Source organism: Camellia sinensis, chromosome 7, assembly GCF_055761805.1.
Source record: "Camellia sinensis isolate YWXY chromosome 7, ASM5576180v1, whole genome shotgun sequence".
Lineage (NCBI taxonomy): Eukaryota > Viridiplantae > Streptophyta > Magnoliopsida > Ericales > Theaceae > Camellia > Camellia sinensis.
Genome location: NC_138967.1, coordinates 47,026,792 through 47,098,880, shown reverse-complemented (window position 1 = coordinate 47,098,880; position 72,089 = coordinate 47,026,792). Strand labels below are relative to the sequence as shown.

The following is a 72,089-nucleotide window of genomic DNA, read 5'->3' as shown; positions in this document are numbered from 1 at the left end:
AAGTCTCCTTGTTGCAACAAGGACTTCAGTGGGTGCTCTGTTAGGACCACAATCTTGTGTGCCTGAAAATAATGGTTCAACTTCTTTGAAGCCATTACTAAGGCCAGCATTAATTTCTCCAGTGGTAGATACTTTATTTCTGCATCGGCCAAGGTTTTACTTACATAATAAACAGCTTTTTGCTCTCCATTTTTCTCTCGGATTAGTACTGCACTGACTGCGTGTTCTGAAATTGCCAAGTACAAAAATAGCTCTTCCCCAGGTTCAGGTGTTGAGAGGACTGGGGCCGTTGTCAAGTACTTCTTCAGGTTGGTCAATGCGGCTTCGTATTCTTCTGTCCACAAAAAGTCTGTGGCTTTTTTTACCAGGTTGAAGAAGGGTCTGCACTTATCTGAACTTTTGCTGATGAATCTGTTTAGGGCTGCGGCCCTTCCAGTAAGCATCTGAACCTATTTTGCCGACGTCGGGCTCTTCAGCTCCAGGATGGCCTTGATTTGGTCTGGGCTGGCCTCTATGCCCTTTCTCGTTACCAGATATCCTAAAAACTTGCCTGATCCAACTCCAAACGCGCACTTTGATGCGTTGAGTCGGAGCCGGTATGTTTTGAGTATATCAAAGACCTCTTTTAGGTCGGCAAGATGTCCCTTAGATTCCTTGGTCTTCACGACCATGTCATCGATGTAGACTTCTATCGTTTTGCCAATCAGGTGCTTGAACATCTTTGTTACTAACCTTTGGTAAGTTGCTCCTGCGTTTTTCAACCCAAAAGGCATTACCTTGTAACAGTACAAGCCTTTAGGGGTGATGAGCACAGTCTTCTCCTCGTCTGGTGGGTACATGGCAATCTGGTGGTACCCCCTGTATGCATCCAAAAAACTCATCCTTTCGTGCCCTGAAGTTGCATCTACTAGCTGGTCAATTTTGGGCAAAGGAAAGCTGTCTTTGGGACAGGCTTTGTTGAGGCTGGTAAAGTCTACACAGACCCTCCATTTACCGTTCTTCTTTTTCACTACTACTGTGTTGGATAGCCATGTCGGGTAGTGAACTTCTCGGATGGCCCTGGCTTCCAGAAGTTTGTCTACTTCTTCTTCTACTGCTTCGACGTGCATCAACGTCGGTCTTCTGGCTCGTTGAATCACAGGTTTTGCCGACCTGTCGACATTCAGTCTGTGGCAAGTGACCTCGGGGTCAATGCCAGGCATTTCATAAGGTGTCCAAGCGAACACCTTAATGTTGGCTCTCAAAAAATCTTCCAATTCTCTTTCCTCTTCTTCGGCTAAGCCTGAACCGAGGAGAAAGAAACGTTCTTCATCGCCCTCCTGGACCAGGATTTTCTTTAGTGTCTCTTCACTCTTTTCGGTTGGCTCCTTGCCGACATCATCTAGGACCTCCATGTCCTCGTCTTCAATCTCTGCCTCTTTTGGCTCTCGAATGTTACAAGTGGACTTCGTTGCTGCCATGGAGCAACTTTTTGCCTGCAGTTGATCTCCTCTGACTTCTTCAATTCCATGCTCTGTGGGGAACCGTAGTAGTTGATGCAATGTTGAGGGAACTGTCCCCATTGCATGCAACCATGGTCTTCCCAAGATGATGTTATATGGTGAGGGTGTGTGAATCACCATAAATTCTGTTCTATCTTCTTAGTACCAGCTTGTACTTCCACGCTTGCTGCGCCCAGTGGCCATGTCGGCGTTCCATTGAAGCCGACCATAGGGTTGTTGGATTGTTCCAGGTCGTCAGGATGAAGGCCCAGTTCCTTGTAACATCTGATATACATGATGTCACAAGAGCTGCCTTGATCTATTAGGATGCGTTTTACTTGGCATTCCCCAACTTGGAGGGATACTACCAAGGCATCATTATGCGGATGCTGGACCATCTCTAGGTCGGCTTCAGTGAAGGTTATCATTGGTCCTTGGCTTTTTTCAGGCCGAGGTCTTTTTTCCCCGATTTGGTAGACATGCTGTAAATGCCTTACCCTCTGGGTTTCTCCTCTGACTTCGTTCTCGTTGACCCTTGTGTGGATCACATTAACCACCCTTGGCCCTCCTGCCTGTGGTTGCTGTGCTGGAGGTGGTGGAGCTGCCGGTGCTTGAGGCAATCTTGCATGTTCTTCTCTTGTCCTGGCTTCATCAATAAGGTCCCTCAGATGGCCTTGTCTTACCAAGTCTTCTAAGTGTGCTTTTAGGGCTCTGCAACCCTGAGTTGGGTGCCCTTCTTCATTGTGATAAGCACAACGCCTACCAACGTTTCTTCCCATGAATTCCCCTGGTGTTCTTACTGGAGTTCGGAAATAGGGTTGGTTTCGTATTTGATCCAAGACTTTATGGATAGGAATTCGGAACACTGTTGTCACTGCCTGTTTACCCTTCAATTCTGTTTCTTGTTTGGTCGGTCCGTTGTTACCTCGGCCTCGCTTCGGCGAGCCATTTCCTTTCTCCTGCTTTATTTCTTTGTTTCCCGATGTATCTTCCTCGGCTCTGGCGTACTTCTCAATTCTTGCCATGAGTTCTTCCATGCTTTTTGGCAGTGTTTTTGCCAAAGACTTCCGTAGTGGGCAGTCATCTTTGAGGCCGTTCTTGAAAGATACGATCGCCACTTCTTGGTTGCATTCGGGTATTTGATTGAACACCTCGTAGTATCTCTTCGCGTAGGCCCTAAGGCCTTCTTCCTTGGTGATTCTTAAAGCCATCAGGGCGTCGACCCTCAAGGGCTGTAGTTTGTTTGTTACAAACCTGGCCACAAACATCTCGGCCAGGCCTTCCCATGTTTTCACGCTTCCTTTTGGTAGCTTATGGAACCAATCGGATGCAATTTCCCCAAAGGATGAGGGAAATACTTTACAGAGCAATGGCTCGTTCCCACTGTATAATGCCATTGAGTTTAGGTATAGTCCAACATGAAAGTTGGGGTCTGACTTACCATCATAAATTTGGAACCTTGGCATACTGAATCTCTTTGGTGCTTCAAATTTGTCAAGTTCCACCGAGAATGGTGTTCTCGGCTTAACTTTGGAAGTCACCTCGGCTTCAGCATTCTGCTGCCTCCTTTTGAAGTAGTCCTTTAAGTCTTCCTTACTCCTACCTGGAGCTCGGCTATCTCTGGACTTCAATCTTTTTGGCACACTACTTTCGGCCTCGTGGTGGGCCCGTTTCGATCTTTCTCCATGGGTTGTGTCAGAGCAGAGTGCTTGTCCTTGAACATGACGATGTTCTTTGGGCCTTGGATCCTTCATGTGATGTGTCCTTTGGGACTCTTCTTGCCTTGGTTCCTCTCGTCCGACTTCCCTGGAACGTCGGTGAGAGTGGCTTCCACTTCTGGTGTGCTGAGGGGCTTCGAGGATTGCTTTTCTCCCTCCCTTCTGGGTATTAATCGCTGGCATCGGCGTATCTTGCAGCAGGTATGGTGGCTGCATAACATTGTTTTGCATCATGAAGTTGACCACTGACTGTAGGTCTGCCAGTTTGTTTGCCAAGTCTTTTACTTCCTCATCCCTTCGTAGGCACCTATCCCTCCAAACCTGAAGGTTATCTTCGTTGTAGTACTTGCTTTGGTTTGTCCTTTTTGAAGCGTCACCCTCCTAGCCGACGTCTTTTTCTCCGTGGCCCTAGTCATGATTTTTTGTACTGTGGTTGTCTCCTTCAACGTCAAGGTCGATTAGTCTACCACTCCCAGTAGGAGTTTTGCCCCCAATCTTTTCCCTTTGTCCGTCACTGGCCATCTATTCTTCTAAGATTCCCACAGACGGCGCCAAATTGAATGGGTAATTTTCTTACCACACTGCCCGCCTAGTAATCAGCTGGAGAGCACCGGCAGAATAGATGGCTTTAGTAACCTGTAACAGAAAGAAAAAGGCTCCGGCGGTGGCTCTTCCACCCGGGGGCACTCCGACGATCAAGTCAGTATATCTCTCAAAGATAATCAAGTGCTAAACTCACAAGCTTGAGTATAAAACTGCGTACCTTAGACCCATGGGGGTGCCTCTCTTTTATAGTTGACTCAATCCTAGTCCCACTAGAAGCCTGACTTCTATGGACTCCAATTCAATACTGACTTTGGATTCTTCAAGAGATAAAGATAAACTCCCTAAAAGCTTTATCCTTATCTTGGCTAAGTCTCCTCATTGTCCTAGGACTCTTGTCCCTTATCTGCTTATCTCGGATTCCGACATCTTCGGAGATAACCTCGGCAACTTCGAGATCACCTCGGCGTAACTACCACGACACGTGGCACTTCGGCTGACACGTCGGCGTCGCCATGCCGATTTGGTATTTATATGTGTTTTGATTTGCAGGATTGAGATTTCATTTAAAATTAACAAGAAATCTACCATATGCATTTTTTCTTTTTTATTTATTTATTTATTTTTGTGTACAATGGAGAAGAGACCTGCTAGTGAGGTATACGGGTTCTGGCTGGTGACCCAATGATTCATGTCTAGATTTTTATTTCCACATAATGAATGAGACAGAAAAAAACAGGGCAACCAAAACTGAAATTGTTGAAACACAACTCTTTCTTGACTGTTACATGGATAGAATAGAGAAAAGAAAGAAAAGGAGAGCCATGGGAATAAGAGCTATAAAGGAACTATTAATATGTTTTACCAGTTTTGTATTCTAATGAAACTCCTTCATAAACTGACAAGCCTCATTCTTTACCACCTTCCAACATTTGGTAAAGCTCGTTTGATTTTTATTTCCAGTACGAATATGAACTGTGAAAGTGTGGCAGCCATTCCACCTGGTCTCGCGCCCAAGGTTTTGTAGCGACCGTTGCACCCTTCTACTCATCGGGGCTTGGCATTTGCCCCAACAGCCGGGTATAGGTCGAGAGCTTAAGTGCCATCTATCTTCAGGACTAGTTGATTCGGTAGGTGAGTTGTTACACACTTTTTAGCTGATTTTGGACTTCCATGACCACTGTCTTGCTGTCTTAATCGACCCAGGGGTGCATCAGACATCACGCGACGTATTGCAAAAATGTCAAATTACAACCATCTAGCCCAAGTGCCTTATTCCCTTTGCAATCTTTAACTGCTGCCCAAATTTCTTTAAAAAAAGAAAAGAAAAACAGCCTCCAGCCCTTCAGACAAAGCAGATTCATCAATAGACTTGGAAGTGCCAGTTAACTTAGGTCTTTCCTTCCATGATTCAACAAAACTGCTTCTTGAAATGGGTAAGAACCTCCAGGTTTACCCTCTCTTGGTCATTACTTACCATCACATCATGGCATGCCAAACTAAGTTGGCACTCCAAAGTATGTCCAATCATCTACTAGCACCACACCAAGAGTTGGTGAGAGACCAACCGATCAACAAGCAACAACCAAATAATAAATTACCAAATCCTCTATGGACCAACACAACCTTACATCATATTACACCCCTTTTTGACACTAGCAATACTGTAACATATAGCAGCAACCAAAGGATTTTACACCACCCCAGTAACAGCACCAATCATAAACCACACAACACGCATAACAAACATACCAACACTCTACCCTTGCACATCGATCACACAATTATCATAAGAATTAACACCTTTCACTAAGCACACAACAGCCAACTCCTTCTACAATAAAGGACCTGTAACGCCCCAAAATTTCTCCAACAAAATCTAGGTACATCGACTAACATTCATTATAGAATAATAACAACTCCTAAATCATCATAACATTGATCAATAAAGTTTGTGCAAAATAGTCTCACATGCGAATTATAAATTCAATGACATTACATACATGAATCCATACTCGGTTACACAAAAATAGTCTCTCGGACTCAAACAGTTAGTCTTAGGCTTACAAAATACAATCACAACAAAACAGAGCCTTGTGCTCTATATACATATATCCACGCTCTAGATTGGCAGATTCACCACATCTTTTCCTGCACCAAAATTCCATAGGGGTGAGCATAAAGCCCAGTAGAGAAATCCTTAACAAATTATATACGTTTTATACAAGTCCAAAGGAATGAGATGCGTATGTCATGCTATGCTCTTTTGAAAGAAACTCATATTCTTCTCATCTTTAAAAAAAAAAAAAAACATCATGTTCAATGATATTATGATATCTTCAACAAATTTAAAGTTTATCAATTTAACACACGGGGAGGGAAATACGACTCAGGTGATCCCTAGGTTGGTGTTTGCAAGTAGGCATAACTAGCACTACCAAAAAACCCCACTTTACCAGTTGCTAACCGGAAGGGAAGTGGTACTTCCTTAGCGCGTGTTTTCGGTCTTTCACCCCGGACACTCAGGCCAACTTAATCAATTCCATCTACATCTCTTATCTGGGCTTACCAACGTATTTACCCCAAAACATTTTAGCAAATTTCTTTTCTCAACATTTCTTTCTCCATGCAAGTTTCAAATCCCAAATTCAATGTTTACAATAAGCAAGGTATTTAGGGTGTTCATGCAACAATAATCTATGCAATGAAATGATCAATCGTGTAATGAGGTGATTATCCATACGATGCATCGTCCTACCATTCATAAACTTTTCCACAAATGCTCCATTTGTGATCACAATTTCCACTTTTCTTTTTAATACAATTCCACATATATAACATATGTATTTATATAGCTATCCAAATGTAGCAACAATCCCACATTTCCTATATCCTCAACCTTTTGTTATTTCAAGATTATATGCATATATACTAAGAAGTTTGACATTTTGCATCCAATATCATGAAATTTTCTTTCATTTAACACAAGTAAATTCATAATTTCTCAACATCCACCAAAACCCTCAAATTTCTAGGTTTTTCACCCAAACAATGCATTTCTTTATTTCTTGGTAAAATCTCACCAAAAACATCATTTTTAAAACAATGTGATTTAACTCCTCAAGAACATCTTTTTTTTTTTAAAGAGAGCAAGAGATAAACCCCTTTTTCAAACCACTAATTTCATGAGCCAAAAACAAATTTTTAAATCAAACAAGGAGGAAATCTCGAAATTGACCAAAACTTACAAAAACATATATATATCTTCAAGAGAAATCCCTACCTCAAGTTCTTAGAGAGAAAGAGATGAAAGCCCCAAGATCAACGGTGATTGACCAAAACTTACAAAAACATATATATCTTCAAGAGAAATCCCTACCTCAAGTTCTTAGAGAGAAAGAGATGAAAGCCCCAAGATCAACGGTGATGAAACCTAATCTTCACCGCACACAATGAAGCTTTAGCTTAGCTCTCCAACTTTAATCAAGGGACCAAGGTCAAAATGTTTGAGGATTTAGAGAAATCACAGATTTAGTGGGAGTTGATGTAGAAAATATAGAGAGAAGGCGGAGAAAAGAGTTTTTAGAGAGAGAAAGATGTGTATAAAATGATATATACTCAGTCCAAGGAAGGAAGAAAAAGAAAATTTTCGGACTCAGCTCGTCTCGCACTTGCGGCACTTGCCCTTGCACATGCGGCCCTCACCTCTGCACGTGCAGCTCTCCCACTCCGCACCACAACCCACACCTACATATTATGCAGTGAATATCCCAGAATTCCCCTGGTTTCCGCACGTGCGGCCTCATCTTGCGCATGTGCGACCCCTCTCCTACACGTGCGGGGGCCCGAGGCCCCGCACGTACGGCCTTGGTTCTCTAGCCCAGAATTTCCTCGGCTTGATTCCAGACATTCTGGGCTCAACCATATACCCTCCGAAAAAAGTGAAACTCAATCCCAGAATAAACAAGGACAAGAATTTTGAGAAAAACCTCCAAACACAAAAAACTCAAAGAAAACAATGAGTGAAGAGACGCACAACGTGACCGGTTATCACAGGACCAGAGGTATAGGTTAAAAAAACAAAGGGGGTAATTACACCCTAGTGAGTGTCAGAAAAAAATATACATATTTATGAAAAGGTTTACATTTTTAATTATTAATATGTTTAAAATTTTTCACTGATTTGTAATTATTTTTTTAAAACTCCACTGATGTGATATTTTCCCTCCAAAAATATATTTCATGTCATTTGATTGTCAATGTGACAATTTTTTTTTTTTACTAATTTTGGATAAAAATTAAATTTAGAAGTAAATTGGGTAAAATTTTAAATATGAAGGATCAAAATGAAAAAAAAAATAAAAATTAAAGACCAATGTGAGAAAATGATAAAACGCAAAGTGTAATTTATTCTTATCTTTATATTATGACTTTTTTTTTTTTTAATGTGCCTTGCTGACTTCTGTGAGTTGATTATGGCTAGAGTGGCTTTTTGGGTCAAAGCTCATTCAAGAGGGTGTTCCTATTCAGTCCAGGACATCATTCGGAAATTACAACAAATCAGGTATGTGCCTCTGTCTCGATGTTGCTGAGTTGTGCTGGTTGGAGGGCTTTGGTGGTGTTTTGGATGCTTGTCTTCTTTTTGTAAGTTGGTGGGAATGGGGGGTGTTAAGATTGGTTCGGTGTTGGTGCTAGTCTTTGCTTGTTTGGAGTTTGGATGCTAGTTTTCTGTTTGGGTGTTGATCCTTTCTTGCGTGTTTTGTTTTCTTTGTTGGGTGGTATCTCACCATTCTCTGGTGTGTTTGTTGGGAGTCTCTTCCCCTGCTTTGTTGATGTGTTTCATCTACTGTATGTTGATTTTCATTAATAAAGTTGTTTCCTTTTTGCTGATAAAAAAAATATATAATTTTTGTGATTGAAAATTAGCTTTATTCACAACTTTTATTATTAGAGATTTTTTAATAAAGATAATTTTTTTATGAGTCATTACGAAAAGAAAATTCAGTGTGTTTAGTTTCAGTTTTCTGAATTCAGTTTTTTGAAAATTGAGTTTTTTGTTTTTAGTGAATATTTTTTAAATTTTAAGTATTTTTTTTTTTACTTTTTAGATGCACCTTACTTAGATGTATCTAAATAGTAAAGTTGTAATGGCTGGGTTCTTTTCTTTTTCTCTTTCTTTCTTTTTGCTTCGTTCTCCTTTTATCTCCGTTGGATTTGAACGTCCGGAAATGGTTTTCTAGTTCTTATTTTATTCGCTGTTGAATTTTGGTTGTTCTGGAGGGTGCGCGGGTGAGTCCGGAGTGTCCAGGAGCGAAGTGAAAAACTTGGGCTGCTGGGCCAGGGCCGCACGTGCGGTGGAGGTTGAGACCCAGAATTTTGCATTCTGAAAATCGACACATGAGCGGGGGAAAGTGGGCTGCACGAGCGGTGGGGGAGGCCGCATGAGTGGCTAACTAGGCAGTCCGAAACTCTGTTTTTTGTATCTTTTTGGTCCGAATGTCTCTCTCATTTTACACATCTCTCTTTCACTCTAAACCCTATTTTTCTCCCCCTTCTCTCTAGAAAACCTTCCCAAACCCAAAAATACTTTTATCCTTGCAAATCTTGGGTCTAGATCATCAACATTTTACACCAATCTTTAAGATCAAAGGCTAGGGCTCATCTTGGTGTTGTGTGAGTTGAAGAATCTTCCATCTAAAAGCTAGGGTTTCATCATCTTCTTCATCAAGCTTGAGGTAGGGATTTCTTGAGTTATATATACATGTTGTGCTATGTATATGATGATTTAAAAGCTTTCTTGTAGTTTTTGTATTGATTTTGATATTGCTCCAAATATAGAGAAAGTTTTGAAGAAATGGGTTGTGATCTCAAATTTATCCCATCCATGAGAGTGTTCTTTTTACAAAACTCAAGAAAATATGATTTTGATTGGGTTTCACCATAAAATGGGAGGATATTGGGTCATTGATGAAAACCCTAGAAATTGGGGGTTTTTAGAAAACGTGAGAAAAACTATGAAATTCTTCTTTTCTTGTGTTTAAATGAGGCAATGAGAATGGATTTCACAATATGATATAAAGAAATGATAATCTTCTTGATATAAGAGAGTGGAGGACTTAATTTCAAAACTATTGTTGAATGCATGGAAATGTGTAAGTGTAAGATGATAATTGTTGTGTATTATGGATTTGTGAGAATTACAAATATTGAGCATTAATGTTTGAAAACATTTCATGTAGTCTTGATGAAATTATATTGTTAAGAATTGTGAAAAGTGAAATGGTGGCTAAGTGTAGATAACATATGGTTATCTTGGGAAAAAACATTGAAAAGAGGTAATGGGAAATATGATTGTGGACATTATTGTAGAGACTTTGAAAATGGAGAAATGTTATGAGACATGGGAAATCTTTGCATGGCATACACATCTCAAATTATTTTTATTATGCATTGCAAATTTAGATCGAAGACTTTTGCTTCATAAAAGAATAAGATATTGTAATGGAACTATGGAAATGTGTCTATGGGGTAAATACAGTAATAAGTTCGGATAGGGGTGTAGATGATTTGATAAGTTGGCCTGAGTGTCCATGGTGAAAGACCAGAAACCGCACGGATAGGTGTCGAGCCTTCCGGTTAACACCAGTAAAAATGACAATTTGGTAGTATTTGTAGAGTCTACTTTGCAGACACCAGCCTAAAGATTACCAGTGTCGTATTTACCACCCCTATTGATTTAAATTGGAAGTTTTGAAATTATTGAGATTATGGAATACATTTGTTAACATGGTGAGTTTCAAGTTGAGCATTGAATTGAAGTTCCTTTTTATAAAGACACTGCATGGCATCGCATATGCATTTACATTGGGAATTGCATAACTGTATATATTTTGTGAGAATTCTCTACTGGGCTTTATGCTCACCCCTATGGGATTTGGTGCAGGTAAAGATGTTGTGATCCCGCCGAGCTAAGGGTGTGGATATGTTTTGGTGAAGAGTAGAACACTCTTTCTTTTGTTGTGATTTTTGTAAAGCCTAGGGCTAATTTGGTGTGGGTCCGAGAGACCTTTTTGTGTAACCGGGCTATTGCCTTGGAAGATGTAAGCCCGTAAGGGCATTTCCTTTATTTTAATTCTATTTTGAGACTATATGTTTCACATGCTATAAATTCATGTATTCTTTTGTTTCGTTGAATGTATATCGCATGCAGAACTTCTGTATTACACTTATTTATCAAAGATGGAAGGATTATCGTTATTTGTTTAGAGAATGTTCATTAATGTGGGTAGTTCATGTTGAATTATTTCGGGCGTTACAAAAATATTTGTGAAAGTATTTTAAAAAATTAATAAATACACAAAAAAAGAAAAATATACTGAATTTTCATATTTTTTGTATTTTTTTTTTGTATTTAGTGTATTTTTTGAAGATTTTTTCATAAATATTATACTTTTTAAGTGTATTTATGTTAGGTGTGTCTAAAAATTAAAATAAATTGCTTAAAATATTAAAAAAAAATTCATTGAAAACATTAAAATACAAAAAATAAAAAAATAGAATTTTCTGAGAACTATTTTCTAAAAACTAGAACCAAACAAGTTGATTTGTTTTTTGGTATGGAATTTTATTAGGCTTCTGTTGGAGTTTGGTATTTTAATATTAAAATAAATTCTTTATAAATAATTGTTGGGTGAAGCACCAATAAATTTTAAATAGTGATCTTATAAACTGTTTGATATTTCATTTTTTCTTATGAACCTAAATGCCCTATTCTAGTGTGAATTATATAAAAGGCAAAACATAAATGCGTGTGTATTATGTGTTGAGGGATATATATGAGTTTTCTCATCATGTTGAAATGATTAAACATAATACTTCAAAAAAATTCCTTAGTGTACTTTTCCCTAACATAACACTGCAATGTAATATTCCGAAAATGTAACACTCTAGTGTAACACACTAAAAAACTTCTTAAAGCACTTTTCTCAAACGTAACAACGTAACATTCCACAAAAACACCTTAAGTCCATTTTCCCCAAATGTAACAAACTAATCAATGTAACATACAAAAACTTCTTAGTATATATTTTTTTTTTCAAACATAACACTCTAATGTAATACACTAAAAAGTTCCTTAGTGTACCTTTATCAAATGTAATAATGTAACATTTTAAAAAAAAAATTTAGTGTATTTTTTTCAAACGAAACACTTCAGTCAATGTAACACAAAAACTCATTCGTGTGTTTTTTTCTCTCCAAACTTAGCACTCTAATATAACACCAGAAAATCACACTAACAGAAATATAGATTTATACATTCGACAACCAATACTTCATCCACTAAACCTCTCAAAACAAATCTTCCACACCTCACCTTTCCGTTTCCATCCTAAAATGGAATCAGAAAATTAGAAAAATGAATCACAAAAGAACATTCACTTAAACTTAAATGACACCAAATCAAATAAATACAACTTCTCAAAACAAAAAGGACTAATTAATTCATAAAAAACTCTTAGGATTAAATGGATCAACATTTCCATATGGGATTTATGAGTAAAATTTTCATGATTGTTTTCATATTTGGGATTGTTCTCAACGTCCACATGCATGAAATAAATAAGGATAAATTACAAATACACCCCTTGAGATTTGATTAAAATACGAATCGTCGTCTGTGGTTCTAGAAATTACATTCTACCTCCTGAGATTTTTAATTTCATAACAAATCGCCCATTTTATTAATTAATCATCAAGTCAATTAACAGTTTTTAATGATATTAGAAATATGTTTAATTAATAATTTAAATAATTTTATTATTGTATAAGAGAGTAATTATGAATTTCACTTTTTTAGTTAATTCTGTTAAATAAAAAATTTCGACAAAGAAGTATTTGTAATTTTTCAAATCACAGGGGACAATCTGTATTTTAAACAAATCTCAAAAAGTGTATTTATAATTTGTCCAATAAATAAACAAAAGATTGGTAGGCTATGTTTGAATGACATAAATTATTATAGGACAATCTTCACTGTATTTAAGTAAATTAAATTCTGTTGTGTACTAAACAACAACCAGAATATAAAGAAATAAAGGAAATGAGAGAATTTGTTTGATTACAAAAATCAAACTAGAAATAAAAATAAATAAATAAAAACAGATTTTATTTTGTTACAAAAATAAAATTAAAATCTGATTTAAATAAATAATAATAACACTGAAAATAAATTAAATAACTTACTTAATTAATTCATGAATAATAATCTTATCAAGTCCAGTGTTTGACACTGTGTCATTAAGACAGATTCGTTCTCTCCACAGTGCTTTCAGAATTTGGACGTCTATCTCCCAAGATGAAATGATCAACTACAAACAATAGTAGTACTACAAATTGTTTGCCTTATGAACACACTAAGTGTTTACACTCTTTCTTACAGAAAAATAATGCAACAAAATGAAGAATAAATTTGCAGAGCTCTTAAGGACGAAATTTACGAATTTTTTGAATGTAAAACATTAAATGAGGGCTATCCTATTTATAGGTGGATTGGTGGCTGGAGGTTTTGAATTAAACAGGTGCAAACCTGTTTGAACAGGTATGAAACCTGTTGGTTTTCAATTTAAACAGATTTGAATCTATTGGGTTCACAATTCAAACAGATAAAAACGGGAAGGGCCCTGTTTGGGTGTACAGTAAAACCGGACCAGATTATTTCCGGTTTAATTTGAATTCTGGATTTTATTTTACCAAAAATAAAATTAAATTCAAATGTTTTTGACCCAAAAAGATAGGTATTGGGCCGGACAAGCCTAACCCAACCTCATACCACGCACCCGCGCCGAAGCCCAGCCCAGCCCACCGACCGACCGGACAGACGGCGGCGGCAGCACGCGCGCGCGTGTGTGATGATTTTTGGGTCCAATGGGTCTAGCCCATTTCGCCCAAAACCTCCCTCTCTAAAACACTTGGGTACCCCTTGGGGCACACCCCAAGTACCAAACCCATGCCTTATAAATCCATTCAAAACTTCTCACCAAATCAATGTGGGACAAGCCTTATTCAAACTTTTAAGGATTTTCCACCAAAACACCATTTCCATGGAGCATACTTTGGCTTCAATTTCCCATTCACTCGGTAATGGTTTTGAGCAACCAAATATACCACGTGAATCACAATGCGGCATAGAATGCGTTACCACTTTGACCCACGAAAATCAACGCACGGGTCCCGTCTAAATATTAGACCAAAGTTAGGAAAAAATTTGTTATAAACCTAGATTTTTCCAAACCATTTCCAACAATCCCCCACATGAATGGAATTTGATGACAACGAAAATGCAACAATATGCAGACTTTATCGAAAGTGTATAAGTCGAAAATATCTTGCATCAGGATAGGTAGCTTTCGGCTTTGAACCTTCCCTAGTGATAACCTATCGGACTTACTAGCTAACCAATGAACGCGATGCCTTGAATTGTTCAGCCATTTGTGTAAGCCAAGACAATAGATTTCACACAAAATATCTTCTGACACATCGTGGTTCTCACTGTTGTGTTCATTTTGGCCTTGAACGCTCCTGGTTTTCATGAGTGTTTCTAGAGAATTTAGCCTCTTCATTCTCATAGAACCGGCCCCAGTTCAACACTCATATAGGTGATTCTTATTGTGAGTATCTCTTTATACTCGTCTTGATTTTATGCCTTAATCAAGATATAAGTAATCATTAAAAGCAAAACTTATCCTTATGCCCCTGCAGACAACATACGTTGCAGATATCACTCTCATTATAGGAATGGGTAAGGAATTTTAATCCCTTGGTGATTTCTGGCGAGCCACACATAACTTAGTTGTCCCTTTGAACTTAGTTCTTGGGATCTCCAGTCATATAAGTAGGGTTACCATTATGATGACTCTTATGTAATAGGCCTTAATCCCATCCCTTTCGATGAACTAGACACTAGCTTTTTTGTCAAACCTTTTGTTAACGGATCCGCCATATTCTCTTTAGATTTTATATAATCTATTAAGATTATTCCATTTGATAACAATTGCCTTACGATATTATGCCGACGATGAATATGTCGTAACTTACCGTTATACACATGATTCTGTGCCCTGCCTATTGCAGATTGACTATCACAATGAATGCAAATAGCTGGCACAAGTTTAGGCCACATTGGAATGTCTTCTAAGAAGTGACGAAGCCATTCTGTTTCTTCTTCTACTTTGACTAAAGCAATGAACTCGGATTCCATTGTGGATCGTGTGATGCAAGTTTGTTTCGTGGACTTTCATGAAATAACAGCGCCTCCCAGAGTAAAGACATATCCACTAGTGGATTTTGAATCTTTAGTATCCGATATCCAATTGGCATCACAATAACCTCCGAGTACTGTTGGATATTGAGTAAAGTTCAAACTATGATCACGAGTAAATCTTAGATATCTAAGAACCCGAATGATCGCTTTCTAATGGCCTTCTCTGAGATTACTAGTATATCTACTCAATTTACTAATAGCATAAGCTATATCAGGACGAGTACAATTCATTAGGTACATTAGGCTTCCAATTATTTGGGAGTATTTTAACTAAGACACTGCATCACCTTTATTTTTTGATAAATAAAGACTGATATCTACAGGTGTTCTAGCTAAATTCAAATCATCCTTGATAAATTTATCAAGAATTTTCTCAATATAATGAGATTGAGATAATGCATATCTGTCAGATGTTTTAGTAATTTTCATTCCTAATATAACATCTGCGACCTCCATATCTTTCATATCAAATCTTTTGTTAAGCATCTGCTTAGTTGATTTGATTTGACTACTTCCAATGATAAGCATGTCATACACATAAAGACAAACTATGACATATCCTTGGTCAGTGTTTTTAATATAGACGCATTTGTCACATTCGTTTAACTTAAATCCATTAGTAAGCATTGCATGATCAAATTTTTCATGCCATTGCTTAGGCGCTTGTTTTAATCCATAAAGAGACTTTACAAGCCGACAAACTTTCTTTTCTTGCCCCGGTATTACAAACCCTTCAGGTTGATCCATATAGATCTCTTCATTTAGATCACCGTTTAAGAAAACTGTCTTGACATCCATTTGATGTATTTCTAATTTAAACAACGCTGCTATAGCAATAAGCATGTGAATGGAAGTTATTCTTGTCACAAGGAATATGTGTCAAAATAATCCAGACCTTCCTTTTGTCTGTAACCTTTAACTACAAGTCTTGCTTTATACTTGTCAATTGAACCATCTGCTTTCATTTTTCTCTTGAATATCTATTTATATCCAAGAGGTTTAGAACCTGGTGGAAGATCCACCAATTCTCAAGTATGATTTTGCATAATGGATTCAATTTCATTATTAACAGCCTCTTTCCACAAAGGTGCTTCAGGACCTGTCATTGTTGCCTTAAAGCTTTGAGGCTCATTTTCTAACAAGTATGTCAGAAAATCTGGACCAAAGGATTTTGATGTTCTTGCTCTCTTACTTCGTCTTGGTACATCATCAGTTAAATCCTGTTGGTCGAGACCATTACTAGTCTCTTGTGTTTGATTGTCATTAGTCTCTTGACTTTGTGTACAATCATAAGTTTTTTTCTGTGAACTTAATTCCTGTCCTTTCTTATAAGGAAAAACATGTTCAAAAAACACAACATTCCTTGACTCTATAATAGTGTTCACATTTATATTAGGTATTTGTAATTTATAAGTCAGAAACTGATATGCACTACTATTCTGAGCATAACCAATAAACACACAATCTACTGTTTTTGGTCCAATCTTAATCTTTTTAGAAACAGGAACTTCAACTTTTGCCAAACCCACACTTTTAAGTATTTGTAGGAAGGCGGTCGACCTTTCCACAATTCATAAGGAGTGTTGTTCGTCTTCTTGTGGGGTATTCTATTAAGAACATAATTAGCAGATAATATTGTTTCCCCCCACAAATTCTGTTGTAAGCCTGAACTTAGTAACATGTCATTCATCATTTCTTTTAGGGTTCTATTCTTTCTTTCAGCAATTCCATTTTACTAAGGAGAATAGGGTGCTGTAGTTTGGTGAATAATTCCATGTTGCGCACAAAATTCATTTAATGGTGCATCATATTCACCACCCCTATCACTTCTAACCATTTTAATGGTTTTACCAAGTTGATTTTCAATTTCTGTTTTGTAGAGTTTAAACATTTCTATGGCTTCATCTTTACTTCTAAGTAAATAAATATAACAATATCTTGTGCAATCATCGATAAATGTTATGAAATACTTTTTGCCCCTCTAGTTTGAACAAATTTTAGATCACATACATCAGTATGAATTAATTCTAGAGGTTCGGTTTTCCTTTCAACTGATTTAAATGGAGCCTTAGTTAGTTTCGCTTCTACACAAACTTCACATTTATGATTAGGATTAATTTCAAATTTTGGTATAAAATCCAAACCAATTAATCTACGCAAAGCATCATAATTTACATGACCTAATCTACCATGCCATAAATTCGACTCAAGAATATAAGCAAAAGATGTGTTATTCACATTCATAGCAACTTTTGGTACAACTGTCATTACATTTAGTTTAAAGAGACCATCACTCATGTATCCTTACCAACATACATACCACTCTTTGTTAATACAAATTTATCAGACTCAAAAACAAGCCCAAAACCATTTTTATTTAACACAGAACCAGAAACTAAATTCGTCCGTATGTCATGTACATGCAGTACATTGTTGAGGGTTAGTTCTTTCCCTGATATTATCTTCAAGATCGCTTTTCCTTGTCCAGCCACAGTAGAAGTAGAAGAATTTCCCATGAAAATTGTTCACCGTTTGCAGCCTCATTGTAGGTACTGAACATCTTCTTGTCCGCACATATGTGACGAGTTGCTCCAGTGTCAAGCCACCACTCTCTGGGATTTCCAACCAAGTTAGCCTCAGACACCACAGCAGAGAGGTTGATGTCATTCACTCCGTCAGAGATGTAATCTAGTTCAGTTACATTGGCCTGATTGGTAGTCTTCTTGCTTGTACTTTTATGATCCTTCTTAGGGCGGCGGTAATCAGAAGCCCGATGTCCAGTCTTGCCACAGTTATAGCATTTTCCTTTGAACTTCTTGTTGCTATCGCCTTGTTTAGGACCATCTCCAGTAAATTTCCTCTTTTTGTTATGTGGTTTATGAACTTGTTCAACCACATTAGCCTTGGACTCAATGAGATTTTTTCCATTCCTCTTTTCAGCCTTTCGGTTATCTTCCTCAATTCTCAGTCTTACAATAAGTTCATCCATGGTCATCTCTTTGCGTTTATGTTTTAAATAATTTTTGAAATCTTTCCAAGCCGGTGGTAACTTTTCCACTAAAGCAGCGACTTGGAAAGACTCGCTAAGAGACATACCTTCTGAATGAATATCATGCAAAATTATCTGAAAACTTTGAACTTGAGAAATTACCGTTTGGGAGTCTACCATAACAAAATCCAGAAATTTACTGACAACAAATTTCTTCGTGCCGGCATCCTCTGTTTTGTATTTTTTCTCCAAAGAATCCCACAATTCTTTTGCTGACATCAGAGGACTATAAACATTATACAGCATGTTGTCAAGGCCATTGAGGATGTAGTTTCTGCACAAGAAATCTGAATGTTTCCAAGCATCTACAGCGGCAACAACTTGCCAATCACTTTCACCCTCTTTAAGTGCTGGAGCCTCTTCATGGAGAAACCGGGCCAAATTCAGAGTTGTAAGATAGAACAGCATTTTCTGCTGCCATCTCTTAAACTCAGTACCGTTAAATTTTTTCTATTTTTCTCCATTATTTATTGGTACATGAACATGGTTCTGGATAGAGACCGGTGTTGGTGTAACAATCGGAGTACCACTACCAGTTGCAGTTGTAGTAGCCATAATCTTTGATTACAAAAATCAGAAAAAATTAAAACACAAATTAATTTTCTAGTTACTAAAACCGGAAAATAAATGATAACACAAAATAATTTTATTTTCCTTGTTACTAAAACTAGAAAAATAAAATATCACAATAATTTTCTATAACACAAATTAATATTCTGCAATTATTAATGACACCAATATATTACTACTAGTTGTCAAAGAAAAGAGACAGTATATTGCTACTATCTGTCAAATAGCATAAACACTATTTGTTTTTCCAACCAGAATATGTCTTTATGAAATCACAGAAAATTAAATACAATGAAGATACCAAAATGGATCTGTCTTAAGATTGTAGGACAATCTTCACTGTATTTAAATAGATTAAATTCTGTTGTGTACTAAACAATAACCAGAATATAAATAAATAAAGGAAATGAGAGAATTTGTTTGATTACAAAAATCAAACTAGAAATAAAAATAAATAAATAAAAACAGATTTTATTTTGTTACAAAAATAAAATTAAAATCTGATTTAAATAAATAATAATAACACCGAAAATAAATTAAATAACTTACTTGATTAATTCTTGAATAATAATCTAATCAAGTCCAGTGTTTGACACTGTGTCCTTAAGACCGATTCGTCATCTCCACGGTGCTTTCAGAATTTGGACGTCTATCTCCCAGGATGAAATGAGCAACTATAAACAATAGCAGCACTACAAATTGTTTGCCTTACGAACACACTAAGTGTTTACACTCTTTCTTACAAGGAAATAATGCAACAAAATGAAGAATAAATTTGCAGAGCTCTTAAGGACGAAATTTATGAATTTTCTGAATGTAAAACATCAAATGAGGGTTGTCTTATTTATAGATCGATTGGTGGCTGCAGGTTTTGAATTAAACAGGTGCAAACCTGTTTGAACAGGTATCTGTTGGGTTCACAATTCAAACAGATAAAAACGGGAAGGGCCCTGTTTGGGTGTACAGTAAAACCGGACAAGATTATTTTCGGTTTAATTTGAATTCTGGATTTTATTTTACCAAAAATAAAATTAAATTCAAATGTTTTTGACCCAAAAAGATAGGTATTGGGCTGGACAAGCCCAACCCCACCTCACACCACGCACTCGCGCACGTGTGGTGATTTTTGGGTCCAATGGGTCTAGTCCATTTTGCCCATAATCTCCCTCTCTAAAACACTTGGCTACCCATTGGGGCACACCCCAAGTACCAAACCCATGTCTTATAAACCCATTCAAACTTCCAACCAAATCAATGTGGAACAAGCATTATTCAAACCTTTAAGGATTTTTCACAAAAACTTCATTTCCATGGAGCATACTTTACCTTCAATTTCTCATTCACTCGGTAATGGTTTTAAGCAACCAAATATACCACGTGAATCACAACGCGGCATAGAACGCGTTACCACTTTGACTCGCGAAAATCGACGCACGGGTTTTATCTAAATATTAGACCAAAGTTAGGAAAAAATCTGTTATAAACTCAGATTTTTCCAAACCATTTCCAACAATTATGAGCAAGAATGATAATCTCATTATTAGTAATCAAATTTGAAGTGCAATTAGATCCCTTTTTGAGGGGAATTCATATTATTCGCAATTAGAGTAATTTGCCGTTAGCTTGATTGAACTAATCAAATGAAATATCCAGGTGTTTAAATGTTGTTCAAGAGTTTGATTTTATAGGAATTCTCAATAAAAAAAATAAGAAAATTAGAAATATTATTGGGCTTGATTATTATTATTATTATTATTTTAAATTCTTAAATGGCTAGAAGTGAGTTCCCCATAGTTAGATGAGGAATCAAATTGTTGCTTAGTTGGGAACAGGATTTCTAACATTTTTGTTTTTGCAATGCTACCAACTAGTATTGTAAGTTGTCCAACGACAACAATAAACCGATGCAACTATTTGCATTTATGATTCAGTATTTATTTTCATGATTATGTTTGAATGACAGTAGATTGAAATAAGATACTGATAAGAAAGTAACTTTTGATTATTTATTTTAATAGGAGTACTGCGTAGAATTTTTAATAATTTTTTTTAAATTCCTAACATTACTACTACAAAAGGAAGATATAGGATGATCACATTTTTAACCATAGAATCAGGGATGGATCTAGAATTTGAGTGTTGGGGGGACAAAAACACATGTATCTTTTCATTGAAAAAAATTATTATAACATTTTAAATTTTGATTTATACCAGTTCAGAAATATGAATAATATTACTATTAATGGGATATTCTTTGTCAATATAATTGAGAACAAAAATATAATTTATTTTTTGTCTGTATTAATTTAACAAAATATTAATTATTATTATGTTTTTGTCTAGTAAAGTTAACTATTTGAAAATGCTGTAATTGTTACTTTTTATAATACATATAAAAACATCTATAATAAACTCAACGTCAAAATTTTAATTAATGTCTTTCTCAATAAATATGATCAAGTAACTTGCTATAAAATCATCTTCCATCTTATTAGGTAGTTTAGTTTTGAAAAAAATTTATACTTGAAAATGTATATTTTATGAGTATAATGATAATCTATTTCAATAAGCAGTTTTAAATTTTATTTACTTATTTTAAGAATGTCATACTAAAGTAAATAATATTTTTATTTCCAGACAATATTCCTATTTCTAAAAAATGAACAAACAAGAATAAATGCAAAATAAGATGTATAAGCAAATTAAAGTGTGATTTATAAAAGAAGAAAAAAAACATAAATAAGATATAAATAGAAAACAAGAATAGTAATAAATAGAAACAAATAAAAGAATACAAGTAGCTTTAAATAATATAGAAATATAACAAATAATACAAATAACAAATAGAATAGATCAATATTCGATAAAATTCAATTTAGAAATTATTTTTAAAATTTTGTAATGTAGATAATTTGGAGGATACAAACTACTGATATTTTTGGGGGTTCGAAATACTCTAATTTAAAATTATTTTCCTAATTACTAATATAATATATATAATTTTTAAAAATTTTAAAAGTGCGACCGCCCTCTCCGCACCCCTAGATCCGTCCTTGCTTAGACTATATATTTTGCATGTAATTAGTGTTCACAGCTATTGCATGCTCGGAGTTGCACATTGTTAGAATGAATGTTAGCAACAAATATGAGAGAAAATACCAATTCTGTTTTTTAAGTGGAGTGGACACACTGTCATACAAGAAAGTAAATTAGAATCACTTAGAATCAAATGGATAAATTTTGTTTAACTTATTGCATTGCTGAAATATAGGAGGAAATTAATGTTGGAAAAAATGATTTTTGGGAACTTTAATTTAATATTAAAGTCTGGTGACTTTAATTAAATATTAAAGTGGGTCCTAACCATTTTTTGTGTTGGGTCCAAGTGAGCCAAAAATCATTGGGTTTTGAATAAGAAATTGCCAAGAAATTGCTTCATGATGTTAGATTCATGAATAGGATTTTAAAGAGTGTTTAAATCTTTTTTCTTGACTAAAAGGTGTGAATCCTTTGGGCATCCATACTTTTCATTTTGTGGAAAGGGGCTGTGGATGCTTGGTGTTTTAATGACTAGCCTTAAAGGCTGGAGGCTTTTCCTCTCTCCCCTATACATGTATAAATTGAGACCCTCCTGTCAAGTTTCAATATAGAAATTTTTACTTCCATTTTACAAGTCAGTTTACTTGATAGTTCCTATTGTGAGAGAGTGCTGCCATTGTTTTGTTCGCTAAGCTAGACAGATAGTGCTCCTGCCGTAGCTGGTTTTGACCGTCGTATCCTGGGAGACAGACGCTGGGTTTCCTCAAGCACTCGACCCGTGAGGCGGCGAAATCTGTTTTAAGTAAACTGCTTTCGTGCAGGCTTCGGTTTTGTCTCTTTACCCTTTATTGTTTTTTGTGTATTTCTGTTAAAATTTAGTTGTAATTATCAACATATGTTCTTGGTATATAATTTGTTTTCTTCATAAATCTATTTATTTAATTTCACAATTTTTAACAAGAAGCTTAAAACAGATTTTATATATCTTTTCTATGAAATTGATCGAATAGATTTATATAGACTATTACGTTAGCTTTGTATAATGTTACTAGGAATTGTTGCGAAATTGCTCACTATTTCAATAATTGTAAATTATGCAATGGCACTCTCTAATTGCTTAGTTTAATTAGAATTCTCTATTATAATTTGCATACTTAATTGTATTAGTATGATCTTGTTTTATGCGTATGGTTCATCATTTCCCTACCATGATTTGCATGAATTTTAAGGTTATAAAATATAATTTATGGATGTTACAATTTTGACATGCTAATTCTATTCTAGTCTCAATTTGTTACATGCTTATTATTTTCTAGGCTAGATTACATAATTTAATGTATTTGGAGTTATAGAGTTTTATGAATTGTGTACATGATTAATTTAAATTATCTAATTGTGTGCATTAATATGAATTATTTAATTGGGTGCATTAATCTAAATTATCTAAGTGGGTGCATTAATCTGAGTTATTTAATTAGGTGCATTAATCTAAATTATTTATTTAGGTGCATTAATATGAATTATTTAATTAGGTGCATTAATCTGAATTATTTAATTAGGTGCATTAATCTGAATTATTTAATTGGGTGCATTAACTTTGAATTTGACTTATCTATTTGGAGTTATTAGTTTAAATGTTTATTATGAATTAATTTCATTCATGACTCATGAGTATTGAACTTTATTTTAAAGTTGTAATTTAATTTTGAAGTTACAAATTGTATTTTGTTTTGGTACCTTATATTAGTTGGTTACTTATATAATTAATAGTTGGCTAGATGGTTTCAATTATTTATTATAATTAAATTTTTTAGATTATTTGTTTGTATTTTGTTGTGGTTTGCTACTAACTTTCTTTGTAGGGATACCAATGCGAAAAACAAATATAAAACCAAATGAATAGAATTTGGGATATAAAAACAAAAATGTTTGGACTACTAACGTTTGTGTTGAATAGGTATACCTAAGCGTGGAAAAGCTTTTGGACCCTGGTTTGCTTTAACCTAGTTCATCTCTAAGAAAATTTAATTCTTAATTTGTTTATCACGGACTAGGAGTCAACATGCTCTTAAAAGTTTTGTCAAAAGGTTAACTGGGTTTTAAGTAGGACCGATGTGACCCCTCCAGTCTTCCTGGAAACTTTCTTGACCATGTTCGATTCTAGGTTTTGTGGTGAGACTAATTTTTGAATTAATTTTTCTTCTAAGGGATTTTCTAAGGGTTAAGTTTAATTTCTAGAAACACAAAAGTGATATTCTGGTGTAATTTTCAGAAATGGAAACTATCACTGATGCTGCTGCTACTGCTAATGTTAGTGGGGATTTGAACCCCGGGGCAACTGGATTGCCAACCCCTACTGCTGTGGCCTCTGTGGTCAACCCTGGTGTTACTCCGGCTGTTCCGGGAGGACCGCTTAGTCACCATGAGCGCCCAGAAAAATTTGCTGGGGAAAACTTTAAGAGATGGCAGCAAAAGATGCTGTTTTACTTGACCACGCTAAACCTTGCCAAGGTTCTGAGTGAGAATCCTCCAGTCGTGGCAGAGAATGAGCCTGACAGGCAGAAAGTCATGGCGTTTGACACATGAAAGCAGACAGACTATCTTTGTTGGAACTATGTGTTCAACAGCTTGGCAGACTCACTCTATAGTGTGTTTTGTTCCAAGAGCTCAGCAAAAGAATTATGGGAATCTCTGGACAAAAAGTACAGGACTGAGGATGCCGGGGCAAAGAAATTTGTGGTTGGCCGTTTCCTTGATTTTAAAATGGTAGATTCTAAAACTGTGATAAGCCAAGTCCAGGAGTTCCTAGTGATCTTGCATGAAATTCATGCTGAGGGAATGCCTTTGAACGAGTCATTCTAAGTTGCTGTGATCATTGAGAAACTTCCCAATGGTTGGAAGAATTTCAAGAATTACTTGAAGCACAAGCGCAAGGAAATGTCTGTTGAAGAGCTGGTTGTCCGACTCCGGATTGAAGAGGATAATAGAAAGAAAGGAGGGAGTACCTCCTCAGTAAAGGCCAATGTCGTTGAGCATGGCAAATCTTCTGGGATAAGGAAGAAGCCCCCTGTGAACAAGAGCTCTAAGCTGGGGCCAAGGGGTGGTGTTGCAAAGAAGTCGGCTTACAAGCCGCAGGAACTTGGTTATCGGTTCTTTGGGAAGTGTTATAACTGTGGTAACGAGGGGCATCGGGCTAGTGACTGCCGCAAGCAGAAGAAGGTGGACAAGACGCCGTATGAGTTATGGAAAGGCGTTAAGCCTTCATATAAATTCTTACGAATGTGGGGGTGTCTTGCAAAAGTGGCGATTCCTACACCCAAACGGGTTAGGATAGGCCCGAAATCTGTGGATTGTATATTCATTGGTTATGCACATAATAGTAGTGCATATCGGTTTCTTGTTCATAAGTCTGAAATTCCAGACATACATAGGAATACCATCATGGAGTCAAGGAATACATGTTTCTTTGAAGACATTTTTCCTTGCCGAACCCATACAGGGGTTCCAAGGTCATTGGAGCAATTTGATGAGCTTGCTAGTGAGGATGATCATGTTGATGATCCAGGTGATGATCAAATTGAGGTTTTAGATGAGCCCAGACGGAGTAAAAGGGCTAGGACATCCAAATCTTTTGGTCCAGACTTCTTGACTTATATGGTTGAGAATGAACCTCAAACTTTCCACGAAGCTGTGACTTCTCCTGAGAGTCCTTTATGGAAAGAAGCGATCAAAAGTGAGATTGACTCCATCTTACAGAACCACACCTAGCAGTTGGTAGATTTACCTCCAGGTTGTAAGCCTTTAGGCTGCAAATGGATTTTTAAACGAAAGATGAAGGCCGATGGGTCTATTGACAAGTATAAGGCGAGGCTCGTTATCAAAGGGTACAGGCAACGAGAAGGCCTGGATTACTTTGATACGTACTCACCTGTAACTAGGATAACATCCATTCGCATAGTGATTGCGATAGCAGCTTTGCGCAATCTTGAGATACACCAGATGGATGTAAAGACAGCTTTCTTAAATGGGGATTTGAATGAAGAAATCTACATTGAGCAACCTGAAGGGTTTTCAGCTCCAGGACAAAGCAAGAAAGTCTGTAAACTTGTCAAATCTTTGTATGGTTTGAAGCAAGCGCCTAAACAATGGCATGAGAAGTTTGACAATGTAATGTTGTCAAATGGGTTTCGAATCAACGAATGTGACAAATGTATTTATGTCAAAGACACTGACAGAGGTTATGTCATTTTGTGTCTATATGTTGATGATATGCTCATTATAGGTAGTAACGATGAAATGATCAAAACTACCAAGAAGTTGTTAAAATCTAAATTTGACATGAAGGATATGGGCATTGCAGATGTTATTTTGGGAATTAAGATTACCAGAATCTCTGGCGGAATTGTACTTTCTCAGTCTCATTATGTTGATAAGATACTTGAGAAGTTTAGTGGATCAGATACAAGTGTGTCATCGACACCTGTAGACTTAAGTCCACACTTTACCAAGAATAATAAAGAGAGTGTCTCTCAGTTAGAATATTCTCGGGTAATTGGAAGTTTAATGTATCTGATGAGTTGTACTAGGCCAGATATAGCTTACTCGGTTAGCAGACTTAGTAGATATACAAGTAATCCTGATGCTTCTCATTGGAAGGGCATTGTGCGGGTGTTAAGGTATTTACGCTACACTCGGGATTATGGGCTGCATTATACTCGATATCCAGCGATGCTTGAAGGATATAGTGACGCGAATTGGATATCAGATATAAAGGACTCAAAGTCCACTAGTGGATATGTGTTCACTCTTGGTGGGGGCAGCCGTGTCTTGGAAATCTTCCAAGCAAACGTGTATATCTAGATCAACGATGGAATCAGAGTTTATTGCTTTGGATAAAGCAACGGAAGAAGCAGAATGGCTTCACCATTTCATTGAAGATATTCCACGTTGGTTTAAACTTGTGCCAGCTATTTGTATTCATTGAGATTGTCAATCTGCAATTGGTAGGGCACAGAGTAATATGTATAATGGAAAGTCTAGACATATCCGTCGTAGACATAATTCCATACGACAACTACTCTCGAATGGAGTTGTCTCTTTAGACTGTGTAAAGTCTAAGGACAACATTGCGGATCCGCTAACCAAAGGGTTAAGTCGAGTGTTAGTCAAAACGTCGTCAAAAGGAATGGGGTTAAGGCCTTTAGAAGTTACCGGAATGGAAACCCAACTTAGTTGACTGGAGATCCCAAGATTTAGGTTCAATGGGACAACCTAATTGCGTGTAACGGTGGTATGTCATTGACGAGGTTAAACCTCCAGCCATTCCTTCTATTAGTGATACCTGCAAGTGTAGAGGATAAGCTGAGCTTTTAATGACTCTTATGTGTTAAGCTGTTGAGCTAAGTATTGCAGGATACTTTAGTAGAGTCACCTATGTGAGTTTGAAGTGGGGCCGCTTCTAGAAGAATTGGGCAGGCTAAGATTCTTTGAAACCACTCGCTGAACCAGGCTAGTGTCCAGGGCCACACAGGGCACACCAGTGAGAACATAATGGTGGTAGGAGTAATTCTCGTGTGAGATCTATTGTCTCAGTTTACATAAACGGTAGAGCAGTTCAAGATGTCTTATTCACTGATCTGCCAGTAAACTCGATAGGTTTTCACTGAGAGAGGTTCAAAGCCAAAAGCTACCTTCTCTGATGTCGGGGTTAGTCCGTTGTACTCTCTCTCAGAGTCTTTATTGTTGAACGATATCCGTTTGTTGAGTCATTCGGTCAATTTTTATTCATGTGGGGGATTGTTGGAAAAAATTATTTTTGGGAACTTTAATTTAATATTAAAGTGTGGTGACTTTAATTAAATATTAAAGTGGATCCTAACCATTTTTTGTGTTGGGTCCAAGTGAGCCAAAAATCATTGGGTTTTGAATAAGAAATTGCCAAGAAATTGCTTCATGATGTTAGATTCATGAATAGGATTTTAAAGAGTGTTTAAATCTTTTTTCTTGACTAAAAGGTGTGAATCCTTTGGGCATCCATACTTTTCATTTTGTGGAAAGGGGCTGTGGATGCTTGGTGTTTTAATGACTAGCCTTAAAGGCTGGAGGCTTTTCCTCTCTCCCCTATACATATATAAATTGAGACTCTCCTGTCAAGTTTCAATATAGAAATTTTTGCTTCCAGTTTACAAGTCAGTTTGCTTGATAGTTCCTATTGTGAAAGAGTGCTGCCATTGTTTTGTTCGCTAAGCTAGACAGATAGTGCTTCTGTCGTAGCTGGTTTTGACCGTCGTATCCTGAGAGACAGACGCTGGGTTTCCTCAAGCACTCGACCCGTGAGGCGGCGAAATCTGTTTTAAGGAAACTGCTTCCGTGCAGGCTTCGGTTTTGTCTCTTTACCCTTTATTGTTTTTTGTGTATTTCCGTTGAAATTTAGTTGTAATTATCAGCATATGTTCTTGGTATATAATTTTTTTTCTTCATAAATCTATTTATTTAATTTCACAATTTTTAACAACAATTAAAAGAATAACAAATAATTTATATTACTATTTTAATTTTTTGATAAATTCTCTTTTTAAGTGTTTTATTCCATTTAATCCATAATTTTTTTTTTTTTTGAGTATTCCATTAAATCTTGTTTAATGTAATATGACAAAATCATTATTTCTAACTTTTTGCACATATTTTTATTTTGAAACTAATACATAACAATAGTCCCTCATTTTATGGAGAAAATCTCTCCCTCATTCTAATTTTTTTTTTCTTTATTGCATGGATAAAATCTCTCTCTTATTCTAAGGAGCAAATCTCTTCCGCATTCAATGGAGAAAATCTCAAATTATGAATTTTGAATCTTTTTATAATTTGAAAATTTTAAAAATAACGCAACAAAAAATCTGAATGAAAATTAAAATACAATGTGAATGTTCACAGTAAACAATAAACATACAACTAACTTTTGAAAAAATAAAACACATACTAAAGTACAATGTGAATGTTCATAATAAACAACAAATATACTATTAACATTCGAAAAAATAAAATTCATACCAAAATACAATGTGAATGTTCACAATTTATAATTAACATACAACTAGCCTTAAAAAAAAATAACTCATATGAATGTAAACATTTACACTCAACGTGAAAACATAAAATAAAATTGAAAAATGACTATTTCAATTGTTCAATGGTAACAAAAATGATTTTTCAATTGACAAGTATGATAACAAAAACAACAAACAAACAATTAACTTTCAAAAAAATAAAACTTATACTAAAATACAATGCGAATGTTCACAATTTACAATTAATATACAACTAGTTTTTCAAAAAACATAAATTCATACCAAGGTGAAATTCACGTTGCAATGTGAAAGCATAAAATAAAATTGAAAAAAGTGAAAATCGACTATTTCGATTGTTCAGTAGTAACAAAAATGATTGTTCAACCAACAAGCATAGTAAAAAAAAAATAGCAAAATACAACTAACTTTCGAAAAAATTCAAAAAAAAAAAAAAAAACTCATACCAAAATACAATATGAATGTTTACAATTTATAATTAACATACAACTAACCTTAGAAAAACTAAATTCATACCAATATGAACATTCACACTACAACAGGAAACAAAATTGAAAAAAAAAAATGACTATTTTAATTATTTAATGGTAACAAAAAATGATTGTTCAAACAATAAGTATAGTAACAAATAACCAATAATATGTGAACATTCACATCTTACAATTATAATTATGTCCATATTTATATTTCAATACTTATTTCTTAGACTTTCAAATAATGTGAGATGTGAACATTCACAGTGATTGACAAAAAAATAGAAACATTGGCAACAATAGAATCCCAAAAAAAAAAAAAAAAAAAAAACTCAATCACTCTAAAAAAATATATATCACCCACATGCTCATCTTTATCATCATCTTTATCATTACTATCATTAACAATCTATGTAATTTCACCATTCCACCAATACAAATCAAACCAAACTCACCTTTGAACAATACGTTTGTAACAAAATTGATTGGACAAACAAAGTTTCGACTTACAATAATGGAGAAATATAGAGTTTCGAACACAGAGCAACAATGGACGGACATAAATTTTCAAACACAAAGTGACAATGGAGGATTACAAAGTTTCACCGCAACAATGGAGGAACGTAACATTATTTCACCACCATGTATAAACTAGAGTTTCTAAACCCTACCAAATAGAGAGTTTCCCACAAATGTGAATGAAATTGATCAAAAAGAAAAATGTGAATAATGATAACTACCAAAATAGAAGTAGTAACAAAAAGGAAATGTGTATATCATTTTTCTATGTAATACATATCAGCAATAGACATAAGGATATAATAGTCCAACAAACAATATAAATCAGGAAAAAAGAGCCTTATGAAATAAAAGTATAAATACATAGGACTAACTAGGTTATAATTTTCCTTGGTGGACTTATTGGATTAGAACACCTCTAAATGAGATTTATCAATAAAAAACCTATTTCTAAATATTTCAAACTAGAAATCTACAACTAATTAAATGGGTTTGACTTGTTGGGTGTTGTTGGTTGGATGCTCTTTGGGTGTTTGGTAGGTGGGTGTTTGAGAGGTGGTCTTTGGGTGTTCGGCAAGGAAGAGGCTCCAGGCGAGGTACGATGGTGCAGGCACGCGGTGGAGTTGCGACTGCAGGAATAGGAAGTGTGGATGCTCTTTAGGTGTTTGATAGGTGGGTGCTCTTTGGGTATGATAGGTAGAGAAGATGCACTAGAGATAGGTGCAATATGCACCAGGTGAGGTGCGTGGATTAAATACGTGCTTGGAGCTGCGATAGCGAGAATATAAAACATGAGAGGCAACCTCTTTTGCATGAATATTTTATTAGCATGGGTGACACAACCTTAGGTTGTGTGGGTCAAATATTTGGCATGGGTGACACAGCCTTGGGTTGCGTGGGTCAGATCTTTGGGGTTCTATATATTTAGTTTTGTAGTTAAGTTCTTCTAGATTTTTTTATTTTATTTTATTTTTTGGTTGCTTTGTTCTTGTTTTGTTATTTTCTTATTTTTTAAAAATCGTGAGGCCAAATGGTTGGTTTAGGGGTGTAAATTTGGTCTAGCCCAGTCCATGTCGGGCCTTGCGGGTTCTTGCCAACATTCGGGCCAAGCCCGACTGGCCCACGAGCCAGAAAATTAGGCCAAGGCGCAGAGAGTATTCGGGCCTTGGATGGGCCTAGGCCTGGACCTGGGCCTAGGCTCGGGCTTGGGTTGGGCTTAGGCGAACCTGAACATTTTTTTTTATTATAAATTTTTTCTACCAAAATTTTATTATTTTCCACTAAAAAAAACACTGGGCCTCGGGCAAGTCAAGACTCGAGCTGGGCATTGAGCGGGCCGATGGGCCAGGCCTGGCCAAGGGCCTAACCAGGCTTCAAAATGATGGTTCAGGCCTAGGGTCTTAGGCTGGGCTAGGCTCGGGCCCAAATGGGCCTAAACGGGGGGCCCACCTCGGGCCACGGGCCATTTTTATACTCATAGATTGGTTGTTTAAAGGCGAATTGCATTAGTAGGGGAGTTTAGTTTGCACTCACTAAATCTCTTTCAGTACATCTTATTTCCTTGTATTTTTAATTTCATACTTTTAATGAAATTTTTACTTTGCCAATAAAATATATATGTATATATATAGTAATTTTTGCCTACTGTACGGACACAGATTTCTCCACGTGTTAACAATACATAACTAAAACCTTAATCTTTCCTCTGACACTGTTTTGCTTCTGCAAAATAGTAATGGTGAATTAACAAGTGGGTGTATGCCAAAAAGGCCATCTGATGCCTAAGTTAGTTGCCTTTACCTTTTTTTTTATAGCCGATTCCACACCCATTTGGGTTAACATAGACTCTTTGTCCATCCAAGATTCCTCTCTCTACGAATAATGCTTATCCTAAAGTACCTAGCATACAATTCTTCCTATAGCTAACTGGATAAGTTCACACTTGGACGGACAAATCAATCGAGTACGATTGCTCTCACCGGTCCTTCCTAGCTGAAGCACACATTCGGCTAGGCCAATAACAACTACTTAAGTCGGTTTGGTCCAATTTCATTACCAAGCACATGCACTCTATCCAAATCTTGCCATATAGCAACGTCATACATGGGCCACAAGGCCTACCTAGTCCGATATGCACTCCTAAGTGTAGGACAATTTTCACTGTATTTAATTAAATTAAATTCTGTTGTGTACTAAACAACCACCAGAATATAAAAAAATAAAGAAAATGAGAGAATTTGTTTTGATTACAAAAATCAAACTCGAAATAATAAAAAAAATAAATAAAACCACAATTTTATTTTGTTACAAAAACAAAAATAAAATCTGATTAAATAAACAAAATAAAAAATAGAATAAAATTAAACAACTTACTTGGTTAATTTATTTGAATAACTTTTCTGACCAAGTCCAGTGTTTAACACTGTGTCCTTATGACAGATTCGTCCTCTCTACGGTGCTTTCAGAATTTGGACGTCTATCTTCCAGGATAAAATAATCTTATCAATGAATAAAAGCAGCACTACAATTTAATCGTTCGTCGAACACACAAAGTGTTTACACTCTTTCTTTTAGAAATAAAATGCAGCAAAATGCAGAGATTTAAAGCAGAGGATGGAGTACGAAAATTGGAGTTCAATCCAAATGGGAGGCTAGTCTATTTATAGATGTAAATGTGGCTTTTGGTTTTGAATTGAACATGTATGAAACCTGTTAGTTTCGAATTTAAACAGATTTGAATCTGTTGGGTTAATAATTCAAACAGATAAAAAACGAGAAGGGCTCTGTTTGGATGAACAGTAAATCCAAACCAGTTTAATTTTGTTTGAAAACAGGAAGGGCCCTGTTTGGATGAACAGTAAATCCAAACCAATTTAATTTGAATTCTGGATTTTATTTTACCAAAAAATAAAATTAAATTCAAATGTTTTTGACCCAAAAAGATTAAGATTGGGCCGAACAAGCCCAACCACACACCACGCACCCGCGTCCAAGCCCAGGCCCAGCCCAGCCCGCCGGACCGGACGGACGGCGGCGGCGGCGCGCGCGCGTAGTGATTTTTGGGTCCAATGGGTCTAGCCCATTTTGCCCATAACCTCTCCCCCTAAAACACTTGGGTACCCCTTGGGGCACACCCCAAGTATCTAACCCAAGCCTTATAAACCCTTTCAAAACTTCCCACCAAATCAATGTGAGACAAGCCAATTTACAACCTTAAGGAATTTCCACCAAAACTCCATTTCCATGGAGCACACTTTGGCTTCAATTTCCCATTCACTCGGTAATGGTTTTGAGCAACCAAATATACCACGTGAATCACAACGCGGCATAGAACGCGTTACCACTTTGATCCGAGTAAATCGACGCTTGGGGCCCCACCTAAAAAATAGACCAAACTTGAGAAAAAATTCTGATTTTACCAAGAATTTTTCTACCATTTCCAACAATCCCCCACATGAATGGAATTTGATGACAACGGAAATGCAACAATATGTAGACTTTTACGAAAGAGTATAAGTCGAAAATATCTTGCATCAGGATAGGTAGTTTTTGGCCTTGAACCTTCCCTAGTGATAACCTATCGGACTTACTGGCTAACCAATGGACGCGATGCCTTGAATTGTTCAGCCGTTTGTGTAAGTCAAGACAATAGATTTCACACAAAATATCTTCTGACACATCGTGGTTCTCACTGTTGTGTTCATTTTGGCCTTGAACGCACCTGGTTTTCCATGAGTATTTCTAGAGAATGTAGCCTTTTTCATTCTCATAGAACCGGCCCCAGTTCAACACTCATATAGGTGATTCTTATTGTGAGTATCTCCTTATACTCGTCTTGATTTTATGCCTTTAATCAAGATATAAGTAATCATTAAAAGCAAAGCTTATCCTTATACCCCTGCAGACAACATATGTTACAAATATCGCTCTCACCATAGGAATGGGTAGGAATTTTAATCCCTTGGTGATTTCTGGCGAGCCATACATAACTTAGTTGTCCCTTTGAACTTAGTTCTTGGGATCTCCAGCCATATAAGTAGGGTTACCATTATGACAACTCTTATGTAATAGGCTTTAAACCCATCCCCTTTGATGAACTATACACTAGCTCTTTTGTCAAACCTTTTGTTAACAGATCCGCAATATTCTCTTTAGATTTTATATAATCTATTGAGATTATTCCGTTTGACAACAATTGTCTTATGGTATTATGTCAACGACGAATATGTCGTGACTTACCGTTATACATGTGATTCTGTGCCCTGCCTATTGCAGATTGACTATCACAATGAATGCAAATAGCTGGCACAGGTTTTGGCCACATTGGAATGTCTTCTAAGAAGTGACGAAGCCATTCTGCTTCTTCACCCGCTTTTTCTAAAGCAATGAACTCCGATTCCATTATGGATCGTGCGATGCAAGTTTGTTTCGTGGACTTCCAAGAAACAGCAGCGCCTCCTAGAGTAAAGACATATCCACTAGTGGATTTTGAATCTTTAGTATCTGATATCCAATTGGCATCACAATAACTTTCGAGTACTGCTGGATATCGAGTAAAGTTCAAACCATGATCACGAGTAAATCTTAGATATCTAAGAACCCGAATGATCACTTTCCAATGGTCTTCTCCAGGGTTACTAGTGTACCTACTCAATTTACTGATAGCATAAGCTATATCAGGACGAGTACAATTCATTAGGTACATTAGGCTTCCAATGATTTGGGAGTATTTTAACTGAGACACTGCATCACCTTTATTTTTTGATAAATAAAGACTGATATCTACAGGTGTTCTAGCTAAATTCAAATCATCCTTGATAAATTTATCAAGAATTTTCTCAATATAATGAGATTGAGATAATGCATATCCGTCAGATGTTTTAGTAATTTTCATTCCTAATATAACATCTGCGACCCCCATATCTTTCATAGCAAATCTTTTGTTAAATATTTGCTTAGTTGATTTGATCATGTTTTGACTGCTTCCAATGATAAGCATGTCATCCACATAAAGACAAACTATGACATATCCTTGGTCAGTGTTTTTAACATAGACGCATTTGTCACATTCATTTATCTTAAACCCATTAGTAAGCATTGCGTGATCAAATTTTTCATGCCATTGCTTAGGTGCTTGTTTTAATCCATAAAGGGATTTTACAAGGCGACAAACTTTCTTTTCTTGCCCTGATACTACAAACCCTTCGGGTTGTTCCATATAGATCTCTTCATTTAGATCACCGTTTAAGAAAGCTGTCTTAACATCCATTTGATGTATTTCTAAATTAAACAACACTGCTATAGCAATGAGCATGCGAATGGATGTTATTCTTGTCACAGGGGAATATATGTCAAAATAATCCAGACCTTCCTTTTGTCTGTAACCTTTGACTACAAATCTTGCTTTATACTTGTCAATTGAACCATCTGCTTTCATTTTTCTCTTGAATATCCATTTATATCCAAGAGGTTTAGAACCTGGTGGAAGATCCACCAATTCCCAAGTATGATTTTGCATAATGGATTCAATTTCATTATTAATAGCCTCTTTCCACAAAGGTGCTTCAGGACCTGTCATTGCTGCCTTAAAGCTTTAAGGTTCATTTTCTAACAAGTATGTCCGAAAATCTGGACCAAAGGATTTTGATGTTCTTGCTCTCTTACTTCGTCTTGGTTCATCATCAGTTAAATCCTGTTGGTCGAGACCATTACTAGTCTCTTGTGTTTGATTGTCATTAGTCTCTTGACTTTGTGTACAATCATAAGTTCTTTTCTGTGAATTCAATTCCTGTCCTTTCTTATAAGGAAATACATGTTCAAAAAACACAGCATTCCTTGACTCTATAATAGTGTTCACATTTATATCAGGTATTTCTGATTTATAAGTCAGAAACCGATATGCACTACTATTCTGAGCATAACCAATAAACACACAATCTACTATTTTTTGTCCAATCTTAGTTTTTTTAGGAACAGGTACTTCAACTTTTGCCAAACACCCCCACACTTTTAAGTATTTGTAGGAAGGTGGTCGACCTTTCCACAATTCATAAGGAATGTTTTTGGTTTTCTTGTGGGGTATTCTATTAAGAACATAATTAGCAGACAATATTGCTTCCCCCCACAAGTTCTGTGGTAAGCCTGAACTTAGTAACATGGCATTCATCATTTCTTTTAGGGTTCTATTCTTCCTTTCAGCAATTCCATTTTGCTGTGGAGAATAAGGAGCTGTAGTTTGGTGAATAATGCCATGTTGTGCACAAAATTCATTTAATGGTGCATCATATTCACCACCCCTATCACTTCTAACCATTTTAATGGTTTGACCAAGTTGATTTTCAACTTCTGTTTTGTAGAGTTTAAACATTTCTAAGGCTTCATCTTTACTTCTAAGTAAATAAACATAACAATATCTTGTGCAATCATCGATAAAAGTTATGAAATACTTTTTGCCTCCTCTAGTTTGAATAAATTTTAGATCACATACATCAGTATGAATTAATTCTAGAGGTTCGATTTTCCTTTCAACCGATTTAAATGGAGCCTTAGTTAGTTTTGCTTCTACACAAATTTCACATTTATGATTAGGATTAATTTCAAACTTTGGTATATAATCTAAACCAATTAATCTACGCAAAGTATCAAAATTCACATGTCCTAATCTACCATGCCATAAATTTGACTCAAGAATATAAACAAAAGATATGTTATTCTTATTCATAGCAACTTTCGGTACAACTGTCATTACATTCAACTTAAAGAGACCATCACTCATGTATCCCTTACCAACATACATACCACTCTTTGTTAATACAAATTTATCAGACTCAAATACAAGTCTAAAACCATTTTTACTTAACAAAGACCCAGAAACTAAATTCTTTCGGATGTCAGGTACATGCAGTACGTTGTTGAGGGTCAGTTCTTTCCCTGATGTCATCTTCAAGATCACTTTCCCTTGTCCAGCCACAGTAGAAGTAGAAGAATTTCCCATAAAAAGTTGTTCACCATTTGCAGCCTCATTGTAGGAAGTGAACATCTTCTTGTCTGCACATATGTGACGAGTTGCTCCAGTGTTAACCCACCACTCTTTGGGATTTCCAACCAAGTTAGCCTCAGACACCACAGCAGAAAGGTTGATGTCATTCACTCCGTCAGAGATGTAATCCAATTCTGTTACATTGGCCTGATTGGTGGTCTTCTTACTTGTATTTCCATGATCCTTCTTAGGGCGGCAGCAGTCAGAAGCTCGATGTCCAGTTTTGCCACAGTTATAACATTTTCCTTTGAACTTCTTACTACTATCGCCTTGTTTAGGACCATCTCCAGTAAACTTTCTCTTTTTGTTATGTGGTTTATGAACTTGTTCAACCACATTAGCCTTGGACTCAATGAGATTTTTCTCATTCCTCTTTTCAGCCTTTCAGTTATCTTCCTCAATTCTTAATCTTACAATCAATTCATCCATAGTCATCTCTTTGCGTTTATGTTTTAAATAATTTTTGAAATCTTTCCAAGCCGGTGGTAACTTTTCCACTAAAGCAGCGACTTGGAATGACTCGCTAAGAGACATACCTTCTGAATATCATGCAAAATTATTTGAAAACTCTGAACTTGAGAAATTACTGTTTGGGAGTCTACCATAACAAAATCCAGAAATTTACCGACAACAAATTTCTTTGTGCCGGCATCCTCTATCTTGTATTTCTTCTCCAAAGAATCCCATAATTCTTTTGCTGACTTCAAAGGACTGTATACATTATACAGCATGTTGTCAAGGCCATTGAGGATGTAGTTTCTGCACAGGAAATCTGAATGTTTCCAAGCATCTACAGTGGCAACAACTTGCCGATCACTTTCACCCTCTTTAAGTGCTGGAGCCTCTTCATGGAGAAACCGGGCCAAATTAAGAGTTGTAAGATAGAACAACATCTTCAGCTGCCATCTCTTAAACTCGGTACCGTTAAATTTTTTCGGTTTTTCTCCATGATTGATTGGTACATGAACATGGTTCTGGATAGGAACCGATGTAGGTGTAACAATAGGAGTACCACTGCCAGATGCAGTTTCAGTTGTAGTAGCCATAATCTTTGATTACAAAAATCAGGAAAAATCAAAACACAAATTAATTTTCTAGTTACTAAAACCAGAAACCAGAAAATAAATTATAACAACCAAATAATTTTATTTTCTTTGTTACTGAAACTAGAAAAATAAAATATCACAATAATTTTCTGTAATACCAAATAATATTCTGTAATTGTCAATGACACTAGTATATTACTACTAGTTGTCAAAGAAAAGAGACAGTATATTACTACTATCTGTCAAATAGCATAAATCACTATTTGTTTTTCCAACCAGAATATTACTTTGAAAACACAGAAAATTAAATACAAAGAAGATACCAAAAAGGGGTCTGTCTTAAGATTGTAGGACAATCTTCACTGTATTTAATTAAATTAAATTCTGTTGTGTACTAAACAACTACCAGAATATAAAGAAATAAAGAAAAGGAGAGAATTTGTTTTGATTACAAAAATCAAACTCGAAATAATAAAAATAAATAAATAAAACCACAGATTTTATTTTGTTACAAAAAGTAAAATAAAATCTGATTAAATAAACAAAATAAAAAACAGAATAAAATTAAACAACTTACTTGGTTAATTTATTTGAATAACTTTTCTGATCAAGTCCAGTGTTTAACACTGTGTCCTTAAGACAGATTCGTCCTCTCTACGGTGCTTTCAGAATTTGGACGTCTATCTTCTAGGATAAAATGATATTCTCAACGAATAAAAGCAGCACTACAATTTAATCGTTCGTCGAACACACAAAGTATTTACACTTTTTCTTTCAGAAATAAAATGCAGCAAAATGCAGAGATTTAAAGCAGAGGATGGAGTACGAAAATTGGAGTTCAATCCAAATGGGAGGCTAGTCTATTTATAGATGTAAAGGTGGCTTTTGGTTTTGAATTGAACAGGTATGAAACCTGTTAGTTTCAAATTTAAACAGATTTGAATCTGTTGGGTTAATAATTCAAACAGATAAAAAACGAGAAGGGCTCTGTTTGGATGAACAGTAAATCCAAACCAGTTTAATTCTGTTTGAAAATAAGAAGGGCCCTGTTTCGATGAACAATAAATCCAAACCAGTTTAATTTGAATTCTGGATTTTATTTTACCAAAAAATAAAATTAAATTCAAATGTTTTTGACCCAAAAAGATTAAGATTGGGCCGAACAAGCCCAACCCAACCACACACCACGCACCCGCGCCCAAGCCCAGGCCCAGCCCAGCTCACCCGACCGGACGGATGGCGGCGGCGGCGCGCGTGTGTGGTGATTTTTGGGTCCAATGGGTCTAACCCATTTTGCCCATAACCTCTCCATCTAAAACACTTGGGTACCCCTTGAGGCACACCCCAAGTATCTAACCCAAGCTTTATAAACCCTTTCAAAACTTCCCACCAAATCAATGTGGGACAAGCCAATTTACAACCTTAAGGAATTTCCACCAAAACTCCATTTCCATGGAGCACATTTTGGCTTCAATTTCCCATTCACTCGGTAATGGTTTTGAGCAACCAAATATACCACGTGAATCACAACGCGGCATAGAACGCATTACCACTTTGACCCGAGTAAATCGATGCTCGGGGCCCCATCTAAAAAATAGACCAAACTTGAGAAAAAATTCTGGTTTTACCCAGAATTTTTCTACCATTTCCAACAATAACTTACCACCATACCTTCATGATTTGCATGGTTGGAGGCATGGGCCTAGATCTCCATCTAGGGGCCAAACTTGCTTAACCATAATGATTTTCCACTACATGCTACAACATACCCTGACGACCCATCGATATAGGCAACAACACATCCCGATGACCCATTGGCCCAGTCCTGCTTGATTATATTTTTCCTCACACCTACCATTTGAAAACGATATCGTTCACATAGCAGTGAAAGTCATACATTAGTGATGAAGTATTATTAGCTAACATTATGTAAACTGTCAATAAAAAGGCATGTTGAACTCATTAACCATTAATGTTGAGACTCTTAAAGATCCTAATCTTATTAAGGAGAGTTGTCGATCACTTTAAAAACTTATTTTATGAAAATTGGAAAATTATACCTAAAGTAATAAAAAGCATCGGAGTTGTTTTGACCCTAGTAGAGAATTCATCAAAAAGTAATTCATGGTTATCTATTTCAGCAAGAATTATCTTTCCACATTATATAGGAATTTGATTTCCTCAATTTCCCACTTCTCTATGGAAATTTCACATTTCTACAAGAATGTTAGCTATTTAAGAGTAAAAAAAAAATTACGTCAAATCATTTAAAATTTAGAAAAATTACCCATAAATTCCATATGGGGCAATGTTGACCCATTTAGTCGTAAGAGTTTTTTTATGAACCAATTGGTCCTATTTGGTTTTGGAAAAATGTATTTATTTGATTTGGTGCCATTTGAGTTTCCTTGTTTACCCTTTTGTGATTCATTTGTTATCCCTGATTCGTTGTAGTTTGAAAATGTAAGGTGAATTTTTTTTTTTTTTTTTTTTTTTTGTATGATTTGGACGAAGGGAAGTGAATCATGGTGGCTAGGTTGGTGGATGATGTGTTTTTGTCAAATGTAAAAAATGTCATTTGAGAAAGGGGAGAAATCGTGTCTGGTGGCATGGAAAATGTCATGTGCACAATTTTCAATGTTATCACATTTGATATAGGTTTTTAATGTTATAGGTAATGTTGATTTGATACATTGTTTCGTCACATTTCAATCGATGAGTAATTCATTTAAGCCAAACGTGGTCATAATAAAACACCTAAACAAACATTAAATGCAATATCCCGCATGTTTAAAAACATACGCCATTTTGGTTATTGTAATAAGTTTTTCAGACAGGATGTTAGATTATAACAATCAAACCGCACCGATAACAATGCTACATACAATGAAAATCCACATACAATGGAAAACAACATCAAGGAATATGAGATTTTAGTGCCAACATTAAGGAGCAACGCACTTTTTAATCATGAAAACACATTCGTTGTGGCTGATTGCGGCATTCAAAAACTAATGTCACATTACGCCTGTACAATGTTGTTATCATAGACAATATTAGGGAAGATGTTACATTCATATTCTTGATGAGCAACACCAACATCAAATGATTCAACTATCGGGGATGCAGACTAGTACGGGCTGTCACGGCTGGTGTTATGATTCGATCCATTGCTTTTGTTGGAAGATTGATCTGTTGTTGGACTCCTACTCAAAGCGACATTCATGATTGATTGAGTCACTATGTGCGCTTCACGATCGTCGACGTGGTCTTCCAATACGACAATTGTTTATTTTAACTTAGCAACAACTCGATTTCATATATTTCGATATAATGATGCTGTCAAAACCAACAAATAGATTTATGGCTTGCGCACCGAGCATGAGTTCCATTGATGTGACTCTCTCTTCTAACTCACGTACACGTTCAGACTTCATTGGAGATTAGGTCTCCAACTTTGTAATTTTGTGCAGAGCCTTCCTTAGTTCCTCCTTGGAATCCACTGATTCATTACCATTAATATCACCCATAGCTGTGCTCGGCAGGTCAAGAAGGTCAGGGAAGAGATTTGACCAACCTTCTCCGACGACCAACACATTGGGAACGTGCTTTACCATTTCTCATAGTAATTCAGTGCGGGGTCTCTTAGTGTCGATAAGTGGTTCAATGTCAATGTAGCTACCGTTTGGGGAATCCAGTTTCTAACAATCAAAATTTGGCTCCAAAACATCCACATCACACTTCCAACGTCACAAGTGGAGAGGGGAAAGGAACATTTTAGGAGCTATGTTAGCATTTGTTATGTCAATTGCATCAACTCAGTTACATGATAATGCAACCATACTTTCACCAACATCATTTAGGTACATTTCAAACATATAACAGTAACTCAACGCATATCCATTAGATACAGATTTGCATGGGGAAGTTAACAATTTTTACAATGTTACATTTACATTATCAACATTCATATGATAACACTTACATGTGTCCAATCCACATGTCTATTTTCTCATTTTAAAGATGATTAGAACATAAATTAATCCGAATACACCATGAACATCAGCAACAATGATATTAAAATGAGAGAATATTCATATAACACATTTATGATGTAAGAAATCCTAATTTCTATGAATATCAATGTCCCTTTTTAGTTTGTCATATTGAATCTTTGAACACTAACATGTCTACTCAAAATGATGACATAAATTACCAAATAACCACTATCTCAACACAGCACCCATCTTTGTGGTGGGTGATCGATGTTAACACCCAGCCCCATGGCTCAACAAAATCAAACCCAAAAACTGGGCATCCAAAACATACTGCCATATTGATACACAGAACAAAAGAATACATGCGAATATGTTTTTGGGCGTCATCGTAACAACATCTCGACGACAATCATACATGACCCAAATTCGAATTACCATTCAATCCAACAATATCGGCCAAAAATCAATGTCATAAGAACACATGAACACCATGAACACGACACTAACATCATGCAAACGGGAAAAAACAACAACATAACATAGCAAATGTTGGAACAATTTGTCTTGAATTCTTTAGTTGGTGGTTTTCGGGTGTAGACACCCCATTTTTGACCGTCCTCAAGACTTGGACGTCACCATTTGAACACATGGTGATCTTCCATGTTTGTGTTCGTTTGGAGTTCCCGGAGGTCTCGGCTCGCGTGCCTTGCCTCAGGATCTCCGAACTCGACCGTTTAGTGTCTGGTTTTGCACCAAACACTTGTGTTTTGCCTTGGAAGGGCAGGGTAGGGGCTTGTGGACCATCCCCACCCACCACCGGCAGTGGCTAGAGGCCACCGGCTGGTGTTTGCTGCCACCGGCAATGTTTATTGCCGGCCGGCACTATTTGTTGCCGGTCAGCACTATTTAGTGCCGGCCGGCACTCTTTTTGGCCAAGATGGCATTTTTGGCCGGCCGATTGCTGTTCATCTGCTTTTGCAGATATTTTTAGACAGCTGTCTTGCTTTTGCATCCCTCCATACACGTGTATGGAGGGATCTCCCTCTTGTAAAGCTTGTCTTGTAAGCTTTACAAGACATATAGAGAGAGGCTCTCTCTTGAGGCAAAGGAGAGGACTTAGGTTAGAGAGTTTAGATATTTTGAGAGCAAAAACAGCCATTGTTGAGCTCTGGTTCTAGGGTTTGAGTTACATACATTTTCTATCTCTCTTTCCCTCTCATTTGTGCACTAGGTGTTTTGTGTCTTACTATTGCACACAAACACCTAGTGTTTCACCTTCCTTTGGCTCTTGAGGTTCTAAAGGACTGGTTTTGAAGTTTTGGTGTTGGATTCAAGCTAAAGGAGGCCATTGGAGCACCATTTGTGAAGGGATCATCAAGGGTAAGAAACTTACACCTTTATTCCCCATTTTTGCATTGATTTTCTACCTATCTTAGAGCTGTTTTTGTGCTTATTGTATAACATAAAAACGTTCTTTTTTTATGCCCTCTTTATTATTTATTTAGAGTGTTTTGTTGTTTGAGGGTGGTTGACCCCCCTTAAGCCTTGAAAGGCCTCATTTTGGGCCATTTTGTGCTAGCTCCGGAATTTTGGTGTTGGGGTCTCTTCACCACTGAAATCTTGAGGGATTTCAGTGGTGAAGATGATGCCTTGAAGTCCCAAGAAGGAGAGGGCCACCCCCTCTCCTTGTTGTCCTTGAAAAGGGCATATTTTGGCCTCTTGAGAGAGCATTATGCTTGAGTGTGTGTTGAGTATGTTTAGGCTGTTTTTCATGCTTATATATCCATAATATAACATGATTTTAAGTTGGTGTTGGTACTCCATGCATGCTTAGCATAGTTGCCTTGTAATGCCTTGTTATGCCTTAACATGTCTTAGGTTGTTAGCCTTTGTTGGAGCATGTTTTAGGCTTAGTCTTGTGAAGATTTTGTGCTTGTTTTGCCATGTTCTAGGTCTGTCCTAGGTTGTTTGGGTTGATTTTGGCATGCTTGATATAGCTCCTTTGTATTTGGGCTTGTTGGCCTTGAGTATGTGCATGTGTAGCATGACATCTTTGCATCGATTTGGTGATTTGGGGTCACTTTATATGTTATTTCAGTCCCATTTCCATGCTTGTTTGATTGCCTTGCATGCCTCTTTAATGCTTTGGAAGCTTGTGTAGCAATGCTCCATGTTTTGGTGTTTATGCATGTCTTTGATTTTGAGTCACTTAGATGCCATCTAAGTAGTCCTTTAGCTTTGTTTTAACATGCTAAACCTCTGATTTTGGTCCTTCCTTTCATGCCATGTTTGGTCTTGCTAAGTGTAGTTCAATGCTCCTTGGATTTGCTTTGAACACTTGGACTATTTATTGCATATTTGGCTTGATGTATTGCTTGGTTTGGCACCATGTTTTAGCATGATTTCAATGCTTATGTTGCATGTTAATTAGTCCATGATTCTCCCTTTCAAATGTGTTTGAGGGTTGTTCAATTTGTGCTTAAGTGTTGGCCTTTCAACATATGTATGTGTGCATGTGTATTTGGTCCCTCATTGTAGCACTTTGGCTACTGTTTTAGGCCTATTTAGAGCTGCCTAATTCATGCATAAGTCCATCTTTCCATCTATTTACATTGCCATATGTATGCTTGTATGCTTGCATAAGCTTGCCCCCATGCCATGTTGCATCCTTAGCTTGTATGCTTAGGTTGCATTGCATTTTGCATGCATTTCTTGTCCCTTGATTTGGTGATAGGGATTAGGACTTTGGTTTGATTTGGTTTGCATGCATTTGAAATCAAAGTTGCAGACTTGATTCTTTGGGCCATCATGCATGGAAATGCATGATTGATGGTCCGAGAATCGAGGCACATGCCCCTTTGAGTCATTATCATGATAAGGGACATGGTTGGTGCATATATGCCTTGAATTGTGCTGCCATGCTTTGCCTTGCCCTCTGTTGCTGTCATTTGCAGATTCTGCAGGAACATTCTGCCGACCGGCAGTGTAAGGTGCCGGCCGGCAATCATACCTCTGCCGACAACTCCATTTTGTGCTGATGGCCACACACCAGTGCCGGTGGTAATTCCACTCAGCCGGTGGTACTCCCCAATGTCCAGGGATGCAATCCTGAGGTTTTGACAGCCTCCAGAGGAGTGAAGGAAGGAAAACAGAGGCAGCCTATGCATGGCGGCGCGTTTCCTGAGGCGATTTTTCTGTTTTAATTAATTTATTTAATTCGTTAATTAAATTAATTTGTAATATTAATTAGCTTGCGTAGTTAATTAATCTGTAATATTTATTCGATCCCTCCGAGTGAGGGTAAAGATGTAATAAGTGTGCGTGAGTGTGTGTATGTCTTCCAACCTCACGTCTTTCTTCCCTTTTATTTACCTGCTTATGATGGTAGATTAGGGCATGTTTAATTTAGCATACCTTATGCTATGCATGCGTGCATTCATGCATTTGTACTGCATGTATTAGGCTCGGTACATCATACTAACTGCATTTGTACTTCAATTCAAAAATTGAATATGTGATAGTTGATCGCATTTCATATGCCATGCTTAGGTTAGCCGAGCCTATCTAATTGCATCCTGTATGTGTTGCATTAGGCAATTTAGCATGAACTAGGACACGCATGTTTTGCTAACTAGTTTACTGTTTTGGCACGGAGTACGATGTAAGTATTTCCGCTTTAGCATATCGCATGAGTGTGAATGTTGCCATGTCAGCATACTTAACATGTGGCTAGATGCTTATGTGTTATAAACTGCTTGGATGCCTGTGGGTGAAGGTTGGATTGTTTGAGTTGGAAGAACTCATTGAAATCCGTGTTTTAGCCTACTTGCGAGTAGCAAATCCAAAACATTTTCCAACACAAACGGATATGCAATGCTTATTTCCAAATTAGGCAATCTAGTCTATACTTGTTTGCTGCGCGCATAACATAGTAATTCTAGGCTAATAAATGGAATAAGAACACATAACGTTTTCAAAATCGGATATCATGGTTAGTAGAGGCCGGTCTTCGGACCGGGCGAAAGGGGGTGCTCATAGCTGACCTTCCCCGATCGTACCCAAGCTCCTGAGCCGAGACAACTCCGGTGATGACGGACATGTGGCCTTCGGCACCGAGTCAGGGTTTCCTAAATTTCCCCATTTTAAAAATATTTAGGTGGCGACTCTGTAATCTGGCAAAGCAGTCCATGTTTGGCACTACTTTTTCAAAAATCTGTTTCTCAAAACGATTTTCCAGATTTGGACTCTTTGGTTCAGATTAAGAACCGTGACACAAATCGAGTCCGAACCGTAGCGTGAGGCCCCTCCGCGGGTGCATCTACATCGGGTCTTCAAAACTTTGCGATGATCTTATCTATGTAGAACAAAAAATTGGTGCTTCAAGTCATGTTACTTATCTCTTTCCTAAAGACAATATTTGCATCCACCAAAATGTGTGTAGGAGGTTACAGCAAATTCACTTCCAGGATACAATGAAACTTGATCTAAAGATCAAGTCAATCGGCGTCTGTATTGACGACAGTAGATCCGAATACTCTTGATATAATTAAGAAAAACTAAGACACTGATAATCAAGTCTGCAGAATTTGATTACCAGTAAGAAAAGCATAAACTTGCTTAAGAAACTCTTGATCGAAAACTCTAAATCAAGAGGGAGAGAGAGAGAGAGAGAGAATTGCATGAATACTTTCTGAATTTTTTAGATGATTGAAATGGTTGATTTAGGCCTTGATGCATCTGATCGAACGATCATGTCTCTTGATCGCATCTAATCAGATCTGACTGTTGGATCGAAGATCTATGGTGCAGATAATTCTTACACCGAATAGATGCGTTGATTGATCATACCTGATCACGATCGGGTGCCATCTTATCCGTTCGATCACATACATCTCCAATCAACGGCTATGATCAAACCACTCCAGATCGGACATGCAACCGTTCGATCGGTTGGTTGACTCATTGCCAACGGACGCTATATCACTGCCATGTGGAGTTGACTGTATTCTACGTCACTAGGGCTGCAAACGAATCGAGCCGAGCCGAGCTTTGTTGAGATCGAGCTTGGCTCATTTACTTATCGAGCTCGTTTATTGAGCTCGAGCTCAGCTCAGCTCGGCTCGATAATTTTTTTAATATTATTTATATTATTTAATATATATTTTAATATACTATTTAAATTAAATAAAGATAAATGAGACGAGCTTGACGAGCCGAGCTTATGCTAGCTTGAGCTCGGCTCGTTTACTAAACGAGCCTAATATTTGAGCTCGAGCTCGGCTCGTTTACTAAACGAACCGAGTTGAGCCAAGACCTTAACGAGCCGAGCCGAGCTTGTTCATGAACAACTCGGTTCATTTGTAGCCTTACACGTCACTCATGCCACGTTGGACCTACGTTATCACTCAAACCTGTCCGATGCAAATAGGAAAGTGCTTTCATGGCGCCTTGCGCCGATGTGTCCGTGCTAAGTGCAAAGTGCGCCATCAAATGCCACGCAACCCACTGTCCATACCACGCGCACGCACGTGTGTATGGGTGTTCGGATAGTGCGAAGCACTATCCTTGCGGTGTGAGTGCATGTACACTAGCATCCATCCTACAATTCCAGATTCAAAGGAATATTCCATGGAGCACTTTGTTAAGTGCTCCATGTTTTTCTCTCTTTCCAATGTGGGACAAAGTCTCCAAGCTTATTTCATGCTTTCCAAAGAAAAACATGAAAGATTTTGAAAACACCCAAAACTAAACAACAAATTTTGAAAACCCTTTTTGAAAATTCCCCAACATTTCCCCACCATTTTCAAAATATCAGATGATGATTCTTGGTTCACTTGGCAGCCTTATGCATAAGTGAAGATATCTTATGATTTGAATTATTCACTTAGTGAAAATACCTTAAAGTTTTTTCAAGATGGCATAGTAGACTTGTCTTTGAACTAGCGATCTTATACGACTAACCGGATATGTCTCATGCACAGTACAGGTTACCTTAAGTATTCAAACAAACCAACACGTGGATTGGCCTTATGTCTATATCCTATTTCATAAGCGCTCTAGAGTCAAGCCCTTGGACTCATAGGAAGCGGCACTACCTCCTACACTCACATAGGTAAGCTTACTGAGAATACCCCTGTAATTTACAGTACCCTAATAACTCAGTTGTAAGCTTATGACGAGTTTGCTAACTCATCCTCTTCTTTCCACATTATAGGTACCAAGCACTTCAACCTTGGGATGAAAATGAAACAAAATTAAGTGCTTGCAATCATGACATATGGTGTACTTGGGCTCATTGAATTCAAGACTTGATGTTTTTTCAAGCGTTGAATCGAGTTTTCACCAGGAGTGATTATGTTAAGTGGACTTAAGACCGATCCCTTTTGATGTTTTCCACACCAAATCCCTTGTAAGTCCTTTTGTTAAGGGTCAGCCAAGTTTTCACTTGACTTTAGATAACTAATGGTAATCACACCTTCTGTGATTAACTACTTGACACAGCTATGTCTCAGTCCTATATGCCTGGGCTTTCCATTATAGACATGGCTATAGGCCCGTGATAGAATTGCTTCACTATAACAATGCAAAGATATTGGTGGCATAGGTTTTGGCCATATCTTAATCTTTAACAAGAGATTCCTTAGCCACTCTACCTCTTTTCTACAAGAAACCAATGCTACAAACTCTGACGCCATGGTTGAGTTTGTTATGCATGTTTGCTTCTTAGAACCCCAGGAGATAGCTCCTTCTCCAAGAGTAAAAATCCAACCACTCGTGGATGAGTGATCTTCACGGTCACTTATCCAACTAGCATCCGTGAATCCTTCCAGCAGTGTCGAATAGCCATTATAGACTATTCCATAGTCTATCGTTTTTCTCAAGTACCTAAGTATTCGGTTAACAGCATGCCAATGCACACTACTGGTATTACTGGTGTATCTACCAAGTTTTCCCACTGCAAATGCAATATTAGGTCTAGTGCAAGTCATGGCATATATCAGGCTACCTATCACTCTTGAGTATTCTAGCTGATCAACAACTCTTCCAGTATTAGGATACAATTTCAAATTTGAATCAAAAGGTGTAGACATGGGTGTGTAATTATATTGATTAAATTTCATAAGAATTTTCTCAATATAGTGCGACTAGGTAAGAATCAAATTATTGTCCTCTCGTTTGATCTTAATACCTAGAATTATATTAACTAAGCCCATGTCTTTCATACTAAAGCTAGAAGATAAGAAACTTTTAGTACTTTCAATACATCATTGTCAGTACCAAAAATAAGTGTGTCATCTATATAGACATATGATTATACCTCTATTACCAGTAAACTTACTGTACACACACTTATTAGATTCATGTATCCTAAAACCATTTGACACTATTACTTTGTCAAATTTCCCATGCCACTATTTTGGAGCTTGTTTCAATCCATATAGTGACTTCATGAGTTTACACACTTTGTGTTCTTGACTCTGTACAACAAATCCTTCTGGTTGCTGCATGTAAATTTTCTCATCTAACTCTCCATTTAAGAAAGCGGTCTTAACATCCATTTGATGGATTTCAAGCTTGTAGATTGAGGCTAAGGCAATCAACACTTGAATGATGGCAATTCTGGCCATTAGAGCATATGTATCAAAATAATCGATACCCTCATTTTCAATAAAACCTTTAGTAACTAGTCTTGCTTTGAACTTGTCAATTGTGTCATCAACTTTTATTTTCTTTTTGAAAATCTATTTACAACCAATTGGTTTGGATCCATGTGGCAAATCAACAAGTATCCAGGTATTGTTACCCATGATAGAATCCATCTCATCGTTTATTACTTCTTTCTCGAAAGCAACATCTTGAGACTTTATAGTCTCGTCAAATGTTAATGGATCTAAATCCATATTCAAAGAAATCATTGTTTGTTTACAATAAGCTTTCCTAGTTCCTTCTACAAGGTAAACAATGAAATCAGAGCTAAATGACTTCTCAGTTCTAGCCCTTTTACTCCTTATTAACTCAATCGGCTCATTAGGCTCAATGGGTTCATGTCATTCACTTTCCTCTGTAGACATCAAAAGAGTTGATTCATTTCCCTGATTAGAATCCGACCTTGGAATGGTTGTGAAACGATTATCATAAAATACCGCAAAACGTGATTCAATGATGGTATTTGTTTCCATTAAACCATTGGGCTCTACTACTAGAAACCTATATGTATGTATAGCATAGCCAATGAATGTGCATTCAATTCATTTTTCACCTAATTTCTTTCTTTTAGGTTCAGGCAATCTGACTATTGCTTTACAGCTCCACGTTTTCAAGTAACCTTGATCAAGTTTCTTGTTTTTCCAAAGTTCATAAGGAGTAACATTTCTTCCATTGAGAGGAATTCTATTGAGTATGTGACAGGCAGTGAACAAGGCTTTACCCCCAAAACCAGAATTTAAACTGGAGTAAGAAAGCATAACATTAATCATTTCTGTTAATGTCCTATTCTTTCTTTCATCTACTCCATTTTGTTGTGGTGTGTAGGGTGTAGACTTCTCATGAATAATACCAACATTTTTACAATATTCTAGAAAATGGTATTCACCACCTCTATCAGACCTAAGTCTCTTTATTTTGACATTACATTGATTTTCTACTTCTCTCTTAAAAATCTTGAATTTATCAAGCACCTCATCTTTTGAATGCAAAAGATAGATATGATAGTGCTTAGAAAAATCATTAATGAATGTTACAAAATATTTCTTACCACCTCTAGTGGAGGTACTATGCATATCACATACATCACTATGCACAAGTTCAAGCAGAGATGTGGTTTTATCTACTTAAAAAAATGGAATGCGAGTAATTTTAGATTGCACACAAAATTTTCATTTTTCAAACATATCAAAGTCATACTTAGGAATTAAATCTAAATTAACTATATCATGCATTTTCCTAGTATTAACATGACCTAAACGAGCATGCCATAAAGAAAGAAAATTAACAATATAAGTAGAAATAGATGTATTATTGATAATGTTAAGTTTGAACATTCTCTGATACATGTAGCCCTTTCCAACAAAAATCTCATCCTTAGACAAGACAAATTTGTCTGACTCAAATACTAATTTGAAACCATGCTTATTAAGCAGGCTTCCAAATACAAGGTTTTTCACTACATCAGGTATATGATAAACGTCAATAAGACTTAAGACTTTTCGAGATGTGAACTCTAAATCCACCGTTCCTTTGCCTTTGATAGTAGCAATTGAAGAGTTGCTCATGTAGAGAACTGTTCCATTACTCACTTGTTCATAAGTAGTGAAATAGCTCTTGTCGTTGCAAACGTGCCTTGTTGCTTCGGAGTTAATCCACCAGTCACTAGTGTCTTCGAGCATGTTTACCTCAGATACAACAACCACGAACTTGTTCTTGGAATTTGATGCGTTTGGCTTCTTCTTGTATGACCGACATTCATCTCTGAAGTGCCCTAGCTTGCCACAGTGCCAATAAGCACCTTTCAGCTTCTTAGCATCTTTCTCAAATTGAGGGTCGCGCTTATGCTTCTTTTTGTTGAACCTCTTGCTATCATCCACCATGTGAATCTTGAAAGTTTGAGCCAATTGGTTATCTTTACTTTCAAGAAGTCTTGACTCTTCCTTAACTTGGAGGTGTTGAGCCAATTCCTCTAAAATTAGATCTTCCTTTTTGTGTTTCAGAGTTTTCTTAAAATCCTTTCAAGAAGATGACAGTTTTTCTATTATAGACGAAACTACAATAGATTAATCCATATTCATATTCTTTTGTCAAAGTTGACTCAGAATATGTTGGATCTCACAGAATTGTTCCATAGTGGGCTTTGTATCAATCATAGTAAAACGCATAAAATTACTAACAAGAAATTTCTTACTGGTGGCATCTTTGGTGAAGTACTTTGATTGTAATATGTCCCAGAATTGCTTTGTTGTTTCCAGATGTTGATACATATTGAACAGAGAGTCTGACAATGCATTCAGAATGTGTCCTCGACAAATGTAGTCGTCATTCTTCCATTTGGTTCTAGTACAGGTTTGCTCCATAGTCTCATCTTCTTACTTCACCGGATAGGGGGTAGTCAGCACATAGACCACTTTGAGAGTAGTGAGCAAAATATGCATCTTTTTTTACCAGTGTCGAAAATTTCCTCCATCAAATTGGTCAAGCTTTATGAAATCTTGAGTCATTTTCTGAATAGACATCGCCATATCTAAATATTGTCTTTAGATTGTTGGAACAATTTGTCTTGAATTCTTTAGTTGGTGGTCTTCTGGTCTTCAAAACTTGGCGATGATCTTGTCTATGTAAAACAGAAAATTGGTGCTTCAAGTCACGTTACTTAGTCACTTCCTAAAGATAATATTTGCACCCACCAAAAGGTAGAATACAATGAAGCCTGATCTAAAGATCAAGTCTACTGGTATCTGCACTGACGACAGTAGATCAAAATACTCTTGATATAATCAAGAAAAACCAAGACACTGATAATCAAGTCTGCAGAATTTGATTACCAGTAAGAAAAGCAGAAACTTGCTTAAGAAACTTTTGATCGAAAACTCTAAATCAAGAGGGAGAAAGAGAGAGAGAGAATTGTAGGAATGCTTTCTGAATTTTTTGGATAATTAAAATGGCTGATTTTGCAACCTATTTATAGGCTTTGATACATCTGATCGAATGGTCATGTCTTTTGATCGCATTCGATCAGATCTGACCGTTGGATCGACGATCTATGGTGTATATCATTCTCACACCGAATAGATGTGTTGACTGATTATACCTGATCACGATCGGGTGCCATCTCATCCGATCAATTGCGCGCATCTCTAATCAACGGTTATGATCAAACCGCCCCAGATCGGTCACGTAACCATTCAATCGGTTGGTTGATGTATCGCCAACAAATGCCACATCACTGCCACTGCCACTGCCACGTGGAGCTGACTGTATTCCACGTCGCCCATGCCACGTTGGATCCACGTCATCGCTCCAACCTGTCCAATGCAAATAGGAAAGTGCCCTCATGGCACCTTGCACCGATGCATCCGTGCAAAGTGCAAAGTACTCCATCAAACGCTACACAACCCACTACCAACGCCATACGCGTGCGGGGGTGCTTTAGCGGATGGTGCGAAGCACTATCCTTGCAATGTGAGTGCATGTACACTAGCATCCATCCCACAATTCCATATTCAAAGGAATATTCCATGTAGCACTTTATTAACTGCTCCATGTTTTGCTCTCTTTCCAATGTGGGACAAAATCCCCAAGCTTATTTTATGTTTTCCAAAGAAAAACATTGAAGGTTTTGAAAACATCCAAAAACTAAACAATAAATTTTGAAAACCCATTTTGAAAATTCTCCAACAGTAAACACAAATCCTAACATTACATTACACATTGAAATAGAAAACATCAAACATTCATACCTTCACGTCTCATTATCATAAGTGTACAACACTGACATCGATCGCAACTACTCGATGATATAGGGTTTGTATCACCGACTTTAGAGTATGAAACCAGCGGCATGTACCGACAATATCGCATTCAACTAAATGTTTGCACCGATTCTTGAAGGTTGTTCGAATCACTATTGTAGTTGACGTAGGGTTTCAACAATTTTGGGTTTGTATCCTCCAATGTTGAATGTGGAGATCAGCGATTAAGTGCGAAAAATCCTCGTTTTTCAGTTACGTTCACATTGGAATCACACTAGAGATGAACAATGTCACAGTTGGTTCCACAATCTTTCCATGTTCGTAGTGTGAGATTTGGTCATGAAGAAGGGAAAAGCAAAAAAGTCGATAGTATGGATTGTCCAAATGTGTAATATCACCCCAGTTGAAAACCCATGTTGATCCTTCTTCACAAAATATCATGCGTGTTAATGTATGCCCTTTTGGGTAATTTCCATTTAATTGGGACTTTTGGGTTAATAAGATGAAAGTGAGAACTAAACAGTTCATAAGATCACAATTTGATATTTATTGGTGTTTCACCCTTAAAATTTTCTCATTTTTCTATTATGGATTCCTAGCAAAACCAAATGTGTGCAACAATAATATTTTTTACCAGTAATGAGATTCGATTCCTAATTCTTGTCATTCAAAGATAACCTAAATGATAGTCTTTTTTACTAGTAATGAGATTTGATTCTTAATTCTTGTCATTCAAACCTAATCTAAATGATAGTCTCCAATTGTTGATACACTCTGGTTAAGAGCATAACTCAACAAACAATCTGAAGCCTAGTGCTTGTACAATCAAACTAAATTCAAAGCACAAAGATTTCTTTGTATCTTATGCATTTCTTTTATTTAGCAAACATACAAAATAGATGCATCTTTCAAATATGTGTTTGTGATATCTATATGTATTCCTACAAAACAACAAATAGTTAGTTTAAACTGGCCAAATTATGATATGCCTTCCAAACATCTTAATGAATTGACTGAGTTGCAAAATAATTTAGATAATTGAAATTGCAGTCTTAAGTTTATGCTCATTGATAATATGTTCAGACAAAATTTGGACTCAAATTTGATTTGAGCAGCATGCTAGTTTCATGTTCAATTCAGCATACAACTTTAAGATCAATTAACTGCCAAAATAAAACAAATTGAAAACGGTAAAGTACACGAGGATCCCTATACTTTCACTAAAATATCACTTTAGTCATTTTACTTTCAATTGTAATAGTCAATCCCCTATATTTTAAATCAAGTTGCAATATTACCCTTCCATCCATCTACCGTTCATAAAGTCGAGAGTATTTGTCATTTGAAGCATATGTGATATTTTTGTTGTCTCATTAGCACCTTTATACTTCTGCTAAAATTTAACTTTAATCCCTCTACTTTCAATTTCCGTTAGCTTTATTAACGGTAGAAAGACAAAAAGATGACATTCAAATTTGATTTAAAGTGTAGGAGGTTAACTTTTACAATTAAAAGTAAAGGAATAAAAGTGAAATTTTAATGAAAGTGTAAAGATACTACATGTAATTTACCCAATTAAAAAAGAAAGGCAGAACCGATCCTAGATAGTGCCCTTTGAAATCCATCACAAGAGAGCAAACTAGATTAGTCAACAGTTTGTTGATTGGAATGAATGTTGAAGGGAAGATATGTGCCATAATTCCAGCTGAAATTTTTATAATAATAAATTATTATTAATAATTAAGCATTATTGTTTCGTTTTCTGCTAGTACAGAACTAAATAGTCTTTTATTCAATATTTTTTCTTTCTTCCTTTTTTTTTTTCCTTTTTTTAATTTCATTTGTGGCTCGTGCCATGGTTTGAACTGAAAAAACCCTCGACAAATCAAATAGGGCTAAGAAAAAAAGTAATCATAGCTTATATGATTATGGTGTTAGAGAAACAACAGTAGAAAACAGCTGATAATTATCAAATTATTGTTTCATGCCTTTTTTGATGTCAGGTTTCTTTGGTCAGGTGGTGGACAAGACATTTGAAAAAGTTAACGTGGCCTACTGAGCAATAATTTTTGAAGCACAATGACTAAAGTTGTGTGAATCATTTTCCTGAAAAGAACAAAGAGATCTGACACCACTGCCTTGTTGTGGGTCAGACTCACCTCTCATCTTCACTCACTGCCTTCTCTGAAACTTTGAAATGGAAGTTTCAAAGCATGAAAATCATCAACACATCTAAGACATTCATGTTGTTATATGACTGCCGAAATTCTATCTGCTCACAAAAAAAGTTCATAAATTTACTTAAAATTTGAATCTATGATGGAGATTTTAAGCTTATTCACATCTTTCAAATTTCAAACATTTTTATAAGTACTTTTTTTAGGAATATGTAGTTTTTCAGGTATGACTGAACTACAAAAAAATTTCACTTGAGATACCTTTAGCCCATTTTACACAGAAGCAAATGTGTAAGCAAAGCATTAATTTTAGATAATCAACTAATTGCACAGAGATAAAACTATATATACTAATCTTTGTTTCATAGAAAGATATTTAAATTCCAAAAACACCAATACCCAAGTATTATTATCCATGGAAACATTGAAATAGTTAATAGAGACAGTGTATTTTTTACTATACAGACATTCAAAGAAAAAAAAAGAGAAGAAGATAATGATATACTACTATATATGCTAACCATCCTTTAGCAATGGCGATAACGATGACGATGATGATACCAGAACTGCTCACCTGTTAGACTCGGGATTTGGACCGCTCGGGACTTCATGAGCAGCCACCCCAAACTGTCGACTTTTTGTTGTCGTGGTGCTGGCAGTAGTAGTAGAAAAAGAAATCTTGCTTTGCAGTGCACGTGATTTCGTGGTGGATTCGTGCGTTGTTGTGGGAGATTCTAGAAGGACACGAATTACTGATGAAGAGGAAGAGGAAGAGGAAGCCATATGTGTCCTTGACAAATCAAGAGGGCGAGCGAAGAGAGGAACGATCAAGAGTAGCCCAACAACTAGTAGAAGAGCTTGTGATTTTGTGGAGCTTGGAAGAAGTGTTTTGCTAGTTTTTTCCATAGTCTTGGAACCAAGAAACCACACCCCCCAGTTGTCCACCGGAGATCAATATCCATGAACCGGTTGAGCCACCGAGTTTAAGGAAACTAGTACGCCAAACACAAAACCTTCGAATCTATAATCAGATTAGAAGAAACTTTCAATAGAATTGGATGGAAAGAGAGTTTTCAAGATTCAAAACCACATTTGTTGAAGCTTGGAACTTTGGAATATATGTGCTTTCACAAGAAGCAAAAACAGGTACATATGAACACTTGTGAATATGACCTACTATATTTCAAGCTATTAGACTGCCCTTAACCTTATCAGTAAATTACAGGGATGTCCTCGTTGTAGTTGAATTGACTGAGGGGCTGTTTGGAATATTGGCTTTTTACCCAATTATATATCTCTCTACTTTTTTTTGTTTTAACACATTTTTATAAAACGTCAAAAAATTCACATTTGAGTTCTGAATGAGTTTCTGCATTTTTTGGAGTTCACATTTTGCTGTTACTTTTTGAGTGAATCATGGCCACTTTGATTTCCTAGTCTTTTTGTCTTCTTTTTTCAGCTTTGTTACGAATGTTAGGACCATGTTCAGCTTTGTTACATTCTATTTTTTTTTTATTTTTTTTTTTTAAAATACCAAAGTATGTAAGTAAGCAAAGCCATCAAATTGGAAGTCAAAGTGTACCAAGGAAGTGTTAATTAAAGACAATTTAAAATGGTGTGTAACAAGCTGCAAAGGGACTAGTTTTTGGTTTAACGGTGACACTATCTTAAATAATATTATTAGCCAATAAAAAGTTTCAAAATGACTAAATGGATAAGTCTTATCTCCCACTAACTTAATGTTGTTATGGTCCCTATTACAAATTAAAATTACTCATTGAATGATGATATCGTCATGCAATATTACTATTACATTCAATATTTACTCATAGGAATGACATTTTTTAAAAGTATATTAATGGAGATGATAGCCTATGCAACTAATTTGACACATCATCATTTTATCTTGTATTCTATTTTAAAGATGATCCACAAACTAAATTTTTATATAAAAAATAATTCATCCAACATTTTTTGAAGTAAAAATGATTAGGTAGACAAATGGATTATCTAGTGACAAAATAAATAAATAAGTAAATAAAAATTGATAAGAAATTTATTTATGCAGTGCAAGACTCAAATGGAGAGATGGATTGAAAAAGATACACACTCGTAAAAGATATTTAATAATTTATCCTAAAACTAGGTGTATAGTGGAGATTGAATTTGATGTGTTATGGATCCATAATGAATTTGACCCACACAATTCAAATTCTAAATATTTTTTATTTTTTATTTTCCTTTTGCGTTTGTAACATTGCTGGAGATGGATTGATTTGGTGCCTTTCACACCAAATGCATGTGGAAAACTTATTAAACATATATCTGATTATTTTTCATGTAGGTGAGAACTAACCTTTTTTTCAGTCTAGTTTTTCTTTGGCCCTATCTTCTTGAACTTGACTTCTCATCTGAATTAATAATTTGAGCAATGATACATAATTCTAATTCAAGAATTCTAAATAGAATTCTAATGAATTGTCAAGTCAAAAGAAGATGAGTAATAATACATCTTCTAATTTTGGAGCTCTAATGATGTGACAAAGAATAAAATTAAAAAAAGAAAAAGAAAAATGCTTTGGAGCTCTAATTCTTGAGTTCTAAAGCCAGCTCTAATGAGCTGGCAGTGGGCCCCACCCACTATGATGTGCTATTTTGGTTTTTATTTATTTATTTTTCTCATTGCCGTGTCATTAATGCTCCATTAAAGGATCAAAATTAGTGTTCTGAATCATTACTGTTAAAAAAAAAAATAAGACCAAAATATTACATCAGAGTGAGGTCCACCCCTATTATAACTCATTAAAATTTCTTTATTAAAGCTCTCAATCATTTTTTAAAGAAGATGAAAAATGCCAATAGAAAACAACAATAATTACACATAGACTAATGCCACATAATTAAAACTTTTTGAGAACTCTTATTTTAAAATTATCAAACATTTGTGTAATAAATTTTAGCTCTACTTGATTGACATAATTGTACAACATTAGTGTCATGTCAAAATCAATACCTAATGAAGTGTCCAATATGGGCTAGTTTGGTCATTTACTCTACAATCAAACAAAAGAGAGGAGAATGGTGGTGGCTTTTTCTTCATTGGCCTCTTGCTCAGAGAAATCTCTGTTCTTCGTACAGTTTTTTAACAATTTAAGAGTAAATGATAAATATATTTTTAAAATTTTACTTTAAATATAGATTATCTTCTATAATTTGAAAAATTATAAATATTTTTTTATCATAATTTTTTATTTAACATAAATAATTAAAAAAAAATAAAATTTATAACTACTCTCCTACATAATAATAAAATTACATGAATTATTAATTAAAATAAATTTATGACATTATATAATAGACTTGACGATTTACTAATAAAATAAATCATTTGTTATGAAAGTAAGAATTTTACGAGACGGTATGTAATTTTCAGAACCACTTTATTTTTTTATTTTTTAACTATGTATCCGGGCCAATTTACGCATACTTCGACTAATTTTAAGGGACCAATCTCACCGCTTACTTACGGGGGTCATATTTAAAGCCAGAGCAAGCATCTCATTCAGAATCACAAGTAACAATTCGTATTTTAAGTAAAATTCATGAAATGTATTTATAATTTATTTAAAATTTAATAATGTTACATGTTTAAAATAATATCAATAAAAATATTGAAAATTTAAAATATATAATTTATATTTATTTTAAATATAGCTCACATTACATCAAATTTAAATTTATACATAAATTTAAAATATGAACAGTTTTCTAAACATTCCTTTTAGGTACATGGTTGCCTTTTATGAATTGGGATCCTCCCCTTGAGTCCCCTCCTTAATTCCCTCCTTGCAGGGGCCTTCGGGTCCACTTTGAGGCCCAGTTTTGATAATCCGAACCGTTAATATTTTTAGATTTATTCAGTATATCATACCTGTAAAAAATCAAATTGATCGAATATCATAAAGTATGTGTTCGGAAAATTGTTTATTAAAAAATAGTTTGTAGTCCCAATTTTCTGAACGCATACTTTCTGATATCCGATCAACTTGATTTTTTACAGGTATAATATACTGAATAAATCTAAAAATATGAACGGTTCGGATTATCAAAACTGGGCCTCAAAGTGGACCCGAAGGCCCTTGCAAGGAGGGAATTAAGGAGGGGCTCAAGGAGGGGATCTGGACTCGCCTTTTATGATGTACAAATTAAAGAATACAGATAAAGCTAAGGATTGCATTTGCCTATTACTGCACCTCTGATTTAAAAAAAAAAAAATCCGAGACATGTCTGCATGATTGGGCGCATAGGTCCCCACAACCTTGATATATATATATATATATGATATTATGGTACGTTAAGGTTATAAAGGTAACTTCACTCTTTATTTATTTATTTTAAATTCTATTTACACGTCACTTATTCTCTCAACACATGGTACATATTTTTATTTTTCTAATTTTTTTCTTAATTCACACCATAATTTTTCAAATAATACCGCAATGTCAATATCTTCTCTAAACTTGAACCCAAGAGCGAAAGAGAGATCACTACCTAGGCTTCGAGCAAGCATGCGAGCGATAGAGACAGATCCCAATACATGATGTTTTCATATCTGAAGTAATAGAAAAAGATGAAGGAAAGAAGGAAAATGGAGAGGAGGAGGAGGGTGGCGACGAAAAGGAAAGATTTGAGGAGGGGATAGTGGGAAGAGGCCGAAAACATTTAGGGGGTTGCAAGATGGTGCTAGAGGTAGTGGTGGCAGTGGCCGATGGTGATGATGGTGTGCTTAGTGTTCTACTAAGAGAAAGGATTTTAGAGTGTTATCCGAAAATGTAACACTACAACAAAAACATACTTTAGTGGCACTACACTAGTGGCATATTTTTAGAAAATGCCACAAAAAATGATATTTAGTGACACGTTTTTGAAAAATGCCACAAAACGACAAACATAAAAGGCTCTAGTGACATTTCAATAAACAAGTGTCACAAAACTACAACAAAAACATACTTTAGTGGCACTACACTAGTGGCATATTTTTAGAAAATGCCACAAAAATGATATTTAGTGGCACGTTTTTGAAAAATGCCACAAAACGATAAACATAAAAGGTTCTAGTGACATTTCAATGAACAAATGTCACAAAACTATAACAAAAACACACTTTAGTGACACTATACTAGTGGCATGTTTTTAGAAAATGCCACAAAAATAATATTTGGTGACACATTTAGATAAATGCCACAAAGCCACAAACATATAAAGCTCTAGTGGCATTTCAATAAAGAAATGTCACATCAATTTTATGGCATTTTATAAAATAATGACACAAAAAATTATGTTTGTGACATTTACCAACAGATACCACTAAACTTTAGTAGCAATGGCATTTTTTAAAAAATGCCAGGACACTAGGTAGGTGCAAATTACTTTTTATGGCACTTAGGTGAAAAATTTCATAAACAAATATTTTATAGCATTTTGAGAAATGCCACTAAGTCAAAAACTTTCCAAGCTTATAATGGCATTTTTGAAAAGGGTGATGATTGAGACCCCCTCAAATCACCACCCCCACCACCCCCCCACACACACGTGGCGGGTGGTGATTGGAGGAGAAGGGAAAAAAAAGAAAAGAAAAAGAAAAAGGGACCAATCATGAGAAGAGGGGGTCAAGGGGGTGAGTAAAAAAGGGGGTCCAAGTCATTATTCTTTTGAAAAAACAAAAAATGCCAATATATTTTTAAAATTTTTACAATGCAGTAAATGATTAAAAATAAATAAATTAAACTCAATATACACTACAGGAAAAAGCACATTCGGCGACTAAATTTCCTGACCAAAAAAAATTTGGTCGCTGATAGTATAGTTTTCAGTAACCAAAACAACATTAGTAGTCAAAAGTAAAGGTTTTTGGCGACTAAACAATTTTAATAGCCAAAAGTCTACAATTGGCGACCAAAACTAAGTTTGGTCGCTGATTATTTGGGTTTTAGTGAAAAAAAAAATTTAGTAGCCCAAAGTAAAGCTTTTTGGCAACTAAAAAAATTTAGTAGCCAAAAGTCTACAATTGGCGACTAAAAATAAGTTTGGTCACTGATTATATGGGTTTTACCAACTAAAAAAATTTTAGTAGCCAAAAGTAAAGCTTTTTGGTGACTAAAAAAATTTTAGTAGCCAAAAGTCTATAATTGACGACTAAAAAATAAGTTTAGTCGCCAAAAGTGGTTATTTTTAGTGCGGGAGAACTAAAATCCTAAGGCAGAAATTAAATTTTTTGACGACCAAAATTTTGGTAGCTGAAAGTGCATCTTCGGTGACCAAATCCGATTTTGGTTGGCAAAAGTTAAGTTTTTTAGCAACTAAAAATAATTAGTAGCCAAAAGTATAGAATTGGAGACCAAAAAATATTTTGTCGCCAAAAGTGGTCTTTTTTTATTTTACTAGTAAATAGTTTATTTTACATAATTTATGTTCAATAAAATAATTATGTTTATACATATACTTTTATATTAATATAAATGTATGTACTATATAAATAATATATGTTGCATATATAATTATATGGTGCTATAGAGGTGTAGTGGGAAGAGTGTGGTGTATAAGGTTTATGGTGCGGGAGGTTTGCGGTTCGAGTCTCTGCAAGAGCAGATCAAATTGTTCTACAACGAATTATCGTCACGAATGGCACTTGACAGCGTCACGAATAGTGCCTACCATGACATTAAAGTGTCACTAAAAGGTTTTAGTCTTGATGGTGTAATGACACTTATAAGTGTCACTAACTCTTTTTTTAATGGCGGTTGATAGTGCCACAAATAATATCTACCATGACATTAAAATGTCATTGAAAGTTTTTAGTCATGATGGTGCAGTGACACTTGCAAGTATCTATCGTGGCACTCGTATCTACCGTGGCACCGATAGAAGTGGCACTTGTTCAAAATGCCACAAAACTAAAAAATGTCATTAGAAGAATAGTTTTGTGGCACTTTCAAATGTCACTAAACTAAGAAAATATTGTAGTGTAATTTACTTATGGGATACAATAGGAGTAATAAAAAATAACAAATATTGTGTATTAAGAGATACAGTAGTGTGCAAATAGAACCACTCCATTTTTGGGGCTCAATATGCTTTCTAGTCTTTATCAAAATGTTATAAGCAATTAATTAGTTGAAAAGGATAAGAATACATAAAAAATGACTTGCATTAATTAATATATATTTTTATTAATATTATCCTATTCTAGCTGTTCCTGGTCTATTCTTTAATTGTCATTGGCCGTTGGAGCAAAAATGAGACAATAGAACTATTTGTTATTATAATTTAGGTTGGATTTTTTTATTTATTTAGTGAGGATAGTTTTTCCGTATGAAAATTAAGAAATAATTATTTTATTTCATTCTAATGAATCAGATGTTATATTAATGTGTATTGTATTTTTATTAATTAGCGTATAACAAAAATTAATGTGACATAATATTTTAAAAATATTTAAATTTTTTTATGATATTGAAGGCGAATGTGATTTGAGTGACAAACAACTCTTATGACAGATGGATGAAAACAAAAGTGTGCATGCATGGCAAGGCATAAAGCTTTTCAAATTTGTTTGTTGCTTTTTTTATTATTTATTCTTTATTGAGAAAATCGATTTTCAACTTTGAGGTGCCTAATGGGCTATGGGGATCTAAGCTAGGTCACCCATAAATATTTTTGACAATACTACTGATGTTAACCCTTTATCTTGATGCCGAACAATTTTATATTTTTTCACACCCATCCATCTACCCAAGTATTGGTTTAATTGAAAGAATTTTTTAACAATTTTAAAATAAATGTATTTTTTTTTTTTTGAAAGATAAATCATGTAAAGAGTATAACTATTTTTTAAAAAAATTAACCAATATTTTGAAGGCACACGTTATTATTTTATTTTATTTTGTCAATCAATTTAGGACTAGTTACAAAATTAAGAGAATTATATATTTTAGAGGCTACTCCAATATTTGTCAAAAAGTTTTGAATTAAGGGCCATTTTGGGAACAATGGTAAAAAGTTAATTTTTTGACTTTTTAATTTTTTTAGCTAAAAAAATTAGCTTTTTTACCCAAAATAACCCAATTTTTTGCCAAAAAAATTACTAAAAAAATCAAAAAATCAAAAAATTAACTTTTTATCAATTTCTCAAAATAACGCTAAATGTTTTAACATGGTTTTAAAACTGGATCTTGGGAAGTGGGCTTCAAAAAGTCCTTTGACTTATCGTCAATGCTCATGGTGATGGTGTTCCTTTGTCCCCCATTACATTAGTTGCTGGTTTTTTCTGGTGATTGGTTATAATTATTGTGTTCCTTCTTTCCCATTATAGTAGCAGTTGGCTTGATCTTGGTACAATTACTAACTATTATTAGGCTATTGATCTATTTGATATAATATTTATTATATTTATAATTAAAAAAAATTTAGTGAAATATCTTTTTCCAACTTTGGGTAATAGAAGAGGTCAAATATATATTTTTCTTATTAATTAAGGTCATAGAGAAAAAAAAGCTGAAATTTTTCCGTGAACAGCTAGAAATTTCTCTTCATCTTTGTGAAAATGTTGAGAGATCCTAACTGCTATAAAGATATTGCATGTCCTTTATTTTATAAAATCTTAATATTAGGGACCCTAAACTAAAAATTCCAAAAAAAAAAAAAATCAAATTAGTGGTAAACTTTATAAACTTTAATGATTAAAATCATAATTTTTTAAAAAATTTATTAGAAAATCCTCTTTTAAGTGCTTATATCCCAATTAGTCCATAAGATATTCTTATATTTGAATAAGTCCTATTATTTTGGACATTTGATCCATTAAATTTTAATTATTATATTTAAAGTATTTTATGAATAATTTTATTCTTATAAATATTTTTTTGAACCCTTAGCAACTGAATAGTGCTACATGCATCATTAGCATATGCTATGATATTGTCACTTCAAAACTATGGATCCACCCATTATATAAATTATAAAGATCCAAAATTTCTAAAATTATGACACATCATCCGTTAACATACTAATTGGTATAACAATTAATGCATATAGTTTTATTCAGTGATGCGAACATTCAAATTTGACAATGTAAATGTTCACGTTAACAATATGAACATTAATACGCGTTTTATCTTATTATTATTTGTGATATTTTAATAACTATATCATCTCTAAGACTTATTAAATATAAAAAAAGAATTTGAACTAAATAAAACATAAACGTCTCTAATTTTTTTTTATAAATTTATAATTATGTTGAGAAAATACAAATGGTTTATAATTCCTCCAATTAAATATACAATACTACTGAAGATTCGTGTTTCCATGCTCAGCAAAAAAAGTGGACCAATACAACAAACATGGGCCCCCTCCCATGAGAGAGAGAGAGAGAGAAAGAGAGAGTCAAATGTGGAAGAATGAATAAGCAGTCAATTAGGGAAGCCACAAAGTAAATACTTTTTTTTTGAACGGCACAAAGTAAAAACTTTGATGCACCTTTTTATGTACCAAACCTTATCAAAATACTTGTATGCATATTCTTCTTGATAATCAAGGTGTAACCATGTCTATTTTAGTGATTTGAGAAAACCAATGTTTAAGAAAGTGATTCATACACAAATTAATGCATTATTCTCATGGGCCCAATATAATTCTCATGTCCAATACATGAGTAGATAGATGGACACTGGAGAGTTGATTTTTATGTGTTGCTTTGTCTATGGTTTATTACTATTTTATTAAATGCCCTTTTAACAATTGTTATTTGATGAACAAAAAACCATAAGACAAAGGGTTATTATTAGTCAAATGTGATAAAGTTAGAAGAAAGATAAACAAGCTAAGTCTATGATAAGGCAAAAAAGTAGAAATGTCTTTCGGCTTATGATATTACAGACAAAACTCATGCATATTTTATTAATAATTTTAAAATATTATGTGATATTATTAATAAATAATATATCAAAAAAATTTACGAGTCAAAAAATATTATAGATAACTTGTCTAATGTCTTTTATAATTACTCGTTTATTTAAAAAATTATATAAATAATATCATATAATTTTCAAAATTACTTAATAATTTATTTTTATTGGTGAGATATGCATGAAATTTGACTGCTAATCACATTCACACGTGCCTACCAACAAACCAACCATAAAGGTAAAGCTATCAGTCTAGTTAAGCCTTTCATATAGGCAGCACATAGACGATGGTGGCCAGATTGGATCATAGGAAAAACTAGAAATTTCAAACAGGCTGCTAACAAGTTGACCATTTGAAAGTACATATCATTAAGGCGAAATTACAAATAAGGTAGTTTAAAAAAAAATAATTACTAATTCATGAAAAAATTTATGATTTTTGTTATTAATATTTATAAGATTTACCATTGATTGGTAATTATTTTTTACAAATATCACTGATATTTTCCCTATTATTGATGAAGAAATGGAATGCCCTGTGTTATTTGATGTGGAAAAGAAAAGGAAAAACGAAATGCCAGTGTGATTTGATGTGGAAAAGAAAAGTAAAAACTGTTAAAAGCCTGCAATTTAAAATTAATCGGTAATGAGGGAGAGGCTTTTTAATATATTAATTAATTTTGGGTGATTTAGAGAATGACGTGGGATAATTTATAACACCCTCGCACATGCAGCTGGATATAGCATGGGAAGTTGACAGAGAGGTGAGAAATTAGACATCAAACAGAGACTTGATCCTTTATACTGTGTTTGTTTGGGAGATTTAGGGAAGAATTTAAAAAGGAAAAGAAAAAAGGTGTGTGAAACTATGTGAAATATAGGCAGACTTTATTCACATTTCACCTACCTTTTCTATTTCCTTTTCCAAATTCATTTCTAAATCCCTCAACCAAACACAACATTAGAGACCATCTAGAATCCATCTCTAATATTAAGTTAAAATATTCAACTCAACATTAACAGTAATATTAGGAATCCAGACTTAATTATTTAAAAATATTATTATGTAGTTTAGATTTGTTCTACATATAAATTTCATACTATACAAATTTAATCTCCACATATAACCACCTGCTTAGAAAAATCTGGGTTGATTTTTCTTGGTAAGCAGACTTATTACAAAATTAATTGGTAGAAGTCTAGCTGACCTCATTTTTACACAGACATTTGGATCTTCCCACCAATATATATATATATATATATATTGTGAAATGAAAAACAAATGGCAAAAAATAAAATAAAATAAAATAAATTTAATGAAATAAAAAAAATCACAATTTTATTTTCTCTTTTTATAAATTCAAAATTCAAACACAATAATAATAAATAGTATAAAACTAACAAAGGCTATTGGCCAAGAGTCTCTGCAGCTTAGTAGAAGTTTAGGGGCCGACTCTGCCATCGTAATGTCTTGTGTCTGTTGAATTTGTTATATGTGTATCACTATTTGTTAAACTTTCTTTCAATGCAACTCTCTTGATATTTAGGGTAAATTATAATATTTTTTTTTTAGATTTAATTAAAATACGAATTATTTTTTGTGATTATGAAAATTACATTCCACCCTCCGAGGTCGTAATTTCATAACAAATCGCCTATTCATGAAGTCAATTAACAGTTTTTAATGATGTTAGAAATATGTTTTAATTAATAATTTAAGTAATTTTATTATTGTATATGAGAACAATTATGAATTTTGTTTTTTTAGTTAATTCTGTTAAATAAAAAACTATGACAAGGGGATATTTGTAATTTTTCAAATTACAGGAGACAATCTGTACTTTAAGCAAATCTTAGAAGATATATTTGTAATTTATCCTAATAGTTATATTTTCATCTCTTTTTAATCTATACAGTTAAATATTTATTTTCTTAGTTTTATTTTTTCCAATCGGTAGAAGAGTATTTATAAATATCAAATATTTATATTATCAATCATATAAAGAAGTCTAACAAAACAAATTGCAAGCCAACAACAAGAATGATTACTAAAAAGAGTCCATGGGAAGAAATAATAACGACCCTCTAACATGAAGTAAATAATTCATCTTTGTCTATGGTAAGGATTGACTGCTAACCTCTTAGTTAAGAATATATAGAGTAGTCAATTGAATTAACTCAATTGATTATATATATATATATATATTTAGCTATTATAAAAGCCAACTTATTCTCTTTTATATATTTTTTTATAAAAAATTTAAAAATTACTAAAAATCCCAATTCCTAAACGAATTAATTAGAAGAAAAAAAAGCCACCAATTCTTAATTGACCAATTTTGGGATCTTTTGGGCATTGATTAACGATTAAATAATATCAAAAAATTATAATTTAAATAAATTTTATTTATTCTCACACATTTATAAAAATATATATATATATATATATATATATATTCTACATATTTCTCTTAAAAAAAATTATGGGGTGAACCAAATGGGTGGAAACACCGAATCTTGCATGATCTTGTGGTAGGTTTGAAGGTGGGAAAAACTTTTTTAAAAAAAAAAATTAAAAAGGAGTGGTGTGGTGTGGACATCATGAAATGGGTATTGATTGCATGCATGATTGGAAGTTTCTTTGCAAATGACATGTCCATGCAAAGATGGCAGGGCCAGTGTGACAATTACTAATCTATTTTTTGCTTTTTCTCTGAGCTTTTTAAAAGTATCATCATCCAACTTTAATCGTTAATGCATGTCAATTCCTCTTGTTCATGAATCTTTTTTCTTCATTGGTTATCCCAACTTTTTTATTTTATTTTCTATTTTTCTTTTCTTTTATTGACAACTTCATAAGCATGACATCATTTAATGATAATTATTATTATTAATCTAGGTTTACATTTGTGCTTAGTTCACACTTGAACTATCCAAAAGACTTCTCCATTTGTGTATAAAGTTGTGTCCTTTGGACTCAAAAATTAAATTTATTTTTCAAATTTAATAATGTGGTAATTTATTAAAATATTCAAGATAATGTTTTTTAATTATTATTTCTCTCTCATATCTTATCTAATTATTAATTAATTATATCTTTTATACACACTAAAATATATAAGAGTTTTAGATAACAAATTTTTTTTGTCTCTAAAAATATAAATTTTGTTGCAAGATATATTTTGGGACTAATTTCAATTGTCGCGAGGACAATAACTAAAAAGTCATTCTACAAAGTCAAAAAATGAGCTTTTAGGAACAAAATTTAAAAAATATGATTAATAAATGCACTTTTAGGGACAAAATAACTTGGTCCTAAAAAAGATTTATTTTTGGAGACCACTTTTGGTCTCAAAAGTTTAATAATTGACCACTAAATGTCCAATTTTGTTGTTAAAAATAAAATAATAACACTTTTGGCGACAAAAATATTTTATTCCTAAATTTTTGTCTCTAAAATCTTAATTTTCTTTATAGTGACATAATTCAATCGAGAAAGTAAATCCAAAAATTGAATTTATATATTATTTTCCTTTTGTATATATACAGAGAGAGAGAGAGAGAGAGACTCATATATACAAAAATGTTTCAGACCCCTAGGACCCCAGTGGGGTTTGATTGGTCAGGAATTTTTTTTTTATTTTTATTCTTCCAATAACCAACCCTCACGTGTGTGTAGGGGTGGTGGGGTGGGGGAAAGTGGGGGTCTCAATCACGTTTGCTAATATATATGTAGAAAATGTCCATATACACACGCAAAAACACACACACACACACACCAAAAAAAAAAAAAAAAAAAAAAAAAAAAGGACTTCTACAAATGCCTGTTTTATATTCATACCCAAAAAAGTGTATTCTTAAGATGATTTTGAGGATTTTGATGTGTGTATTGTAATACTTGGTGAATATAGGAAAGTGTAATGTTAGAGATTATGAAAAAAATATCATAAAATGTTTTATGAAATTTTTTTATCATTAGATTACACATGTAATAAAACACTACACACTAATTAAAGAATAAAAAAATTTCATAAAACATTTCATGATATTTTTTTCATGATTCCTGACATTACTCTATAGGAAAATAGTATAAAATGCAGAGAAAAATATAAAAATGTGATTATGGGTGCTTAGTGTTTATAGCTATGTTTAAAAGGTGACATAATTTGGGTTCAATTCAATTTTTTAAATAAATTTTTAAAGTGTATGTTGCCTACTAGTTTCACTAATTTCATGTATTTATTGTTATTTTATGCCCTAATTGCTTAAAAGTATGTTATTGGATTATTTGATGAATATTATTATTTGGGAGCAAAATGGTCATTTTAGTACCTAGGAGCCTTTGGAAATTTGAAAATTAAGGTTAAATTTATAATTTGACCATTAAAGGTTGAAATGAAATTTTGGCTCACAGAGACAAAAGGATCATTTTGTCTACAAAGGCAATATAATAAAATTGGCTAAGAGATATATAGATATGACAAATTGAAAGAAGATTTTTGACAAAAAGAGAGATAGAGAGGGAGACACAGATAGAGACAGAGGGAGAGAAATTGACATTGTTGAAAAATAATGTGTGCCAATTTTCTTAGAGTTATATGATTTAGATTTTGGGTCCAATATTATGAGATTATGTTTGGTGTTGACCCGATGTTTACGTTTTTTGATTTTGGGCTTTGGGCTTTGAGTTTTTTTGTTGCGTTTAGTAGGAGGTATTTGGGAGGAGATTTTAAAAGGGAAAGAAAAAAATAAAGTGAAATGCGAATAAAATATATTTATATTTTATTTAATTTTACATATTTTTTTTTTCTTTTTAATTTTTTTTCCTAAACCTCTCAAACAAACATAGCATTAGTAGATCAACAAATCATATTTTTGGTCTAATAAACTTGAACTGATAGTTGATTGTCTAACTGTTACAGTTTAAGAATCTACACATGGGATTGGGCAATGTTAGAAACCACTAAAAGTAGTATTTTAAAGAAATTATTAATGATGTGACATCTATTTTTTCAAAAAAAGAAAAAAAATAGACACAACAACATAGTAACAAACAAGAGTAATGCTAGAGACCCCAAATATTCTACCAAAAGTTTTACCAAATGTCTCACATGGGTGTGGGACCCACACAATGTGGGTCTCATGTGGGTCCCACAACCATGTGAGACATTTGGTAAAACTTTTAGTAAAATATTTGGGACCTCTAACATTTTTAAACAATAAAACTCACTGCCACATCATTAATAATGACACTAATTAGTGCCCCTAATTTTCTTATGAGATTGAGGGACTTGTATGGACCCAAGGGCATTCTGGCAGGCAACCACTACTTTAAAGTTTTTAATTTTTTTTAATATAATAATATTAGTTTAAAATATATCTATATTAAGGCCACATTTTAGTGGGCAAGTGGTAATTTTAGGGGGAAAGTGGTAATTTTAATTTAAAAATAAAAAATTAAAAAATTTATAAATTATACAAAAAAATTAAAGATTTTCTTTTCTTTTTACTTTTTGCACAACTTTTCGTAAAAACTCAAAAAATCATTCAAAAAATACAAGGCTCTGTTTGTTTGTGCTCTGAAAATAGTTTTCAACACTTAAGTTTGAGCATGATGTTTGGTAAGAGTTTTGGAATTAATTTTCCAAAACTCTGCCGGAAGCTCTGTCTATATGTCAAAGCATTCTGTTTGTTGCAGAGGGGGCGTTTGTGGGAACGGGACGTCCGGCCGGTCGTCCGACCGGCTATCCGAAACAGTGAATTTTTTTTTTTTTTTTTTTGCAATTGATTTATATAATTGGGAAAAATATTTTCTGAAAATTTTTAAATTTTTTATATGCTTTAAAATAATTTTGAGTTGTATGTTTAGTTATGAGTTGTAAATTTTTGTATCATATATCAAATGTCACATCAACAATTCCCCACTCAAATTAAACCTCTTTTCCAAAACTATTTTCAAAACTCTTTACCAAACAAATTTTCTACACTCAAATCATAATTCTACAACACACAAACTCAAAATATAACTCATACTCTCAAATCACATTTACAAAATACAACCAAACGCAGGCCAAGTTTTTTTACCTCATATTTTAGCCAAAAAACCAAAAAATTACTAAAATAGCTTTTTCCCAAACAAGGCTTAAGTCTTAATAGTTGGACTTATTTCTCATCAAGTATTATTAAAAATAAGTCTTAGTAAAATAGTTATTGAAAATAATTTTTATGATTTTTTTGCATGTGTCGTTAAAAATTGACAATTAGTGACTTTTTTGTCATTATTTTCATAAAATGTCGCTAAAACTTACAGTTAGTACATTTTTCAGTGACGAATTTTTCAAATTGTCGCTGAAAATTAAAAATTAGTGACTTTTTTGTGAAGATTTTTTTTTTAAAAAATTGTCGCTAAAACTTATAATTAGTGACATTTTTGTGACAATTTTCAAACTGTCATTGAAAATTAACATGCAACATTTTTTTAATAGTGTTTAATGAGAAATGCTATTAATTATCATAAAACTTATTAGACAATAAATTCACATATTAGGGCCAACACGTAAATCTTCCTAAATTATATAGGTTTGGCACTGTAAGATTTTTTGAAA

General features: G+C 34.7%; 1 protein-coding gene and 1 pseudogene across 1 annotated transcript; both read right to left on the bottom strand.

Moving 5' to 3' along the window:
* Window positions 1-48,368: 48,368 nt before the first annotated feature.
* LOC145795774 (secreted RxLR effector protein 161 pseudogene) lies at window positions 48,369-48,971 on the bottom strand (annotated as a pseudogene).
* A 321-nt stretch (window positions 48,972-49,292) lies between these two features.
* LOC145795773 (uncharacterized) lies at window positions 49,293-56,302 on the bottom strand. Its single transcript, XM_082880674.1, has 6 exons — window positions 56,094-56,302; window positions 55,919-55,976; window positions 50,920-51,602; window positions 50,207-50,328; window positions 49,716-49,828; window positions 49,293-49,622 (listed from the first exon to the last, which is right to left on the bottom strand). Exons 1-6 carry the CDS (start codon window positions 56,300-56,302, stop codon window positions 49,293-49,295), a joined length of 1,515 nt encoding a protein of 504 aa, XP_082736800.1.
* Between the last annotated feature and the right edge of the window lie 15,787 nt (window positions 56,303-72,089).

Excerpts from the sequence above, each read along its gene's own strand:
- LOC145795773 (XM_082880674.1), bottom strand. The coding sequence starts at position 56,302 with ATGGCTTCCTCTTCCTCTTCCTCTTCATCAGTAATTCGTGTCCTTCTA. Across the intron at positions 55,977-56,093 it reads CCAAATCCCGAGTCTAACAG|TAAAAAATACACTGTCTCTA; the intron begins GTGAGCAGTTCT and ends ATGTCTGTATAG. Across the intron at positions 50,329-50,919 it reads GGCTACATGTATCAGAGAAT|TTTAAATTCTGGTTTTGGGG; the intron begins GTTCAAACTTAA and ends TTCTTACTCCAG.